At 42.0% G+C, this 69416-nt stretch overlaps 4 protein-coding genes and 1 long non-coding RNA gene across 10 annotated transcripts; 2 read left to right on the top strand and 3 right to left on the bottom strand.

Moving 5' to 3' along the window:
• The first annotated feature begins 14303 nt into the window (after positions 1-14303).
• On the top strand, positions 14304-20919 carry mmp20b (matrix metallopeptidase 20b (enamelysin)). Its single transcript, XM_029715552.1, has 10 exons — positions 14304-14495; positions 17670-17914; positions 18284-18432; positions 18673-18798; positions 18932-19093; positions 19259-19430; positions 19529-19662; positions 20163-20319; positions 20438-20541; positions 20644-20919. Exons 1-10 carry the CDS (start codon positions 14355-14357, stop codon positions 20742-20744), a joined length of 1491 nt encoding a protein of 496 aa, XP_029571412.1. The 5' UTR covers positions 14304-14354; the 3' UTR covers positions 20745-20919.
• Positions 20920-27858: 6939 nt separating this feature from the next.
• On the bottom strand, positions 27859-32424 carry LOC115163559 (uncharacterized). Of its 3 annotated transcripts, XR_003869774.1 has the most exons (3): positions 32195-32424; positions 30100-31992; positions 27859-29392 (listed from the first exon to the last, which is right to left on the bottom strand). It is a non-coding gene; the product is annotated as an uncharacterized LOC115163559 (long non-coding RNA). The 3 variants fall into 3 exon arrangements; XR_003869771.1 differs by having other exon boundaries at positions 30100-32424; XR_003869772.1 differs by having other exon boundaries at positions 27859-28427; positions 30100-32424.
• A 34-nt stretch (positions 32425-32458) lies between these two features.
• On the top strand, positions 32459-38097 carry tbrg1 (transforming growth factor beta regulator 1). 3 transcript variants are annotated; one of them, XM_029715551.1, is made up of 15 exons: positions 32459-32751; positions 33017-33189; positions 33399-33456; positions 33580-33662; positions 33857-33893; positions 34380-34442; positions 34790-35026; positions 35218-35288; positions 35412-35635; positions 35749-35888; positions 36154-36300; positions 36430-36527; positions 36622-36732; positions 36931-37075; positions 37271-38097. In XM_029715551.1, exons 1-15 carry the CDS (start codon positions 32674-32676, stop codon positions 37274-37276), a joined length of 1671 nt encoding a protein of 556 aa, XP_029571411.1. In that variant the 5' UTR covers positions 32459-32673; the 3' UTR covers positions 37277-38097. The 3 variants fall into 3 exon arrangements, with proteins under 3 accessions (XP_029571411.1, XP_029571410.1, XP_029571409.1); XM_029715549.1 differs by having other exon boundaries at positions 32460-32751; positions 36931-37079; XM_029715550.1 differs by lacking the exon at positions 34380-34442 and having other exon boundaries at positions 36931-37079.
• Positions 38062-42115, bottom strand: LOC115163558 (sialate O-acetylesterase-like). The gene is made up of 6 exons (XM_029715553.1): positions 41679-42115; positions 41201-41358; positions 40818-40956; positions 40499-40679; positions 40195-40298; positions 38062-38427 (listed from the first exon to the last, which is right to left on the bottom strand). Exons 2-6 carry the CDS (start codon positions 41330-41332, stop codon positions 38369-38371), a joined length of 615 nt encoding a protein of 204 aa, XP_029571413.1. The 5' UTR covers positions 41333-41358; positions 41679-42115; the 3' UTR covers positions 38062-38368.
• An 11972-nt stretch (positions 42116-54087) lies between these two features.
• Positions 54088-69074, bottom strand: siae (sialic acid acetylesterase). 2 transcript variants are annotated; one of them, XM_029715547.1, is made up of 10 exons: positions 68791-69074; positions 61313-61477; positions 60444-60601; positions 60234-60372; positions 59914-60094; positions 59597-59715; positions 59373-59506; positions 55521-55675; positions 55115-55301; positions 54088-54731 (listed from the first exon to the last, which is right to left on the bottom strand). In XM_029715547.1, the coding sequence occupies exons 1-10, from the start codon at positions 68846-68848 to the stop codon at positions 54486-54488; spliced, it is 1542 nt and encodes a 513-aa protein (XP_029571407.1). In that variant the 5' UTR covers positions 68849-69074; the 3' UTR covers positions 54088-54485. The 2 variants fall into 2 exon arrangements, with proteins under 2 accessions (XP_029571407.1, XP_029571408.1); XM_029715548.1 differs by lacking the exon at positions 61313-61477.
• Between the last annotated feature and the right edge of the window lie 342 nt (positions 69075-69416).

Below are 69416 nucleotides of genomic sequence, written 5' to 3'. Positions count from 1 at the left end.
ACAGTCAGCCACAGGCACAGACAGAGTTAGCTTGGCACACACAGAGAGACACAGGCACAGACAGAGTTAACATGGCACACTGTCAGTATGGCACAGATGTAGGCTACACTTGCAATAGGCCCCTCTACCCCCTGCATCTCTCATTACATGTACCTTCATCCAACATTAAAACATCATCACCAGTGTAATGTACCAAATAAACCTTCTCACCCTGACTGGATCTACAGACCAGGGCATCAGCTACTAGGGACTCGACGATGCCCCCATGACATTTGGGGCCGCTTGTAGCACCCACAGGGCCCGGTCCAACATGCTCTGGGCCACACCCAACTGGTATGTGACCTGGAACCCGGAGCCAGAGAAGGAGATGTGCAGGAGAGCAGGCTCAAACTGACCAGCAATAGGCGGACTGGACAGAAAAGGAACAAGCATATACTGTTGCCCAGTGGAGAGAGACTGACCATCCACAGACTGAACAGCCATAGACTGACTAGCAATGAACTGCACATTGCAGAAGGACTGAACAGCAACAGACTGACCACTGGACTTTGCTGGAGACATGTTTAGGCTGCAGGAATGGCAAACACTTGGACTCCACTTTCACTGTCTTTGGTGTACATGGAGAGGAGAGGAAAGGACAGGATGTCTGGCTAGTCTTCTTCTCAAATTCTGAGGTTTCATACTCATTCTCTCCAGGAGACTATCTGAGCTTTTAGCAGGCAGAGCGTTAGAGTGATTCCTTTGCAAACAAGTCCTACATTTCACATCAACATCTATCTTGTTTGAGGTTCTGTAAATCGTAGTGAGTAGAACCAAAGTACTCCAGTTGAGTTGCTCTTTAAGTAGTCCAGTAGATAGTAAGTGTATCAGTCCGCACTAGTTCAGTCTGATGACAGTGATTAGCAGCGCCTGGTTCTCTAAATGGAAGGTGTGCCATCCTCAATGTTGCACAAATCAAATTAGATTAAAAGCAATCAGTTGGAGGCCTCTTCTCTACCAGATCTATTCTATTCCAGGGTTTGTGTGTGTCTGGTCTCTCTCTCTGCTGTGTTGTGAATGAATACTCTGCTCTGCTGTCTCTCTGTGCTGTATGAACAGGAAGCTGGTCTATGTAGCCATGGTGATCAGAGCCCAGGGCTCTATTCACAAAGCATCTCTGAGTATGACTGCTGATCTAGGATCAGCTCCCCACTATTATTCATTAGAATTTAAAAGCCAAACCTGGTCATAGATTAGCACTCCTGCTCTGAGATACTGTGTGAATACGGCTCCATGTGACATTCTAAAGCATCAATCTGCCGTTGTTTCAGCACAGAGCATGATCTGATTTCCCCACTGCATCACAACTTGAACCGTGGTGCCCTGCTGCCGACACCACATGACAGGGGTGTATTCACTAGAAACTAAACAGAAGTAAACAGAAGCAAACAGAACAAAACAGGGCAGAATCTACCTTAACTTGTCCAATAGAAACTTTTAATTTCAAATGGTTTCCGTTTCTAAACGTTTTGCTACGGTGTCCAACTAATACATACACCACTGATCAGGGTGCCCAGCCCCACAGGGTCTCAAAGACTGGAGTCTGTGTATTGTGTGGTTTAGGGATCAAATCTGCATCAGCTCTGCATGTGTTGCTTGTTCAGTTCAATGATATAACAGTGTCATGAACTACAGTCATACACAACGACCGGTTCAGGAACATCACAGAGGTTCAGGAACATCACTAACCATCTAACATAGTAATGTTAGATGGTGAGGAGGCCAGTGTCAGAGGAGTGCAGCAGTGAACGAGTGGGAGTGTAACACAGAAGGCTGCTGAGGGGAGAACGACTCATAATAATGTCTGGAATGGAGTAAATGGCATCAAACACATTGAAACCATGTTTTTGATGAGTTCAATACCATTCCATTTCAGCCATCATTCTCTGTGCTGTTATAATCTCCACCCGGCACAGCCAGAAAAGGACTGGCCACCCCTCATAGCCTGGTTCCTCTCTAGGTTTCTTCCTAGGTTCCTGCCTTTCTAGGGAGTTTTTCCTAGCCACCGTGCTTCTACACCTGCATTGCTTGCTGTTTGGGGTTTTAGGCTGGGTTTCTGTACAGCACTTTTAGATATCAGCTGATGTAAGAAGGGCTATATAAATAAAATTGATTTGAATTGATTTGATCACTATGAGCCCATCCTCCCCAATTAAGTTGCCACTTGTGGAGTGTAGGGGTGTGTAATCTATCTATAATGTGGAGTGTAGGGGTGTGTAATCTATCTATAATGTGGAGTGTAGGGGTGTGTAGGAGGTCAGTGAGGTATGAGGGTGCCAGTCCACACGGTCTGGGGTGTGGGAGGAGCTTTTACTGTATTAAAAGTCTGTCCAGTATTTTGGCATATTTTTAAGTGTTGAGTGTTTCAGAACACTCAGGTATAGTAGAGGTTTATGTAGAACAGTTATCTTATTATGTTGTTACTAGCATACTATGCTTATTATGTAGTCTACTAGTCTAGTCCACATGATAACCATTCATTTTATATTTCTTTCTACTAGCTGGCAGCAGTGCATAATGTAGCTGGGACAGTTGTTACTAGCTGGTATTTCCACAACACAGTGAAAAACATGGAGCCTATTACCACAGATAGAATCATCTTTGCTATTACACTGACATACATAATAAACAACTATTAAATAACCATAAAACTTCCTCAAATTAAGAAATTATGATGCTATTTTTTATGTTATGTTATTTTAGTAAATCACAGTTTTTCCCAATTGTTAACACACGTTTGCTGAAACTACATCTCAGGTACTCAGAACTCTAAACACAAAACAGTTAGCCAATTTTCCCAAACCGCAGACATCTTGCAAAATGAAACACAGAAATCAAAATCATCTACTCCCTGCTCAAAATTAAACTCTGCATACAAATGAGACACGCAAACACACATCAAATGAGTGACAACCAAGATCACACTAATGTGACATATTCAAAACACTACTATCAGAATCTATTTCAGTGTAAAGACTAAGATTTTGTTGTTATACTGTAAATTGTTTGTGTGTACTACTTCAAAATTATTCAATACATGTCAAACAGCATACTGTAAGCATGCATACAGTAAAAATGAAAACATACAGTAAATATACTTTGCATATGCAAAGGAAGAAAAATAGGCATATTTGTACTACTGTATGTTAGATCAATTGTACGGAATAGATAAAGAAACTGTCAAAACACAGTAAAATCGAAATCCTGAGTCAAGAAACAACAACTCTATTGCGAAAAAACAAAATCTGTCAGATCTGTTGTGTTGGTCCGGCCACAGATTTATCAACAACATCCTAAGCGATATTCTCCCAGGCCAGACAGGGGGGGAAATATCTTCTGGCATGACACATCCACCCCTGACAGGACTGTAATGTCACCACAGGCCTCCTCCATTGCCTGGAGAAGGGCCATACGTTCATGGGGTTTGCAATCATACACCTTCCACCACCATGCTGAAAACAACTCCTCAATGGGGTTGAGAAATGGGGAATATGATGGGAGTTAGAGAATTGTAAACCTGGGATGGTCATGGAAGCAGTTGCGGACCTGACAGGCCGTTGGAAACTCACGTTGTCCCAAATTAGAACATACTTTTAATGTTCAGGATCACCTGGCCCTCTCTGCTCTGTCTGATAAAGATTATCATGTAAGGTATTCAGGAAATTAAGGCTATGGGCAGTGTTGTATGGTCCAAGGGTGGCATGGCAGTGGAGGACCCCATTGTGGCTCATAGCTGCGCATATGGTGACATTTCCCCTGTGCTGTCCAGGTACCTCAATGATGGCACGTTGACCAATGATGTTCCTTCTTCTCCTCCTTGTCTTTGCTAAATTGAATCCAGCCTCATCTACAAATATAAGTTCCTGGGAGAAGGGACTTACATCCAACTCCATGATTCTCTGAAATGACAGTAAATACTGTAATTGCTGTATAGTAAAGTTCACTGGCAACATCAACGAGTCTTTAATGTTTCAACAGTGTGATACTTCTGCATTGCTTACTTGAACATATTCCTTCATACCGTTTATCCTTTCAAATGGGACTCTGTAGATTTGCTTCATCCGGAGATTGTGTTTCTTAAAGATGCAGTCTATGGTTAATAAGCTCACTCTGATGTTAAGGAAGATGGCAGGGCTTTCAATAAACAGTTGTTGGATTTCCCGCAGTCTTATGGCATTATTTTCAACTACCATTTGCACAATGGCAGCCTCCTGTTCGTCTGTAAATAGAGGCGTTCTACCTCCACGTGGTGGTCGTCTTTCAGTTCTACAAAAACAAAATAGCATGCAGTACTGTATACTGTATTACTGCAGTAATACAGTATACAAGATAAACATGTTGCAAAGTAGTTTACCTCCCAAATTCATGCATACAGTAATACATGAAAAATGTACTTTGTTTCTCCTTACAGTATGTATTGGAATCTACAGTGCTTTATGTTGGGGTGGCTTTATGTTAGGGTAGCAGGTAGCCTAGTGGTTAGAGTGTTGGGCCAGTAACTGAAAGGTTGCTGGATTGAATCCCCGAGCTGACTAGGTAAAAATCTGTTGTTCTGCCCCTGAACAAGGCACTGTTCCCTGGTAGGCTATCATTGTAAATAAGAATTTGTTCTTAACCCACCTGCCTAGTTAAATAAAGTTTACATTTTTTTCATATATAATTAAATACTACTGTCAAGTAGTAAAAGCAGCAGATAGGTCCAATGTCTGCAGTACGTACCTATTCTCATTTTGGAACGTCCGGCTGATGGATGCTACTGTGAAGAGGCTCAGATTGGGCAACACTCTCTGCCCAGCCTCTCTAAAGGTCAAGCCATATTTGACCACATGGTCCAGTATAGTCGCCTGAATTTCATCAAAGATTACTCTCCTTGTTCTTGGTCTACCTCCACCAAGTTTTATTCCATTGTTCTCCAAACACAGTGGCCTTTTTATCAATACCAAAGACTCTTGATTGCAAAGTGAACATTTACACAATTATTGTTTGTGTCATGAATCCCGCTTCCTGAGTCTGTTTTCTGCCTGAGCTGCCTGTTTTCTGTTTTGGAGTTGTTTCCTGAGGTTCCTGAACGCACCCTGTCTGGTTGCCTGGAGACGAAGCTAGGCGGGAGATCTCTCGATTACCCGCAGCTGCATCTCATCAGCCATCTGCACACCTGGTCCTGATCATCACCTCTTCTCTTCATAAGCCCTGACCTGACATCCATTCCCTGCTGGATCGTTAGCAATGAACAGTATGTTGTGTCAGCGTATCAGCCTCATGTTACCAGAGTTAGTTTTGTTGTTCTGTACTTTTTGCCGGTTACTCACCCCTGTTTACTCTGTCTACAGTCATCCTCCCGGAACATTCACCCCCTTTGCCTGGTCGTCGGTGGTTTCAGTGACATCATTGGATCTGCCTATTCACTCTCATCAACTCACCTCCGCTGCCGCTCCGTCTCCTGGATTATTCTATTTTCACCTCGAGTCTGTAAATAAATACTCACCTTCATTTTACTCACCTTGTCCTGGTCTGATTCTGGGTTCAGCTTTAGAGAATCGTGACAGTTTGCACATACGAAAAGAACAAGTGATCAATTGGTAATTGAGCTTAGCTTGTTGAACAGTGTTGCTTTTCATTTGCACACAAGACATTTTAGTTGTGAAGGTTCTGCCAAAGGTAGAGAATTGTGTGTTGTGTTTTGCCAAATGTTTGTTATAAATTGCAATCTGAGTGTAAAGCAAAACATGTGCCAGTAGTATTGCAGATTTGGTTCTACAATGTTTTATTTTACAAGGCAAGTTATGAACATTCTTATTTTCAATGACGGCCTAGGAACAGTGTCCTAGTTCAGAAGCCGAATGACAGATTTTTACCTTGTCAGCTCGGGGATTCAATCATGCAACCTTTCGGTTACTAGTCCAACGCTCTAACCACTAGGCTACCTGCCTAGTGAAATGAGTTAAAGGTGTTAGGTTCTTATTTTTCTGAGTAAATAACCCATGGACACTAGAGAAGCTTTAACCAAGTTTAACTCTTCCCAAAGGTTCTGTACAGCTGTAATCAGACAGCAAAACATTTCTCACACAGTTATATAGATCCCACTTAAGACACTCCTCTTTCTCTCCAATCCTTACATTTTATGGCTCTACAGGAAGCTAATAAAGAGGGTAACAGGATTCCTGTAACAATCGTCAGAGGGGACCAAGATGCAGCGTGGTAAGTGCTCATATTAACTTTTAATGACACTTTAAAGAAAACGAAAGCCAACAGTTCTGCCAGGTGAACACACAAGACAGAAAACAACTACCCACAAGACCCCAAAGGAAAACAGGCTGCCTAAGTATGGCTCCCAGTCAGCAACAACGATGTACAGCTGTCCCTGATTGAGAGCCATACCAGGCCAAAACAAAGAAATACAAAAACATAGAAAAAAGTACAGAATGCCCACCCTAGTCACAACCTGACCTAACCAAAATAGACCATAAACCTCTCTATGGCCAGGGCATGACAATTCCAAACATTTATTACTCTCTTAAGAGAATCTGTCCTCACCTCCTGACCTCAACCCCTCTTTCATCTAATACACAGATGTTCATCTGTCTTTCCTCAGAGACATAAAACCCAGTCTCTTCTCATTTCCTATCATTCATTTACTATCTCAATGATCAAAGTTTAGCCGATTCCAACAAAGGTTTGGGTCATTGTGCCTCATGCGACAGTTTTAGTGTGTAAACAATTTGGAAAAACTGTAACAATACATGAGAGGGTGTGATATTGTATATGGTGTGATATATACGGTATAGGCCAATCATATTGTATACAGTGTCTTGCAAATTGCATTTTATTTGGATTTCATGTAATGGACATACACAAAATAGGCCAAATTAGTGAAGTGAAATAAAAAAATAACTTGTTTAAAAAAAATTCAAAAACATTTCAAACTGAAAAGTGGAGTGTGCATGTGTATTCATCCCCTTTGCTATGAAGCCCCTAAATAAGATCTGGTGCAACCAATTATGTTCTGTTAGGTTCTTATTTTTGAGTAAATAACTCACGGACACTAGAGAAGCTTTAATCAAGTTGAATTATTCCCAAAGGTTCTGTAGAGCTATAATCAGACAACCCAACATTTGTCCCATCCAGATATTTATATCCCACTTAAGACACTCCCCCTTCTCTCCAATCCTTACATCTTGTGTTCAACAGGAAGAAGGAAACCACATACTAAACCCTGATTACTCCCTTAAGGGGAACTGACCTCACCTCCTGAGGTCAGAAAAGAGAACAAAGATAACCCTGAAGGAGCTGCAAAGCTCCACACCGGAGATTAGAGTATCTGTCCATAGAACCACTTTGAGTCGTACACTCCACAGAGCTGGGCTTTACGGAAGAGTGGCCAGAAAAAAAGCCATTGCTTAAAGAAAAAAATAAGCAAACACGTTTGGTGTTCCAAAAGGCGAAAGACTCCCCAAACATATGGAAGAAGGTACTCTGGTTAGATGAGACTAAAATTGAGCTTTTTGGCTATCAAGGAAATCGCTATGGCTGTTGCAAACCCAACACCTCTCATCACCCCGAGAACACCATCCCCACAGTGAAGCATGGTGGTGGCAGCATCATGCTGTGGGTTTGGTTTTCATCGGCAGGGACTGGAAAACTGGTCAGAATTGAAGGAATGATGGTTGGAAATTCTTGAGGGAAACCTTTTTTTCAGTCTTCAAGAGATTTGAGACTGGGACAGAGGTTCACCTTCCAGCAGGATAATGACCCTAAGCATACTGCTAAAGCAATACTTGAGTGGTTTCAGGGGAAACATTTAAATGTCTTGGAATGGCCTGGTCAAAGCCCAGACCTCAATCCAATTGAGAATCTGTGGTATGACTTAAAGATTGCTGTACACCAGCGGAACCAATCTAACTTGAGCTTGAGCAGTTTTGCCTTGAAGAATGGGCAAAAATCCCAGTGGCTAGATGTGCCAAGCTTATAGAGACATACTCCAAGAGACTTGCAGCTGCAATTGCAGCAAAAGGTGTTGCTACAAAGTATTAACTTTGGGGGGGTGAATAGTTATGCACGCTCAAGTTTTCAGTTTTTTGTCTTATTTGTTGTTTGTTTCACAAAAAAATATATTTTTCATCTTCAAAGTGGTAGGCATGTTGTGTAAATCAAACAATACAAACCCCCCCAAAATCAATTTTATTTCAAGGTTGTAAGGCAACAAAATAAGAAAAATGCCAAGGGGGGTGAGTACTTTCCCAAGCCACTGTATGGTGTTATTACTGTGTAGGCTTATCATATATTGGTCCCAGATTAAGCATAGTCTTGGACTAAAATGCACCTTTAGTGGAGATAGCTTCTTAGTCCAGGACTAGGCTTAATCACTGTCTGGAAACCAACACATAGTGTATAGGCTTGCTTATCACATTTACTGTAAACTCCAAACATCCTGTATCACTGATACACCTGCAGCTTAGATCATTGATGTAAACATTATGAAGAGGTTCACTGGTGATCTACTAACTACTGTAGGACTATATCATGGTAAAGTAGCCAATTAACACAAACAACACACAAAAAACACTATATATACAAAAGTATGTGGATTCGGCTATTTCAGCCACACCCATTGCTAACAGGTGTATCAAATCAAGCACACAGCCATGCAATCTCTACTGGCGAACACTGACAGTAGAATAGCCTTACTGAAGAGCTCAGTGACTTTCAACGTGGCACCGTCATAGGATGACACCTTTCCAACAAGTCAGTTCATCAAATTTCTGCCCTGCTAGAGCTGCCCAGATCAACTGTAAGTACTGTTATTTTGAAGTGGAAACGTCTAGGAGCAACAAAGGCTCAGCCGCGAAGTGGTAGGCCACACAAGCTCACAGGACCGGACTGTCTTCGGTTGCAACGAGTTCCAAACTGCCTCTGGAAGCAACTTCAGCACAATAACTGTTAGTCAGGTGCTTCATGAAATGGGTTTCCATGGCCGAGCAGCCGCACACAAGCCTAAGATCACCATGCGCCATGCCAATCGTCGGCTGGAGTGGTGTAAAGCTTGCTGCCATTGGACTCTGGAGCAGTCGAAACGCATTCTCTGGAGTGATGAATCAAGCTTCACCATCTGGAAGTCCGATGGACAAATCTGGGTTTGACGGATGCCAGGAGAAAACTACCTTCCCAAATGCATAGTGCCAACTGTAAAGTTTGATGGAGGAGGAATAATAGTTTGGGCTGTTTTTCATGGTTCGGGCTAGGCCCCTTAGTTCCAGTGAAGGGAAATCTTAATGCTACAGCATAAAATGACATTCTAGACAATTCTGTGCTTCGAACTTTGTGGCAACAGTTTGGGGAAGGCCCTTTCCTGTTTCAGCATGACAATGCCCCTGTGTACAAAGCGAGGTCCATATAGAAATTGTTTGTCAAGATCGGTGTGGAAGAACGTGACTGGCCTGTCTAGAACCCTGACCTCAACCCCATCAAATACCTTTGGGATGAATTGGAACACCGACTGCGAGCCAGGTCTAATTGCCCAACATCAGTGGCCGACCTCACAAATGCTCTTGTGGCTGAATGGAAGCAAGTCCACGCAGCAATGTTCCAACAACTAGTGGAAAGCCTTCCCAGAATAGTGGAGGCTGTTATAGCAGCAAAGGGGGGACCAACTCCATATTAATGGCCATGATTTTGGAATGAGATGTTCAACGAGCAATTGTCCACATACTTTTGGTCATGTAGTGTACAATAACACATAACTTTAGGGAAACGGAAAGGAGTATACCTGGTCAGTTGTCCAACTGAATGTATTCACCTGAAATGTGTCCTCCGCATTTAACCCAACCCCTCTGATTTGGTGGCATTTACCTGTATTTGGAGCAGTTCATAGATCATTATACGTAAGGGAATGATCGTTTCTTTTGAAAATAACTGACTCATCAGTAATCCATTCCATTCAAACGGTTATTTAAAACAATCTTACAATTACAATGGAGCAGCTGAGCACACAACATAATGGTATTCTGATTTAGCATTAGGCCTTCCCTTTGGAGGCAGGCACAGGGCGCAGACAGAGGCACCAGGGGAGGGCAGCAAAGCACTGCTGAACAATGACAACACTGTCTGAGACATGTTCTTGTTCCAGGGTGGCCCAAAACGAATGTGTGAGGTGACAGGTGAGTCACGTGTTTTTTTGTGTCACAGAATATCATATGAAACATCATTCGTAATCAGATTTGATTTGAATTAGACATTAATCTTAGTGTACCAAGACCAAGTTACACAAGACATGTAACGTGGTTTTCAGATGTCAGATGAAAATCGGCAAATATAACAAAGTAAATATCGTACATCTGCAATGGATATGGTTATGAAGCTACTGAGAATGGTTTGTTAGTTAATTGTTCTTTTTATATTCTTTTTAAATTCTTTTTATAAATTGTTGACATTTTGTGCCTTTGGTGTAGATTATTGTGTTGACATTTTAGTTTTGGTGATTAAGTGGTTTTCAGTGGTTAAAAGCAAGCTCCTGTGAGTCTGGGTTGTGCAATGCAAGTGGCGTGCTTAGGGCACCTGCATACCTTCTATGGCTCATCTCCCTTAGGCTATGGATTGTGAAAGCCCTTAGTTGCAGAAAACAATCTGATTGTGAAGACATCAGAAGCACGACTGTTGGCTTTGTTCTTAGTTCTTACACATAAACACTACACACGTACTACAGTTTAAGGTCAATGATATGCCTATAACACTGACTGGAGAAACATAGTCATCTAATATCTGCCATCTCTCTGACAGACCATGAGAGAACTTGTACCCCTAGGGATAGATTTCCAACCTGAGAAGACTCAACATCGCTAAGAACCAGAATTCAATACAGGAAAAAAGCCCCAAGAAGCCTGATGCTGATCGGAGGGGCACGACATAATGATTAATACTATTATGATCGTGCCTTACGTTCCCTCATTAAATACAAAAATAGCTAAGATTTGGAATAACTGTAACAATACATGAGAGGGTGTGATATAGTATATGGTGTGATATATATTGTATAGGCCAATCATATTGTATACAGTGCCTTGCAAATGTATTCACATTACAACCTGTAATTTAAATTGATTTTTATTTGGATTTCATGTAATGGACATACACAAAATAGTCCAAATTAGTGAAGTGAAATGAAAAAAATTACTTGTTTCAAAATTTTTTAAAACATTTCAAACTGAAAAGTGGAGTGTGCATATGTATTCACCCCCTTTGCTATGAAGCCCCTAAATAAGATCTGGTGCAACCAATTACCTTCTGTTAGGTTCTTATTTTTCAGAGTAAATAACTCACGGACACTAGAGAAGCTTTAAAATAACTGACTCATCAGTAATCCATTCCATTCAAAAGGTTATTTAAAACAATCTTACAATTACAATGGAGCAGCTGAGCACACAACATAACGGTATTCTGATTTAGCATTAGGCCTTCCCTTTGGAGGCAGGCACAGGGCGAAGACAGAGGCACCAGGGGAGGGCAGCAAAGCAGAATACTTCTCATAAGGGATTTCAAATAATTTCCGATGTTTTACTCAGAGCAAATCTGGCAATGGTTTTGTTCTGGCAAACATGACTATGGGAAAGGAAAGACACTGCTTCTGCTTGTTTAATTACCCTCCTCACTCTCTCAGCGCATTTCCTCTCCACCCCAATCTGGGGGCCCACAAATGTTCCCACACAAAATGACACTTAACAGCCTAATAAACTATAAACATCAGCTTTTATTAACGTAACTCTCAAAAATAAAGATATACAGTACCGGTAAAAAGTTTGGACACACCTACTCATTGAAGGGTTTTTCTTTATTTTTACTATTTTCTACATTGTAGAATAATAGTAAAGACATCAAAACTATGAAATAACACATTTGGAATCATGTAGTAACTAAAAAAGTGTTAAACAAATCAGAATCTATTTTATATTTGAGATTCTTGAAAGCAGCAAACCTTTGCCTTGATGACAGCTTTGTCCACTCTTGGCATTCTCTCAACCAGCTTCACCTGGAATGCATTTCTTACAGTCTTGAAGGAGTTCCCACATATGCTGAGCACTTGTTGGCTGCTTTTCCTTCACTCTGCGGTCCAACTCATCCCAAACCCTCTCAATTGGGTTGAGGTCTGGTGATTGTGGAGGCCAGGTCATCTGGTGCAGCACTCCAACACTCTCCTTCTTCGTCAAATAGCCCTTACACAGCCTGGAGGTGTGTTGGGCCATTGTCCTGTTGAAAAACAAATGAAAGTCCCACTAAGTTCAAACTACATGTGACGGCCTATTGCTGCAGAATGCTGTGGTAGCCATGCTGGTTAAGTGGGCCTTGAATTCTAAATAAATCACCGACAGTGTCACCAGCAAAGCACCACCACACCATCACACCTCCTCCTCAATGCATCACAGTGGGAACCACACATGCGGAGATCATCCATTCACCTACTCAGCGTTTCACAGATACGACAGTTGGAACCAAAAATCTAAAATTTGGACTCATCACAGATTTCCACCAGTCTAATGTCCATTGCTCTTGTTTCTTGGTCTAAGCAAGTCTCTTCTTCTTATTGGTGTCCTTTAGTAGTGGTTTCTTTTCAGCAATTTGACCATGAAGGTCTGATTCACGCAGTCTCTGAACAGTTGATGTTGAGCTGTGTCTGTTACTTGAACTCTGTGAGGTACTTTCTGAGGTGCAGTTAATTACCAATTTCTGAGTCTGGTAACTCTAATGAACGTATTCTTTGCAGCAGAGGTAACTCTGGGTCTTCCTTTCCATTGGCGGTCCTCTGAGAGCCAGTTTCATCATAGTGCTTGATGGTTTTTGCAACTGCACTTGAAGAAACTTTCAAAGTTCTTGAAATTTTCCGTATTGACTGACCTTCATGTCTTAAAGTAATGATGGACTGTCGTTTCTCTTTGCTTATTTGAGCTGTTCTTTCCATAATATGGACTTGGTCTTTTACCAAGTAGGGCTATATTCTGTATACCACCCCTACCTTGTCACAACACAACTGATTGGCTCAAACGCATTAAGAAGGAAAAAAATTCCACAAAAAAGACTGTGCAAAGCTGTCATAAAGGCAAAGGGTGGCTGCTTTCAAGAATCTCAAATATAAAATATATTTTGATATGTTTAACACTTTTTTTGCTTACTACATGTGTTATTTCATAGTTTTGATGTCTTTACTATTATTCTACATTGTAGAAAATGGTAAAAATAAAGAAAAACCCTTGAATGAGTAGGTGTGTCCAAACTTTTGGCTAGCACTGTATATATTTTAAAGTGTATGTTTCAGAACTATGAAATTCAATCATAACACAAATCATGCACTAATGCATTCTGCAGTCCTGCTACGGTGGGCAGAGAAAAATCCATGTAGAAAGGATGCTGCCAAGCAGTGGAATGTTGCTGATGCTATAAATCTCAGCTCAGAAGCACCCAATCGAGCCTAATTGTAGCCTGAATTTGCCATGGAACCACCAGGCCTACTGCAGGCATCCTGGCTGGCAGCCATTGTCTTTATCAAAGGCCCAAAGCCAACCACAGTTGCAACAGTTACAATTACAGCCAGTTTGAGTTCCTTTTTAGATGCTCTTCATAGAAACGAGTTACATGGATTTGCTAAATTAGGACAACAGTTAACTTTTAAATGTATTTCAGGAGACACTGGAATGCGTTGGTGGACAGCATAGCTATATTGGTTGTGTCAGTTCACATGCAATACAAAATGAAGGTAGCTACCAGAAATGATGAAATGACAAATGTTTATCATTTGATTTTGGAAGAAAATAATTATTTCTGTCTTCTGACAAATATATTTTGCAGATCTTAGGCTAATTGTGAAAACAAATCTGTTTTCTTCACTACTGCATCAGTTTCATCATTTCTCTGGGGTTATCTCTGGGTTAGCATCTTAGTCACTAACTGTTGACAGAAACTTGGGTCTTAGGGACTTATCCACGTCACAACATCAGCACAGAGTCATGGACATAGCTTGACAGAGAATATCATTAAGATATATCCTTTTAATATCAATTTCAATAGTCAAAGGAAAACACATCATACAGTATTATCATATTATATAAAAACGTCAATGAAATATTACATTTGATATGATCTTTTATGCATTTTGTCTCTCCCTTTGCTCTAACTAAACCCCTCCCTATTTCCATACTGCTGTTTGAGGCTTCCATGGATTTGGCGGAGTGAGTATGACTCATAATAACCAGTTAAAAGGCTTTCCCATTAACCAGGACTTGCTACTCTATGCAAACTAGCCCCACTTCAATCCTGTGTGGTTACTATTAGAAATGCATCTTCTGTTCTGTTGGACCTGTGTTCTGGTCTTGGTTCTGCCTGGTCCATGTTCTACAGCTCCTACATCTATTCCTGAAGAAGAGGTCACGGCACTCCTCACAGGACAGACCCAAGAGGACCTAAAGCTGGCCACAGTAAGTGTATAATTGAATGAGTTAAATTACAAAATTACAGACAAGGACTGCATGTTACATTGTTTACTGTACGTAAAAATGCACATTTTAAATAACATGTTCACGTTTGACTGCGGATGACTGCGGATGTGAAAAAACTATATCATCCACATGTATTGATCACATTTTTACAAATACTTTAGAACTTTGTTCTAAAGATGTATCTGTACCCATTGGATGCAGTGATCACAATATAGTGGCTATATCCCAGAAAGTAAAGGCTCCAAAAGCTAGTGTATAAAATTGTGTATAAGATTTTCCAATTATTGATAAACATGCACCTGTTAAGAAACTGACTGTTAGAACTGTTAAGGCTCCATGGATTGATGAGGAATTGAAAAACTTATGGTTGAAAGAGATGAGGGAATTGGAGTGGCTAAGGAGTCTGGCTGAACATCTGACTGGTTGACTTACTGCAAATTGAGAAATGATGTGACTAAACTCAAAAATAATAATAATCTGTATTATGAAGTCAAGATCAATGATATAAACAATGACAGAAAATAATTTTGTGCAGAAAGATAAATTCACCTCATTCTTTCATCAAATCAGATCATCGAATCAAATCACTTCAACTTAGATGGAAAGCTACTGAGGATGGTGACTGAATCTATAGCCAGTATTAGCCACTCCTATCTGTCATATCTTTAATCTGAGCCTACAGAAAAGTGTCAGGCCTGGAGGGAAGCTAAAGTCATTCCGCTACCCAAGAATGGTAAAGCTGCCTTCACTGGTTCTAATAGCTGACATATCAGTTTGCTGCCAGCTCTTAGCAAATTGTGTTTGACCAAATACAATGCTATTTCTATCTAAACAAATTAACAACAGCCTTTCACCATGCTTATAGAGAAGGGCACTCAACATGTACTACACTGACACAAATTACTTATTATTGGTTGAAATAAATTGATAATAAGAAGATTGTGGTAGCTGTACTGTTAGTTTTCAGTGCAACCTTTGATATTATTGACCATGACCTGTTGTTGAAAAAAACATGTGTTATGGCTTTTCAACCTCTTCCATATTGTAGATCTATCTATCTATCTATCTATCTATCTATCTATCTATCTATCTATCTATCTATCTATCTATCTATCTATCTATCTATCTATCTATCTATCTATCTATCTATCTATCTATCTATCTATCTATCATCTATCTATCTATCTATCTATCTATCTATCTATCATCTATCTAATAGAAGAGAGAGGGTGTTCTTTAATGGAAGCTTCTCTAATTTTGAACATGTAAAGTCTGGTGTTCTGCAGGGCAGCTCTCTTGGGCCTCTACTCTTTTCTATTTTTTACCAATGACCTGCCACTGGCATTAAACAAAGCCTGTGTGTCCATGTATACCAATAATTCAACCCTATACTTGTCAGCAACGACAGCTAGTGAAATCACTGCAACCCTAAACAAAGAGTTGCAGTCAGTTTTAGAATGGGTGGCCATTAATAAACTGGTCCTGAACAGCTCTAAAACTAAGAACAATGTATTTGGTACAAATCATTCCCTAAGTTCTAGACCTCAGCTGAATCTGGTAATGAATGGTGTGGCTGTTGAACAAGTTGAGGAGACTAAATTACTTGGTGTTACCTTAGATTGTAAACTGTCATGGTCAAAACATATTGATTCAATGGTTGTAAAGATTTCTGTCTAATGTGCTGGGGGTGTGTACATATTATGTAACACATAGTATCCTGTCTCACAGTTTTGATTCATGAACCTGCAAATATTTCCTAAATGTTATCCTTACAGGCAACCTAATATATTGGACTACATTCAACATGTTATAATTAGTAAGTAAAAGTCCTGCAGGCTCTTATCTTATCTTGATTATTGTCCAGTCATATGGTCAAGTGCTGCAAAGAGAGTTAATCTAGTTAATCTACAGCTGGCCCAGAAGAGAGCGGTACGTTTTGCTCTTCATTGTAGTGAGAGGGCTAATATCAATACCATGCATGCCAGTCTCTCTTGGCTAAGAATTGAGGAAAGATTGACTGCATTGCTTCTTGTTTTTATAAGAAACAATGTGTTGGAAATTCAAAATTGCTTGAATATTTTACTTACACAGCACTGACACACACACACTTATCCCATCAGACATGCCACCAGGGATCTGTTCACAGTATCCAGATCCAAAACAAATTCAAGGAAACATACAGTATTATACAGAACCATGATTGCATGGAACTCCCTTCCATCTCATATAGCAAGAGTGAACAGCAAACCTGGTTTCAAAAAAAGCAATACCTCAGGCACAACACCTCTCCCCCATGTGTCCTACTTTTTGTATGTACTGACATGTAACTGATATATGCACACACACACACACACACACACACACACACACACACACACACACACACACACACACACACACACACACACACACACACACACACATGTCAATGTTTTTAAATGTATGTAAATTGTAAAGTCTTTTGTCTGTAATGCATTTTTTGTTATGTGCCGGACTCCAGTAAGACTAGCTGTCACCATTGCCGTTGGCTAATGGTGATCCTAATAAAATCCCCCCCAAAATACTGTAACGGCACAGTGTGAGATATTGAGATCATCTTTTTTTATCCTTTTTTGTTGTCGTGGGTGGGAGGCGGAGCTAAACACAATTACCTCAGAATGTACATGCCCTCACAATCAAGCACAGTATATGTTCCAAGATTGGCAAGGCAAGGCTCCAAAATAAATCTGTTTTTAATTTAGAATGTAAATGTGATATGCACTGTGGGACCATTAAACTGCAGGATAATTGTGATTATTTCAAGGTTGCGTCTGAACAAACCCTATATTTATTTTATGGATTTGAGTAAACTATGCATTATTGCTTAACCACTGATGTAAAATGATGTTTGAGCATTAATGGTTCTGCTATGCCAAGTTTCACACAACAGTTGTGCTAGAGTATCAGAACTAGAAAGAATGGGGAAAATAATATGAACCCTTTGTCTCCAATTCCCTATAAAGTTTGTCCTTGGTACAGTGTTTCCACATGTCTAGTGTTTCCAACAAGAAGTTGTAACAAAGTGATTGAATCCTTACTCAGTCAGCATAATATTGATTTAAGATGTTACGTTATATGATAGTGAGACACTACAGAACTTTCATCTGTTCTCAGGAGTACCTCCGGCATTATTACAACCTGAAGAAAGAGCAACCTTTGGCTCGGATCAAGAGGTACCTGCCCTCGTTCACCTCCAAGGTGAAGGACATGCAAAGCTTCTTTGGCCTCAACACCACAGGCAGTCTGGACTCTGAGACCCTGGAGGTGATGAGTACCCCTCGCTGTGGGGTCTCTGATGTAGAGGACTACAGTCACAACAACCGAGTCAACCGCTGGAACAAGAACGTCATCACCTACAGGTAACAGTTAGGGGTTGGGTTAAATGCGGAAGACACATTTCAGTTGAATCCATTCAGTTGTACTACTGACTAGGTATCCCCCTTTCCCTATTCTTCTGAAATTAGATCCATGGCAACTGGAAGGCATGATATTATCACAGGATTTGTGTATTAGCTCACTGGAGGCTGTAGCAGGTAGACTAGTGGTTAAGAGCATTGGGCCAGTAACCAAAAGGTTGCTGGTTCAAGTCCCGAGCCAACTAGGTAAAACATCTGCAGAAGCTTGCCAATGTGCCTTTGAGCAAGGCACTTAACTCTAATTGCTCCTGTAAGTCGCTCTGGATAAGAGTGTCTGCTAAATTATTAAAATGTAATTGTTTGATCTTGCAGCATTGGCAGGTACACCAGTGATTTGCCTCACAGCACGGTGGACTCTCTGATCGAGTCGGCGCTCAGCGTCTGGGCCAGGGCCAGCACTCTGACCTTTGTCAGGTCACGCACACAGAGGGCCGACATCATGGTGGAGTTTGCTACCTTTGGTGGGTAACACCTATAGTGGTCTTTCTAGATAACACTTTACATTAAGGTATACTTTATAAAGGGTTTATATACTTTATTGACTATCTATAGATTTACAGATACTTTATGAATCAATAATAAACATTTAACTTGCTGTTTGATGCTCCTAATACTCAGCTCCAAAACAAGGGAGTAGCAAAAACAATTGCTTTGACTCTGACATTTTGTTGTGTGTTTTCTCTAACCTCTGGGACATAAAGAGCACGGTGATGCCTACCCGTTTGATGGGGCTAAGGGCACTTTGGCACATGCCTTTGGCCCTGGAGAGGGAATTGGAGGCGATGCCCACTTTGACGACGATGAAACTTGGACGGCAGGGTCAAAGGGTATCCATTTTTATTATATAGAATCATTCGAATTTTTTTTTAGATGTACTGATCAGTAGTTTATTTATTTTTTTAAACAAGAGAGAATGACCAAATAAACTGATTGTGCATGTTCCTGTTTGTGTGATTTCAGGGTTCAACCTGTATCTAGTGGCAGCCCATGAGTTTGGTCATTCTTTAGGCTTAAGGCACTCCCAAAACCCAGAGTCACTGATGTATCCTACATACAAATCCAGTCGCAGTTCACACAACCTGCTCTCCAAAGAGGACATTGCAATAATCAACTCACTTTACGGTAAGGAGGAGACCATTCAACAAATTCAAATTCTGAATGTAAGATAAGATCATACAGTAACGGCCCTTTGGCCCTTGTTAAAAGTAGTGCACTATAGTGCATAGTGTATACATAGGGGATAGCAATTTTGGACACAGACTAAATGTTTATTTTGGTGTGCCTTAGGTCCAAAAAACAGTCAGCCATATTACTACCACAGACATGGCTGGAATCCACTTTACAACCCCTGGTTCCTGGGTTCCCACTTCCCTCTGATGATGCAGAACAAATGTTCAGCTGACCTGTCCTTTGATGCTGTCTCCACCCTGGGGGATGCCACCTTCTTTTTCAAAGACAAGTATGTCCATCCACCCTGTTGAAATGCCAATAGTATTGATGAATGAAAAGCAAACAAATCTGGGGTTCCAAATGTCATGTTTTTCCCCCCTTCTGGAGGTATCTATGGATCAAGCACAACCAGCAATATGATATAAAAGAAGGTCCTATCAACAACTTCATGCCAAAGATTGAATCCAAAATTGATGCTGCCTTCTGGGTCCCTCGGCGATCCACTGCTTACCTGATTCATGGTACAGACATCTCCTACCATACTACCCCATCATGGTTAACAGTGTGTAACGAATGTATAGGACTAATTTTCTGAAAATAAAGTGAAGCCAGTTTGGAATGGGAACCCTAGTGCCCGTATCAGCTGAGATTGCACTAATTAGATGCTGGTATCAATCACGCCTACCTTATGTGGCGGTCTATTTCAGCTGACCGGTTCTGCTCAGACACCCTGCTGCCGCTTGCTGCTACTGCTAGTATGTGTTTCCTTCTTTTGCTCCCACCACCACCCCAGGCTCCACCTGTTAGGTTCTGTTTCCTGCTGGGGGATTGGTATAGTCTACCACGCTTCACTGCTTGTAAGTCCTTTTATATACTGACGCTTTGCTTGGGCAGTGAGCTACCCTGAAGGAGCAGAGCCTATATCGCCAAGACTTGCATTATTAATTATTGAATAAAAGGTTAAACATATTTCTACATGGTGTTTCCTTTCTAACTATGAGCCATCCTCTGTTTGTTCCAGAATCCATATACTGGACGGTGAAGGGTTCCATTGTGAAAGGCAAACCTAAGCCCATCAGCAACTTTGGCTTCCCACCATGGGTTCAGGAAATAGATGCAGCGGTACACATTGTCAAAACAGGACGCACGCTGTTCTTCATTCACGACATTTACTACAGGTGAGCCTGGCATTCTGAAACATCACTAGTGTACAGTCATTAGCCTACAGTACAAAATATCATTATAGCATATTGAATATATTGCAGAGAAACTGTATTGTGGACGTTGTTTTTTCAGTTATAATGAAAACCGAAGAGTTATGGATGCTGGATACCCACAGTACATCAGTGATGATTTCCAAGGGCTCAATACTATTATCGATGCAGCTGTCTACAAAGATGGTTAGCTACTGTTACATCACGACAACAAAGACCATGCCAGCTCAATTTGAACATTTCATTTTGTAAAACTCCTCCTAATTGTTCAATTTTTGTTCATCCTAGGCTTCATCTACTTCTTCGTTGGACCACAAGTGTACAAGTACGATTATACCCAGAAACAAGTTGTTGGAAATGAGAAAGCAAATACCTGGCTCGGATGCTAGTGAATTCATGGGAATTTAAACGTTTTTGTCCAAAATGCAATAAAGGTTATGCAAAGCTGTACAAAACTGTATGCATAATGATAGCATGTTGAATTTAGTCCAATGTATTAGGTTGCCTGTAAGGATAACATTTAGTAAATATGTGCAGGTTCATCAATAAACTGTGAGACAAGAATGTGTTACATAATACCAACATACTCCCAGCACATTAGACAGAAATGAATGGGTAAGTTTATATGGCTCATTTCATAAACATTGCCTCGATCATATATTTCAGTTCACACATCAGCAAGTGCGGTTGAGATTGAAATGAAGATATGAAACCAGTCAAAATGCAATTTGGACATTTGGAAAGATTAAATAGACGATTGATGTGCAAACGTGTAGCTAACGTGCAGGAAACAATATACAGTTGAAGTCGGAAGTTTACATATACCTTAGCCAAATACATTTAAACTCCATTTTTCACAATTCCTGAAATGTAATCCTGGGTAAAAATTCCTTGTCTTTGGTCAGTTAGGATCACCACTTAATTTTAAGAATGTGAAATGTCAAAATAATAGTAGAGAGAAGGATTTATTTCAGCTTTTATTTCTTTCATCACATTCCCAGGGGGTAAGAAGTTTACATACACTCAATAAGTTGGGTGAATTTTGTCCCATTCCTCCTGACAGAGCTGGTGTAACGGAGTAAGGTTTGTAGGCTTCCTTGCTTGCACACGCTTTTTCAGTTCTGCCCACAAATATTCTATAGGATTGAGGTTAGGGCTTTGTGACGGCCACTCCAATACCTTGACTTTGTTGTCCTTAAGCCATTTTGCCACAACTTTGGAAGTATGCTTGGGGTCATTGTCCATTTGGAAGACCCATTTGCGACCAAGCTTTAACTTCCTGACTAATGTCTTGAGATGTTGCTTCAATATATCCACATCATTTTCCCTCCTCATGATGCCATCTATTTTGTGAAGTGCACCAGTCCCTCCTGCAGCAAAGCACCCCCACAACATGATGCTTCACGGTTGGGATGGTGTTCTTCGGCTTGCAAGCCTCCCCCTTTTTCCTCCAAACATAATGATGATAATTATGGCCAAACAGTTCTATTTTTGTTTCATCCTACTAGAGGACATTTCTCCAAAAAGTACGATCTTTGTCCCCATGTGCAGTTGCAAACCGTAGCCCGGTTTTTTTATGGCGGTTTTGAAGCAGTGGCTTCTTCCTTGCTTAGCGGCCTTTCAGGTTATGTTGATATAGGACTCGTTTTACTGTGGATATAGATACTTTTGTGACTGTTTTCTCCAGCATCTTCACAAGGTCCTTTGCTGTTATTCTGAGATTGATTTGCACTAATCGCACCAAAGTCTCATTCCTGAGCAGTATGACAGCTGCGTGGTCCCATGGTGCTAATATTTGCATACTATTGTTTGTACAGATGAACGTGGTACCTTCATTTGTACGTGGTACCATGCGTTTGTAAATTGCTCCCAAGAATGAACCAGACTTGTGGTCTATAATTTTTTTCTGAGGTCTTGGCTGATTTCTTTTGATTTTCCCATGATGTCAAGCAAAGAGGCACTGAGTTTGAAGGTAGGCCTTGAAATATACCCACAGGGCCACCTCCAATTGACTCAAATTATGTCAATTAGCCTATCAGAAGCTTCTAAAGCCATGACATAATTTTCTGGAATTTTCCAAGCTGTTTAAAAACACAGTCAACTTAATGTATGTAAACTTCTGACCCGTTGGAATTGTGATACAGTGAAATAATCTGTCTGTAAACAATTGTTGAAAAAATTAAGTGTATGTAAACTTCCGACTTCAACTGTACTTGATAACCAAAGTAACAATCCCAGCATTGACAGAAAGGGCCATAAGACACCCTTTTAGTCCTGTTTCATACTCTTAAGACCTATATGTAGTTCAGGGCTTTCTATAGAGCCCTTACCACACACCTCATGGTAATAGTGGCAGCAACTGCAGAATTGAAGGCTTTGAAACCATGTGATTCACCACAGACCTTAAGTATGCTCCTATCTATAAAGCCATGAACTAAAATGTAAAGAGCTTGTTCGTTTAAAGATGGAGCGGCTGTGGCCCTGGATCCATGTGTTGTGTATTCTAGTCCTCACAGACCTGTGGACTTTACCCATCTCTAAGGAACAATGGCCAAGGCCTAAGAACATGGAACTGGCTGAGTTTTGTGTCTTCATCCACTCTTTTGAGAATCATCTGGAAAATAGTAAAAAAAACTGTATTGGAGTACATTGATTGTTTTGACTAATTCCTCAGGTATTGCAATTCTAGTTATTTTCTGTTTTTCAATGGTAAAAGTTGAGTATACTTACAGTAGGAGGTGCACTTTAGGACAACTAAAAGTTATGACTACTTTAGATCAAGCAAAAGCTGTTTTCTGGATAACTTAAAATGTTGCCTACTTTAGGACAAATAAGACGTATTTGTCCATATAAGAGAAGCAACCTGCTATCAGTGGGAATTTGGTTAGTAACCAGCTGGTTGATAAGGTACCTGAGGATGTTCTACCACATGAGCCACAGCAGTGGTCCCCTGCCCTGCAGTAAGAGGGCCACCTCCACCTCAGCCCTGGAGGAGAAGATCAGGGAGATGCAGGGTTTCTTTAGTCTGAAGAAGACTGGTAGACTGGATCTCCAGACCCTCTCTCTGTTGTGGAAAACTACAGCTTTTACCCTGACCAGTGGAAGAATCACACCTTCACCTACAGGTAGGCGCATGTTATTACCTGTTATCTGTTAGCGGTCACAATGTCTTCTTCTTTCTGCTGACAAGTGTCTTCTGTCTGTGTTGTCCATCTTGTTGTCCCATTTCTTTTTATTTCTTCCCCCTGCCCCACAGGAGGCCTTTTGCCTCAAGCCAGGCCGTCATTGTAAATATGGATTTGTTCTTAATTAACCTGACTAGTAAAATAAAGAAATAGATTTGATCTTTTGGCTTTTTCTCCACTGATATTCTAAATATCTGTCAGAATATAGATATACAGTGCCTTCAAAAAGTGTTCAGACCCCTTGACTTTTTCCACATTTTGTTAGGTTACAGCCTTGTTCTAAAATCGATTAAATTGTGTTTTTTTGCCCTCATCAATCTGTACACAATACCCCATAATGACAAAGCAAAAACCTATTTTTTTTTTTTTTAAATAAATTTTTGCTAATTTATAAATATATCACATTTGCATAAGTATTCAGACCCTTTACTCAGTGCTTTGTTGAAGCACCTTTGGCAGCAATTAGAGCCTTGAGTCTTCTTGGGTATGACGCTTTAAGCTTGGCACACCTGTATTTGGGGAGTTTCTCCCATTCTTCTCTGCAGATCCACTCAAGCTCTGTTAGGTTGGATGGCGAGCGTTGCTGCACAGCTATTTTCAGGTCTCTCCAGAGATGTTCGATCGGGTTCAAGTCCGGACTCTGGCTGGGCCACTCAAGGACATTCAGAGACTTGTCCTGAAGCCACTCCTGTTTTGTCTTGGCTGTGTGCTTAGGGTTGTTGTCTTGTTGGAAAGGGGAACCTTCGCCCCAGCCTGAGGTCCTGAGCGCTCTGGAGCAGGTTTTCATCATGGATCTCTGTACTTTCCTCAGTTCATCTTTGCCTTGATTCTGACTAGTCTCCCAGTCCTTGCAGATGAAAAATGCTGCCACCACCATGCTTCACCATAGGGATGGTGCCAGGTTTCCTCCAGACGTGACACTTGTCATTCAGGCCAAAGAGTTCAATCTTGGTTTCATCAGACCAGAGAATTTTGTTTCTCATGGTCTGAGAGTCTTTAGGTGCCTTTGGGCAAACTCAGAGCGGGCTGTCATGTGCCTTTTACAGAGGAGTGGCTTCCGTTTGGCCACTCTACCATAAAGGCCTGATTGGTGGAGTGCTTCAGAGATGGTTGTCCTTCTGGAAGTTTCTCCCATCTCCACAGAGGAACTCTAGAGCTCTGTCAGAGTGATCATCGGGTTCTTGGTCAACTCCCTCACCAAGGCCCTTCTTCCCTGATTGCTAAGTTTGGCCGGGCGGCCAGCTCTAGGAAGAGTCTTGGTGGTTCCAAACTTCTTCCATTGAAGAATGATGGAGGCCACTGTGTTCTTGGGGACTTTAAATGCTGTAGAACTGTTTTGGTACCCTTCCCCAGATCTGTGCCTCGATGCAATCCTGCTGACAATTCCTTCGACTTCATGGCTTGGTTTTTGCTCTGACATGCACTTTCAACTGTGGGAACTTATATAGACAGGTGTGTGCTTTTCCAAATCATGTCCAATCAATTTAATTTACCACATCTCAAGGATGGTAAATGGAAACAGGATGCACCTGAGCTCAATGTCGAGTCTCATAGCAAAGGGTCTGAATACTTATATAAAAAAGCAATTTCAGTTTTTAATTGTAATAAATGTGGAAAACGTTCTAAAAACCTGTTTTCGCTTTGTCATTATGGGGTATTGTGTGTAGATTGCTGAGGATTTTTTATTTATTTAATACATTTTAGAATAAGGCTGTAACGTAACAAAATGTGGAAAAAGTCAAGGGGTCTGAATACTTTCCGAAGGCACTGCCACTTCCCAAAACAGACTTTCATATGTTTTAACTGTAGGGAATTACACTGAGTGTACAAAACATTAGGAACATGACATAGACTGACCAGGTGAATCCAGGTGAAAGCTATGATCCCTTATTGATGTCACTTGTTAAATCCACTTCAATCAGTGTAGATGGATGGGAGGAAACAGGTTAAAGAAGGATTTTTAAACCTTGAGACAATTGAGACATGGATTGTGTATGTGTGCCATTCAGAGGGTGAATGGGCAAGACTAAAGATTTAAGTGCCTTTGAACGGGGTATGGTAGTATGTGCCAGGCACACCAGTTTGAGTGTGTCAAGAACTGCAACGCTTCTGGATATTTCACGCTCAACAGTTTCCTGTGTGTATCAGGAATGGTCCACCACCCAAAGGACATCCAGTCAACTTGACACAACTGTGGGAAGCGTTGGAGTCAACATGGGCCAGCATCCCTGTGGAATTCTTTCAACACCATGTAGAGTCCACGCCCCAATGAATTGAGGCTGTTCTGAGGGCAAAGGGGGTGCAACTCAATATTAGGAATCTGTTCCTAATGTTTTGTACATTCAGTGTATAAGAGGAACTACATAATCCACAAAATTAACTATGTTATCGTAACTTCACAGTTTTGTTTCGTCACTGAATCGCAACATTCAATACCTGCCAATAGATTTCAAGCTCACTGGATATAACTAGTCATGTTTCGTTCAGGTTGCTTCATGCTTTTCTGTGTTGTCTGTGTGCCAATGACCAGCAGGATTGCTCAGTACACCCCTGACCTTACAAGGGAAGTGGTGGATACCTCATTCCGTTTGGCCCTGAAAATCTGGAGTGACGAGGCCCCACTGAAATTCATCAATGTAAACCACGACAAGGCAGACATTATCCTCTCCTTCGCAAGAAAGAGTATTCTGACCTTAAATCAGTCTCTGCTCAGTTCAGTGTAGTTTCTAATAGAGGTGGTAGAGAATGTGTGTGGCTGCATGTGAGATTTTAATTGCGCTATAATTATATACTTACTGGAGCCAGTTTCCAGGTACATGACTGTTAGTACATCTCTCTCCATTTGTCCATCGTAGCTCATGGAAACTTCTTTCCCTTTGATGGCCCCACAGGTATTCTGGCTCACGCCTTCAAGCCAAGGGAGTGCATGGGGGGAGACGTGCACTTTGACAAGGATGAAATCTGGACAGTGTGGCGTCGCAAGCTAGGTAGGGCCACTGCTCCAAGCATAACATGAGGATCTGAATAGTTTTTTAAAAACACAATAAAATAGGATTTCAAATATGATTATAGACAAATAAACATTTTCTCATTGGATGTTGTTTTAGGTTACAACCTGTTCACTGTTGTGGCCCATGAGTCAGGCCACTCCCTTGGTATCTCCCATTCCAAAGACCCCTCATCTCTCATGTACCCCAACTACAAGTATTACAATGGAGCACAGTACACACTGCCATGAGGTGACGTGCTGGGAATCCAGCAGTTGAGTTGAAATCACCATAGTTATCAAATGGTCCATTTTTGGTGGATTTCTATCTAAACATTGGAGACTTTGCTTTTATTTCCAAGGCAAGCCAGTCAGAAAACAGGATCCACCTAATCTTCCTAAGAAGTGCGATCCCAACTTCTCTGTTGATGCAGTGGCAGTGTTCGGGAAGAAGATAGTTCTCTTTAAAAAGCATGTAAAGGAGTTTTGAATTATGCAATATGATTTTTATGGTATAAATTCTTATTTGCCCCAACACAGCTGTTTGTTTCCCTCCAGGTACATGTGGTTGAGGACAACATGGACAACATACTGGAACCGTCTGAGAGAGGGCCCCAGCAGCACATACCTTCCCAGCATCAACTCTCCTGTGGGTGCGGCCTATGACATCCCTGCCAAAGGCGTGGCATATGTCTTCACTGGTAATGTGCAGTCTGATCGCCTCAAAGGCCTCACTTAGGCCTTGCAGCATGACAGGGCTAGATTTGAAACAGAAAACTGTTTCAAAGAACAACTGGACCTAAATTATAGCACTATGTCATAATTGTCGCACCTCATGCAAGAAACTCACGAAGCTTATTGCCATCTGGCAGTTCTTGTGGTATGGTTTTCATAATGTTCCAAATGCAGTGGCAGTGCTCTGTGTTTCAGGTCCTAAGTACTGGGTGGTTTGACAGCTTAAGATGAAAAGCCACTTTGGCTCCATATATGACTATGGCCAGAGTAAGGAACATTGACGCTGCTGTTCATATCAGTGAATATGGAAAAACCTTATTCTTCATAGGACACAATTACTACAGGTAAACACAGTCTCTAACAAAATGTTTTTGGGTAAATGACAAACATAAAGTGAATGGTAATTACAGTATAATACAGTATTCTGTTGCAGAGAATATAATGTTTCCAAACGTCCACTGTTTTGGTAAGAGCGGTATGTCTTGACTGTTGCAGTGTTTTGATGAATAGGCATTCTAGCTCCTGAGAGGCAAAGCCTGCCATCTAGTGTTTAACAATGAGACATTTGTTAGAAAGCAACTGCGCATAAGCAATCCATCATTTATAAGTTCAATGTTTATTTTTTTATACAATGTATAGATACGATGAACACAGACGTTCATCAGACTGGCCAGGTATTGGGAGGAGGGTTGATGCCGCATTTGAGTTACATTTGCCACCTTGCCTTCAATTGCATACATTTTGATATCATGACACATTTGTGTTATCTTGATTACAAGGCCCACTTTAACAAAACATTATCATGTTTTCTCACCAACAGGTACAATCTACCTCTTCAGTGGAACAAAGGCATACAACTATGACTACAGACAGAACCGGGAGCTGAGTCGAATCCTAGCAAATGCATGGCTGGGCTGCTAACATATCTGTCAAAGACACAAGACGTGACCCTACACTCCTTCATGAAAAGGAATACTACTTACAGACATTTTACATTTAAGTCATTTAGCAGACGCTCTTATCCAGAGCGACTTACAGAAGCACCTCACCTTGCATGAACCAAGATAACTCATCAGTTGAATGTTGATGAGTGTTGCAAGGAGTTAAATTACATCATCAAGCAACCGTCTTCAAGGCCAGTTCACTTAAATCCCAGTGGTATCTTTCTGTATGTGTACAGAACATAAAATACAAATGTATTAATTGTATTATAATGTAGTAACATGTTACACTTCTGAATTGTATTTCAATAAAAAAGGTATTTCGAATTTTGAATGTTAATAGATGTGCTTCCATTGACTGATCAAAGATATTCAAACTAACCACTGTATTATCCTGACAATGTATACCTACAGTATGCCTAAACCTCACCCTAACAATCACCCCAAACTCTACGCACCACCTCCTGAAATGTTATCAGGAGGATGATCCCTCTTCCGTGAGAATAGGGGCTTGTCCTAATGTTTACAGCAATGTTCAACAGCACAAAGCCGACTTTGGCATCTCACTCATGTTCTGATTGGAACCATGCACACCACAGGTTGTTAGGGATCATATAAAAGAGAGTGTGGACAGGGCAGGGTGATAGAGAAAGAGAGGGTCTCCCTCTCTGCATTATGACAGGTTTGTAAATTATGGGTCTTTCTACGGGTTCCGCGCTCCTGTTTCTGGCCTGTTTGGGTCTGTGTCAGGCTGCCCCCACCAGCACTCCAGAGGTCCAAACATCACCAGAGGACGATGAGACAGTTGCTAGGGTAATTTAGCATTACATGGCTCAGTGTGTTGCTACCCGTACTGTCAGTATTATCTCAGAATGAGGCGAGAAAATACTTGTTAGTCTACTTGTTATGCTTGTTATGTACTGTTTTGCATGAGAGTCCTAATAGGCATGATAGTTTAAAATGTTGTCTCTAATCCTCCTCCTACACCAGGACTACCTGTCTCAATACAACACAGATGTGGGGTTGACGAAATCAACTTCCCAGAGTATTATCAAGCCTGACATTCACAAGAGCCTGGAGGCCATGCAGGCGTTCTTTGGCCTGGAGGTCACTGGGGTTCTGGACAAAAACACTCTGGAGGTGATGAAGGATTCCAGGTGTGGAGTGTCTGACATCAGCAGATATGGACACTTCCACAGGAAACCAAAATGAGAGAAGAGCACTGTCACCTACAGGTATAGTAAAAGCTCTTTAAGTGCATTAAGTTTGACAGCTAAAATCATTGAAAATAATATGGTATTCATGGATAATTGTTGATCATCTGCTGAAATGTCAAATCCGTTGTTACCCAGCCTGGGTCATTGTGCAATGCCTAGGTTGCACTGCACTGCAGGAGTAAAATGGGTCCCTTTTACTTGTCAGGTAATGTCAATGAGTGAGTGCTGAATGACTTGTGTTTGACAGAATCACTCAGTACACACCAGACCTGAGGCAGAGTGATGTAGATGCAACTATAGCTCAGGCCTTCCAAATCTACAGTGATGTAATCGCTCAAGACTTCAAACAGATCTACACTGACACTGCCGACATCATGATCCTCTTCAAGGGTTGATGTGAGTATGGACTATCACAATGGTAAGGATTCAATACCATCTCTATACACTACTGACAAAATATCTTAAATCTCGCTTGTCCAAACACAGATCATGGGGACTTCTATCCTTTTGATGGCCAAATGGTGTCTTAGCCCTTGCCAACTCCCCTGGACGGGACCAAGGCGGGGAAACACACTTTGACGATGACAAAACCTGGACAATGAGCTAGAGGGGTGACCATCTGAACACACAACAATATTTAAAACATAGTGTTGACCGATTCACTTATTCAACAGACTCACGTGTTATGTTGTCCTCAGGAGTGAATCTGCAGTTGGTGGCGGCCCATGAGTTTGGTCACGCTCTGGGACTTGACCACTCCAGGGACAGGAGAGCTCTGATGTTCCCCACCTATCAGTATGTAAATACCAATGGATACACACTGCCTGATGATGACAGACGTGGGGTCCAAGCCCTCTATGGTAATCAAACACATTGACAGCATTTCTATAGAATAATTCTGTTCACTACATGTGTTTTTTATTACTATCTTTATGGAATCCTATTTACAGTACATGTTTGTGCGGTGTGTGTTATCTTAAATGTACACGTACACCTCATCCCAAGCCTACACCCAAGCCAGAACCCAAACTAGGACCAGAGCCAGAACCCGAGGATGCCAACAGAGAACCCCAAGCCAGACTCCAGACCCAACCCCAAAGACGAGCAGTGCAACCGGGACCTGGTGTTTCACGCAGCCTCCTCTATCAGGGGAGAACTGTACTTCTTCAAAAATGGGTGAGTTGGATCCTTGCAAACATTTCCAATGCAAGACCTGTGTTTCAAGCTGATTCTCTGTCATTATAGGTACTACTGGCTGAAGAGCACGGCTGTCCAAGGAATTAGGCTGACTAAAGTGAGCTCGAGATGGGCTCAGATTAACTATGTCGATGCTGCCTATGAAATCCCAGCTAAATATGGGGTATATCTGTTTGAAGGTACAGTAATGACAGGAATGTCAAAAGCACAAAAAAATGACAGCTAAATTTGATTTGTGTACTCCCACTCCCAAACTCTCTCGTACAAACAGTATGTACTTTGTCTCATATTTCCACAGGTGACAAATACTGGGGAATACAGTACCTTGCAAAAGTATTCATCCCCTTGGTGTTTTTTCCTATTTTGTTGCATTACAACCTGTAATTGAATGGTTATGCACGATCAAGTTTGCAGTTTTTTTGTCTTATTTCTTTGTTTAACAATAAAAAATATGTTGTATCTTCAAAGTGGTAGGCATGTTGTGTAAATCAAATAATACAAAATCAATTTTAATTCCAGGTTGTAAGGTAAAATAACAGGAGAAATGACAAGGGGGTGAATACTTTCGCAAGACACTGTAAGGGCTAATGCAAAGACAATCCTCCCTGGTTATCAAAAGTCAATCTCCAACTTGGGTACCCCCTTATCAGTGACTAAGTTAGATGCATCCGTGTATGTGCCAACCAGAGGGAAAACTCTCTTCTTAGTTGGCAAGGTGAGTTTAGAACATGATTTAATTAAGATGCCAATAATATATATATATATATGTCATGCATTTTTCTGTATGATAACATGAATCTTTAGATTTAATAATAATAATACAACATAATGATTTGATTGATAATTATGTTTCAGCTTTGAGGCAAGACGACAAATGGACTATGGATATCCTCAATCCATAACTCAGGATTTCCCAGGCATTGGCTCCAAAGTGGACGCTGTCTTTGAGAATTTGTTTTGCAATGAATATTGTAAAACAATCTTCATATTATTACATACATGAGTTTATAAAGCGTTCAGCACAACATTTGCTCTGGACAAAACTTTTGCTGATAAAGCCAATGTTTCTTCCTATAGGTTACCTTTACTTCTCAGATTGTCCAAGGCAGAGTGAGTACAAACGGGTGATTGGTGTTCTTCTGAACTACGGCTGGCTGGTTGCTACTAAGATACTACTACTGCAGTTTCGCTCATTTTCTATCTCTGTAAATAATTGCAAAACTGTTGTAGGCTTACTACTGTGTTTCTTGCTTGTCTATCACTACAAAACAAGGGAAAGCTGTTATAGAGTGTATGTCTACTTTGATATTCATCCATAAATATGAATATGTGTATGGGCTCACCTCTAAAAGAGACCTTGGTCTCAGCATGACTCCCTGTCAAAATAAAGTTGAAATGCAATAAATAAGTGATTGCTGTATTTGATTTATATCAAATCACGTGCATATAACTGTTGGGTATGTGTATAATAGATCAAGGGTTATTGTCTATTTCTTCATTAATGTCAAACTCCTATCAGCATAGCCTAGGGATTCAAATAAAAGTCAGATGTTGTGTAAGTCGACGTGTTTACTGTACCTTTTGTCATTGGCAGGACTGCTGGCACTTGTTTGTTTCTCATTTGATCATATCTATTGTCAGAGAGCAAGATTCGAGATGTTCATTGATAAAACATTTATCATTAAATAAATGCAATTGATACAAATATTGATTAGTATTATTGTGAACGTAGCTCATACTCAGTTCCAACTACAGATACACATCAGCTGTTGACAACAGGCTGCATAAAGAACTACATTTCCCAAATCTAAAAAAAGCGATTTAATGACAGGAAAGGCATGGTGCTCGTTTTAATACCTCCGAAGCGTAGTTTCCGTCAGTTTTCTGAAATAGTTCAGGCGATAAAAACAAGTCGACTGCACAACGCGTTGTTGGATTTTTGCAAACCTTTCATCATAGTAATTTTTGAGATTAGAAACAAACATACTCTCCGGGAAACGTGTTTGTTTGCTAGCGTCAAGCTTTTGCTGCAACGTGTAAGTTATGTAAACAATGCAATGGAGACAAGCGAAGAAGTGCTTCAGGGTTCTCCGATGATTCACGGAAAAGAGCAAGCACGAATTGACAGGAGTGGGGTAAGTTTTTGTCAAATATAACGAATACTCCTACAAACGTTCATTCGCGTAAACTGCCGAGTTATCTACTTCCTACAAACCTCTCGCCTGCGATCATTGATAGTTAACTAGCTGGTAGTAGCTGCTCATGCGCCGTCGCCGATGACCATTTCAAACAATTTCCAAAACATCCTCATGCCTCTTCTTATTTTCCCAGGCAGTAGCTATGTTCTACAAAGTAATCTAGATGACCAGTTCTTGGATGTGTGTCTTCGTTTTGTTCCAGCCCTCAACGAGCAGAAACCAGACCACAGGAACTCCTCTCTCACCTATGGACCCACTGAACACACTGTCCAACTTCGAGTCAGAGATGGAGCCAGACGGACAGGGAAACTACTCTCTCTTCCCTGCCTTGGACAACATGGCCAGCCTGGCAGGAGCTGCCGAGGCTCTAGAGAGGTAAGCAATGCCAAATGTACAGCATGCACACACACGTCCTTATTCTGTTGTGTGTAGGAGGACAAATAGGCTGCCACTACACAGGAAATATAATGTTGGGTCTTTCTGCTAGTATGATATGAGGATAAGTCTCTTACTTGAATATTTATTTGCTTTGTCTTGAACTTTCTACCTAAATATGAACATGTCTATTCATTATTTTTCCACAGTGAACCAGCTAACGATGTTGCAGACAAGCCCAATCTCACATGGCTTGATGCTGCGCAGGTATAGTATTTTTTTAACACAGCACTGTCTGTAGGCTACTGTATGTACCATGTTGACATTTAAAATCAGATTGCTGTCTGTCAGTGAAATACAGCAGCAATACAACAGTCTGCTCTTTCCCAGATTGTATTGGAGGCAGCTGGACGCCCAATGCATATCAAGGAGATCAAACAGCAAATCATTGACAGGGGATTGGTTCAGTCCAAGTACAGTACATCATTATCAATTCTATAGATATACAATGCATTTTAAAGAAAGACAAAATGCGTCAACTGCATCCATTTAAAAAACAAACATATTTTAAGCTTTCAAAAACATTCCTGATAGATCAACAGCATGATATTCCCAGTAATCATTCCTCAACTGTCCATAACCACATTTATATTCTATTTCTGGACAGTGCGAAGTCAAGCCTTGAGGCTGTCATGTACCGTGAGGTAAGACTAATGAGACACTTCAATGGCCGTGATAGGTCCAATGCTCATAGCATCTCCATTTTCTTTGCTGTACTCCAATGGACTCCACACCAAGGCCACTATAAATTAAGCAGTTCACTTTATTTATTATTTGTGCTGTACATTATCGAAGTGGATATTTCAGTATTACAAAAAAAAAAAAATTGTTTGCTTTCTGCATATCATTTCTCTGTTGCTTTTCCCTTCCTTTTGTTATTGAAAGAAAGGCCGTTAGTTGAACGTAGGACAGGTTTGCACATCAAAGGCTGTGCCTTGAACCAGAGAGAATGCAATTGTGCTCTCTGCTATAGTGTGCCAGGATTAGAACATTCATCATGATGCTATTAAGTAGCAGTTAACACAGGCTAGATCTTATTCATTCAAGGTTACAACAGTGAGACCTACCCTTAAGACATTTGTCAGTTCCCCAACACCTAGCCTTGGCCTTAGTATCCCACTATGTTGCAGACACAGAAAGGCAGCAGGAGATTCAAGAGGATTGAGAACAGAAATGGAGTCTTTGCACTGTTGGTAAGTTATCATTATGCAAAGGATGTCAGAAGAAATCCCTTTAGTTCAATTCTATCACTGCTGATCTGACAAATATAGACATTTAGGAGAGTGCAGTGGAAGATCAATGTGTTTGGATAATTAACATATTTTTTTTCCTTATATAGTCATTGTAGCCATGTTACTTTGCTCTGTCACAGTTTTCATTTTGTGTTGCATCAGTTACTGTTCCAGATATACCTCATCCACATAACATTGTCATTGTATGCACAATCATATGATGTGGATCATGGCCTACATTGCCACTAGTATTTGAATGTGGTGTTATGATGCAATGCCCACTGAGTTTGGTCTCTCTCCATCCACAGACAGATGATGAGGGGCAGCAGGCTCTACAGTCCTTCACCACCCAGTCTTTCATGGGGTCTCCCCCCCAGTCAACCTTCTCCAGCTCTGGCTCTGCAGCCTCTCTGCCTCCCTTCCCCTCCCCCACGGGTCTCTCTGAGACCAGGCCCAAGACCAAGAAAGGCCCACGCAAGAACCAGAACGAAAAGTACAGACTAAAGTACCTCAGACTACGCAAAGCAGCACTGGCCATGATTTTCGTGAGTACTCTACATACTAAAGACAATCACTTGAATCAGTATTATTCAAGTTATTTCTGTAACACAATGTGTTCAGATGCTACATGCGTCCACCATAACACTTAGATGTATGGAAGAGAAATGTTGGAGATGTATAGTAGACTATGGTATTATAGGCCGAGGGCTGAAGTCACAAACTGAATATCCCACAGGAGAATGCGGCTCTCTGTGATGAAGTTGCCCACTTAGAGGAGAAGTTTGTGCGAGCAAAAGAGGAGCGTAGGTGAGTTTAACTGCTATATTGATGCATTTTTTTTCCCTTTTTTTCTTTTGGACACTGATTGACAGGTACTTTGAAAACAGTTTTTGTTGTCTAATCGGGCATCTCTTGTGCTTTGTTTTCCAGGTTCTTACTGAAATCGCTGTTGCAGTACCAGTCTGTGTCAGAGGGGGAGCTGCTCACTGCTGCTACTACCAGCTCTCACCCCCCTGTGACCTTCAGTGCCGTCCCAACGGGGGCGTCAGTCCTGCCTGTGGGTCATAACCTGGCCTCTGGGACCTCTGGGGCAGAGGAGGGCCTTCCTAAGAAGCCTAAGAAGGAACGAGGCAGGGAGAATGGAAAAGACGACGGTGGGTAGAGCCATGTTTATACCAGCCTACCTGTAGATAAGACAGATTCTTATGTCTTGTAATGATGGGTAGCACAGTATTTTCTTTGACTCCATAAAATACATTTTCCTCAGGTCCAAAAAGAATGTCAAAAAAGCGGAGGCTTGCTGACGCGGGGTCTCGTAAGCTGGTTCAGCCCATCGCTCTGGACTCCTCAGGACGTCCTGTCTTCCCCATAGTACTGGGGGGTCTGACTGTGTACAGTCTAGGGGAGGTCTGTGTCTCAACTCATACTTATGCCTCACATTATGCTCTTTATAAACACTGTCCAACTTATCTTACATTGGTTATGCAAGTGAGTAGAACATTCTGTTGAAAGTACTGAACAGATTTCCACCATAGGCAGAACATTCATGTTGGTCAGGATCAGTGTCTATGAAAGGAGACCAGGAGAGGCTATTTAAGACTGTTGGGACACAGCCCATGACTTCTCAGATCAGTGGCTAGAGAATAATGAATGATGTCCTTCCTTGTTCCAGATTATCACAGACAGGATGCTGTTCCATGACCAGTGTGCCATTTACCCAGTGGGTTTCTGTAGCACACGCTTCTTCGCCAGCATGAAGAGCCCTGATCAGCAGTGCCTCTACACCTGCCAGATTAAGGATGGGGGTGGTGGCCCACAGGTACACTCACACTAATGGAGCTATAAAACATTATGAAGTCAAGTGCTAAGTAAGTCAATAAGGTGCTGTGAGACAGCTTATGTTTTTGTGGGGAGTGTTTTCCTTATCAAACCATCTCCCTCCTCCCAGTTTGAGATAGTGCCTGAGGAAGACCCTCAGAATGCCATAGCTGCCTCCTCTGCCCTCACCTGCCATTCCAACCTGCTGAAGGCCATTGGTGCTCTAAGGTACCTGCTTGCTGTACAGACTGGCTTACAGAATCAGTGGATGCATTTCATTGTATGACTTTTCTCTCATTATCTTACATCTATACCCCTACAGATCTAAACCGGTGGCACCCATCGTGCCTTCTGGAGCAGACTTCTTTGGATTCTCCCACCCCACCATCCAGAACCTGATCCAGAGCTGCCCAGGAGCACGCAAGTGCAGCAAGTGCGTCTCTAGTACTCAAGTATAATGTCATGGACCTCACAGGAAATTAATTGAACATTGCACATTATCTTTGTGGAGATTGCAATTGGTGCATTTCCTGAGTTCAGATGAACTTTAATATACTTTCTCATATCTGCTAAAGTACATGTAGCTGAACGACTTATGTGTTGCTTATTGGTGTGATATATGTCCCTGTAGTTATCAGTGGATCCGTTTCGAGGTGTGTCGTCCAGGCGACGGCCAGGTTCCACACAGCCTGTCTGATGACGATGCCTCGGTCAACTTTGAGGCCTACCAGAGACACCAGGGCTTTGATGACAGCATCAGGGGGGAGCACAATCTAGTAGGTGAGGCCGAGCAGTTTGCCAAACTTTCTCTACCTACCTGTACACCCCCTAGGCTCAGCATTTAGCATATAATGGCCTTTGTTTATTATTCTTGTTGTCTGCTAGCGGAAATAGAAAGCAATGATATTATGGGTCAACGATCCACAGTCAAGATCTGATTTCAACCACTCAATCCCATCTTCTTTCCCCAGGCATGACTCCACAATCCCCTGGTTCCTCTCACCAGCATCTTCTGAGCTCACCCACCCTTCAACCTTCTACATCTTACTTCAGCCACTGATCCGTTCCTCCTCAACCTCCAGACCAGTGAAGTAGTGGAAAAGAAAAAACTGGTAAACGATGATCGCCTTTTGCGGTTAATAAAGTAACACTCCATATATTTTCAATGCATTTATTTGTGATGGGTGGGTAAATGCTTGTGCAAAATAAATGAAATGGCATTTACCCTCCACTACACCACTGCTCTAGAAAGCCTGGTGACGCCTGTGTGGAGGTTCTCAATAGGACCAGTTGCGTCTGTACTGACATTGACAGTTCTAGAAGGAACCAAGAAGAGGAGACTACAGAATCATGTTCTCTTCCATTTAAGCGATCAATGTACGTTGTTGTTATCATGTGAAAGAAAGTTGATCTGACCGCCCTCTGCAGGTCTGTTTGTGTAGATGATCAAGTTGGCCCCTGTATGTAATACTGTAGTTGGTACTATAAAATGGGTGGTTCGAGCCCTGAATGCTGATTGGTATACCACGGGTATGACAAAACATTTATTTTTACTGTTCTAATTACATTGGTAACCAGTTTAATAACAATAAGGCACCTCGGGGGTTTGTGATATATGGCCAATATACCAAGGCTAAGGGCTGTATCCAGGCACTTAACAGTCCTTAACCGTGGTATATTGGCCATATACCACACCCCCTCCTGCCTTACTGCTTAACTATAGTTGATTTGGTGGACAATGTAAAATGGACTACGCCTGACATTTCAATAAAAACATTTTATTTCATTGATCATCAAATAATAGAACAAGGTAAAAATCATTTCTCATATCGTATCATTCAAAAACAAATTTCCCACCCAGATGGGTTGACTAATCCATTCCTAGCGGGGGTGGGTTCTCGTCTCACTGCTTGTCTGGCCAGCGGTTGAGAGTAAAGGGAGGTGCAGGTAGAACCCCATCAGCACTGTAAACAGGACATGCCTTAAAGTCACAAGGCCAGTCCCTCCATGCGTAGCGCAGGCCGGCTACATTGTCCATGGAACAGTAATTCGTGGACACTTGGACGGCGTTAACTCCCCACTGCAGTATGGGAGCTGGGACCCACACCTTTTATCAAGGTGGAAAAGCCTGCATGAGCCAACACCACAGAAAGAATTCAGACCCAGTTGACCCAGCCCATCCTGTTCATGGTCGGTAGAAACACTACACCATAACTTAATACACATTACAAGTACAGCAATCAGACTTGAAAGATGTCTTTGGATTGAGCAACCAAGATTCTCTGGTTATAAATAATGTTGAGATACTGGTCATTGACCAGGACCCGGCCAGGGAAAGGCCCCTGGAACGAGACGACCTCCAAATAAGCCCCAGCTCACTGGTAAACATCTTGTTCCACACTCTAATACCCACACTAGCTTAGGGCTGGAATGATGCCAGTATCGCAATACTACCTAGCTAGTGTCGTGGCAGGGAAACCAAACAAAGCAGATTTAACTTTTAAGGAAAAAAACCCAAATGTTGGAAACATTATGTAGTCATCCAGTCACATTTATTTTCCAAGCTATAGCACACAATATTTCACCCAACTTCTGTTGAGCTTCAATTGGTGGACATTTTCCTGAAAATGTCTTGATAAACTTGGGAATTCATTTTTCCGTCAATGATAGCAAGCTGTCCAGGCCCTGAGGCAGCCCCAAACCATGATGCTCCCTCCACCATACTTTACAGTTGAGATGAGGTTTTGATGTTGGTGTACTGTGCCTTTTTTTTCTCCACACATAGTGTTGTGTGGTCCTTCCAAACAACTCAACTGTAGTTTCATCTGTCCACAGAATATTTTGCCAGTAGCACTGTGGAACATCCAGGTGCACTTTTGCAAACTTCAGACGTGCAGCAATGTTTTTTTTGGACAGGAGTGGCTTCTTCCATGGTGTCCTCCCATGAACACCATTCTTATTTGGTGTTTTACGTATTGTAGACTCGTCAGCAGAGATGTTAGCATGTTCCAGAGATTTCTGTAAGTCTTTAGCTGAAACTCTAGGATTCTTCTCAACCTCATTGAGCGTTCTGCACTGTGCTCTTGCAGTCATCTTTGCAGGATGGCCACTCCTAGGGAGAATAGCAACTGTGCTGAACTTTCTCCATTCATAGACAATTTGTCTTACTGTGGACTGGTGAACATCAAGGCTTTTAAAGATACTTTTGTAACCCTTTCCAACTTTATGAAAGTCTACCATTCTTAATCTTAGGTCTTCTGAGATCTCTTTTGTTCGAGGCATGGGTCACATCAGGCAATGCTTCTTGTGAATAGCAAACTCAAATTCTGTGAGTTTTGTTATCGGCAAGTCAGCTCTAACCAACATCTCCAATCTCGTCTCATTGATTGGACTCCAGGTCAGCGGGTTCCTGACTCGAATTAGCTTGGAGAAGTCATTAGCCTAGGGGTTCACATACTTTCTCAACCTACAGTGTGAATGTTTAAATGATGTATTCAATATAAACAAGAAAAATACAATAATTTGTGTTACTAGGTTAAGCACACTATGTCTATTGTTGTGACTTAGATGTAGATCAGATCAAATTTCATGACCAATTTATGCATAAATCCAGGTAATTCCAAAGGGTTCATATACTTTTTCTTGCCACTGTACATTCACAGGGGATTAGGTTTTGTCACAATTTCATTTAGTGAACAAAAAGGAGAGCAGTTGTTGATAAATCCAATAAAAATCAATCCGGTTTATTACAATCATTTAGGGAGAACACCTTCAGAGCTGAAGCAAAGAAAATGTCTTAAGGGCATGTCAGAGGTCAGACGTCAACGTCGCTGTTTCTATGCTGTTACTGTATGCTAAAAGATGGGAGAAAACAGATGACTCCAAGCTGTTTTACCTTGGTACCAGAGGTCATGTTGAGAAGTGGATGGATCATGGCATTCCACAACAGAGTTAGTCCGCTTAGACAAATGCATTGAAGGTGTATATGGTATGGGGATCCTGGATGAAAAGAACATAACATAGTCCAACTGATATCAAGTACCATAGATGAGAGGATATTTTAACTTAGTCCAAAAGAAACAAGACTAAAATATTCACTAGTCTACCCATCTACAATCCCCAAGAAAAGTTCAATAATTTGCATACCTAACAAACATCTCTATTGCAAGAGTAAAGCTCCAGGGTCCCTGTACACTTACCCGTTAATCCTGTCCAAGTCACAGTGTTGGAGTGCTCGGGGGGAGGACCATGCCTCTACAGGTGTGCCTCCCCAGCAGGACGTCACTAGGCCGATGGGGTACTTCAGCGCCTTGTACAAGTGGCGCCCAAACATCCAGCACACTGCAGAGTAGTGCTTGAAATCCCTACCACCCAGCAACTCTGTTCAGGAGGTTTAAGATGAATTCCCATTATCAATTAAATGTATTAATACCATTAGTCAGTTGGCTGACAGCTATCATTTGCATGAAATTTCACATCTAATCGAGCTAATAGACTGACTCCAGAGCCTATCCATACTTGCTGTGGGGACAGACCAGGGCATCTCCACTCCAGCCAGGTCAGTCAGCTCAGTGTAGCTCTGCTCCAAGGCAGCCATAAAGATCCGCACCTGAAGGAACTTGGAGGCCAGAGCTAGCTCCTCTGATGCATTGAACACCTTGAGGACAAGACATAATAATGGTATAACTCAGTTGGTAGAGCGTGGCGCTTGCAACACCATGGTTGTGGGTTTGATTCCCAAGGGGGACCAGTATGAAAATGCACTCAATACTCTAAGTCGCTCTGGTAAAGAGCGTTTGCTAAATGACTCAAATAAATGTTTAAAAATTATGCAGATTCAGACTTATATTAACATTGCAGAGTGGTCTCAGAGGGAATCTTTGGAATCATGCCGTTTTCACCAGAGACGTTGTGAAAGCCATGTTGCTCTGTCCCCCACACAGCCAGACATCCCCAAACAGCACATCTGTGAGAGTGATACTGTGGTTGTTCTGGAGGACTGCAGTCACGTTGTAGGGACCGCCAGCTTCCATTGGGTCAAGGGTTATCCTCCATATCCCTGGGAAGAGATCCAAAACCATGGATCAGTGAAGGTTACCCTTATGTGTTCATGTACAAGGCAAAAAAAGTGGGACACAGCACAATTAACTTCAAACAATTTTGGTGCTTTCTTTGTTCCTCATACCCTTTTCCTCATTCTAACAGATGTGTCACCATCACCTTTACAGTACGATGTTATTTGTTAGAAAAATAACTTGACATGAGTTTAGGGATTTATCAACTTTCCTATGTGAAATTATGCTTACTTCATCCTCAGCTTCATGACATGACTGGATAGGCACGCTAAACTAAAGGCATTGTTGCGATCAGATAACTCACCGGCAGCCACACTGACAGCAGGTGCATTGTTAGTGACTGGTCCTCCTGATAGAAAGACCGTGACCTCAGTATCATCGGGTCCATAGCCCCACAACACAGCCCTCTCTGGGGCCTTCTACAGAACCATGTGATAGCCATAATAGGAGGCAAATTGGAACCCACTGTCTGGAAACAAAAATGACTACTATTCATCTACTGTATTATAAAATATATATTTATCCAGTCAATATTCAAGGCAATTAAACTAAATCATATTACACATATTCAAAGTTAGACTGTCAAATAACATCTAAATATTATCCAAACAGAAAAATATATTGAAATATACAGAGCATACAAAACATTAGGAACACCTTAATTTTGAGTTGCAAAAGCCTCAATTTGTCTGGGCAGACTCTACAAGGTGTTGAAAGTGTTCCACAGGGATGCTGGCCCGTGTTGACTCCAATGATTCCCACAATTGTCAAGTTGGCTAGATGTCCTTTGGGTGGTGGACCATTGTTGATACCAGTGGTGTAAAGTATTTAAGTAAAAATACTTGAAAGAACTACTTAAGTAGTTTTTTGGGGTATCTGTACTTTACTATTTATATTTTTGACAACTAACTTCACAACATTCCTGAATAAAATGATGTACATTTTACTCCATATATTTTCCTTGACACCCAAAAGTACTTGTTACTTTTTGAGCACTTAGCAGGACAGGAAAATAGTCTAAATTCACACACTTACAGTGAGGGAAAAAAGTATTTGATCCCCTGTTGATTTTGTACGTTTGCCCACTGACAAAGAAATGATCAGTCTATAATTTTAATGGTAGGTTTATTTGAACAGTGAGAGACAGAAAAACAACAAAAAATCCAGAAAAAAACACATGTCAAAAATGTTATAAATTGATTTGCATTTTAATGAGGGAAATAAGTATTTGACCCCCTCTCAATCAGAAAGATTTCTGGCTCCCAGTTGTCTTTTATACAGGTAACGAGCTGAGATTAGGAGCACACTCTTAAAGGGAGTGCTCCTAATCTCAGCTTGTTACCTGTATAAAAGACACCTGTCCACAGAAGCAATCAATCAATCAGATTCCAAACTCTCCACCATGGCCAAGACCAAAGAGCTCTCCAAGGATGTCAGGGACAAGATTGTAGACCTGCACAAGGCTGGAATGGGCTACAAGACCGGCGCCAAGCAGTTTGGTGAGAAGGTGACAACAGTTGGTGCGATTATTCGCAAATGGAAGAAACACAAAAGAACTGTCAATCTCCCTTGGCCTGGGGCTCCATACAAGATCTCACCTCGTGGAGTTGCAATGATCATGAGAACGGTGAGGAATCAGCCCAGAACTACATGGGAGAATCTTGTCAATGATCTCAAGGCAGCTGGGACCATAGTTACCAAGAAAACAATTGGTAACATACTATGCCGTGAAGGACTGAAATCCTGCAGCGCCCGCAAGGTCTCCCTGCTCAAGAAAGCACATATACATGCCTGTCTGAAGTTTGCCAATGAACATCTGAATGATTCAGAGGGCAACTGGGTGAAAGTGTTGTGGTCAGATGAGACCAAAATGGAGCTCTTTGGCATCAACTCAACACGCCGTGTTAGGAGGAGGAGGAACGCTGCCTATGACCCCAAGAACACCATCTCCACTGTCAAACATGGAGGTGGAAACATTATGCTTTGGGGGTGTTTTTCTGCTAAGGGGACAGGACAACTTCACCGCATCAAAGGGATGATGGACGGGGCCATGTACCGTCAAATCTTGGGAGAGAACCTCCTTCCCTCAGCCAGGGCATTGAAAATGGGTCGTGGATGGGTATTCCAGCATGACAATGACCCAAAACACATGGCCAAGGCAACAAAGGAGTGGCTCAAGAAGAAGCACATTAAGGTCCTGGAGTGGCCTAGCCAGTCTCCAGACCTTAATCCCATAGAAAATCTGTGGAGGGAGCTGAAGGTTCGAGTTGCCAAACGTCAGCCTCGAAACCTTAATGACTTAATGAAGATCTCCAAAGAGGAGTGGGACAAAATCCCTCCTGAGATGTGTGCAAACCTGGTGGCCAACTACAAGAGACGTCTGACCTCTGTGATTGCCAACAAGGGTTTTGCCACCAAGTGCTAAGTCATGTTTTGCAGAGGGGTCAAATACTTATTTCCCTCATTAAAATGCAAATCAATTTATAATGTTTTTGACGTGTTTTTCTGGATTTTTTTGTTGTTATTCTGTCTCTCACTGTTCAAATAAACCTACCATTAAAATCATAGACTGATCATTTCTTTGTAAGTGGGCAAATGTACAAAATCAGCAGGGGATCAAATACTTTTTCCCCCCACTGTAGGTCCTGGATTGCAGGAAGGTTGGCCCCAGTGATGTATTGGGCCGTTCGCACTACCCTCTGTAGCGCCTTACGGTCAGATGCCGAGCAGTTCCCATACCAAGGGGCGATGCAACCAGTCAGGATGCTCTCGATGGTGCAGCTGTAGAACCTTTTGAGGATCTGGAGACGCATGCCAAATATTTTCAGTCTCGAGAGGGAGAAAAGGTTTTGTCGTGCCCTCTTCACAACTGTCTGTGTATGTTTGGACCATGATAGTTTGTTGGTGATGTGGACACCAAGGAACTTGAAACTCTCGACCCGTTCTACTACAGCCCCGTCGATGTTAATGGGGGCCTGTTCGGCCCACCTTTTCCTGTAGTGCACAATCAGCTCCTTTGTCTTTCTCACATTGAGGGAGAGTTTGTTGTCCTGTCACCACACTGACAGTTCTCTGACCTCCTCCCTATAGTTCGTTGCCATACGTTTTGTTATATATCAAATCAAATTTATTTGTAAGGCCCTTCTTACATCAGCTGATATCTCAAAGTGCTGTACAGAAACCCAGCCTAAAACCCCAAACAGCAAGCAATGCAGGTGTAGAAGCACGGTGGCTAGGAAAAACTCCCTAGAAAGGCCAGAACCTAGGAAGAAACCTAGATAGGAACCAGGCTATGAGTGGTGGACAGTCCTCTTCTGGCTGTGCTGGGTGGATATTATAACAGAACATGGCCAAGATGTTCAAATGTTCATAGATGACCAGCAGGGTCAAATAATAATAATCACAGTGGTTGTCGAGGGTGCAACAGGTCAGCACCTAAGGAGTAAATGTCAGTTGGCTTTTCATAGCCAATCATTCAGAGTATCTCTACAGCTCCTGCTGTCTCTAGAGAGTTGAAAACAGCAGGTCTGGGACAGGTAGCACGTCCGGTGAACAGGTCAGGGTTCCATAGCCGCAGGCAGAACAGTTGAAACTGGAGCAGCACCACGGCCAGGTGGACTGGGGACAGCAAGGAGTCATCAGGCCAGGTAGTCCTGAGGCATGGTCCTAGGGCTCAGGTCCTCCGAGAGAAAGAAAGAAAGAGAGAAAGAATTAGAGAGAGCATACTTAAATTCACACAGGACACTGGATAAGACAGGAGAAATACTACAGATATAACAGACTGTCCCTAGCCCCCCGACACAAACTACTGCAGCATAAATACTGGAGGCTGAGACAGGAGGGGTCGGGAGACTGTGGCCCCATCCGACGATACCCCCGGACAGGGCCAAACAGGCAGGATATAACCCCACCCACTTTGCCAAAGCACAGCCCCCACACCACTAGAGGGATACCTTCAACCACCAACTTACCATCCCGAGACAAGGCCGAGTATAGCCCACCAAGATGTCCGCCACGGCACAACCCAAGGGGGTGCGCCAACCCAGACAGGAAGATCACGTCAGTGACTCAACCCATCACGTCAGTGACTCAAGTGACGCACCCCTCCTAGGGACAGCATGGAAGATCACCAGTAAGCCAGTGACTCAGCCCCTGTAATAGGGTTAGAGGCAGAGAATCCCAGTGGAGAGAGGAGAACCGGCCAGGCAGAGACAGCAAGGGCGGCTCGCTGTTCCAGTGCCTTTCCGTTCACCTTCACACTCCTGTGCCAGACTACACTCAATCATAGGACCTACTGAAGAGATGAGTCTTCAATAAAGACTTAAAGGTCGAGACAGAGTCTGCGTCTCTCACATGCGTAGGCAGACCATTCCATAAAAATTTAGCTCTCTAGGAGAAGCCATCCTCTCTTGGGGAATGCTGCTTTTTAGTTAGCTTTGCGACAGTATCAAAAATACATTTTGGATTGTTCTTATTTTCCTCAATTAAGTTGGAAAAATAGGATGATCGAGCAGCAGTGAGGGCTCTTCGATACTGTACGGTACTGTCTTTCCAAGCTAGTCGGAAGACTAGCATTAGGGTCTTTCTATAAATAAATGGGGCCAATGTGTGACAAATAATGTTTATGCAGTTTCACATGTCATGTGTACTTAGAGGAATATGTAAATTGGCCCTTAATTCCATCCTTACAACATAGGCCTAAGGCTATACATCCTTTAACCTGTTGAGGACAGACGTTCCGCTAGCGGAACCCCGTTCCGCCTGCGGAACCCCTAGCCAACAGCCAATGGCATCGCACGGCGCGAAATACAAAACCAACTAAAATACCACAATTCAATTTTCTCAAACAATCAACTATTTTACACCATTTTAAAGATAAGACTCTCGTTAATCTAACCACATTGTCAGATTTCAAAAAGGCTTTACAGCGAAAGCAAAACATTAGATTATGTTAGGAGAGTACATAGACACAAATAATCACACAGCCATTTTCCAAGCAAGCATATATGTCACATAAACCCAAACCACAGCTAAATGCAGCACTAACCTTTGATGATCTTCATCAGATGACACTCCTAGGACATTATGTTATACAATACATGCATGTTTTGTTCAATCAAGTTCATATTTATATAAAAAAACAGCTTTTTACATTAGCATGTGATGTTCAGAACTAGCATACCCACCGAAAACTTCCGGTGAATTTACTAAATTACTCATGATAAACGTTCACAAAATACATAACAATTATTTTAAGAATTATAGATACAGAATTATAGATACAGAACTCCTTTATGCAATTGCTATGTCCGATTTTAAAATAGCTTTTCGGCGAAAGCACATTTTGCAATATTCTGAGTACATAGCTCGGCCATCACGGCTAGCTATTTTGACATCCGCCAACTTCGGGGTAACCTAAACTCAGAATTACTATGAGAAAATTTTGATTACCTTTGCTGTTCTTCTTCAGAATGCACTCCCAGGACTTCTACTTCAACAACAAATGTTGTTTTGGTTCCAAATAATCCATAGTTATATCCAAATACCTCCGTTTTGTTCGTGTGTTCAGGTCACTATCCGAAGGGTAACGCGCGAGCGCATTTCATGACAAAAAAAATCAAAATATTCCATTACCGTACTTAGAAGCATGTCAAACGCTGTTTAAAATACATTTTTATGCTATTTTTCTCGTAAAATAGCGATAATATTCCAACCGGGCAACGTTGTATTCATTCAAAGACTGAAAGAAAAATATGGCGAGTTCTCGTGACCGCGCATCTCCAGTCTCACTGTCCCCAGGCTGACCACTTACAAACTCTGCTCCTATACTTTGCCCAGAGACAGCAGACACCCCATTCCACTTTCTGGCGGCTTTAGAGAGCCAATGGAAGCCTTAGAAAGTGTCACGTTACAGCACAGATGCTGTAATATCGATAGAGATGCAACAGAAGGACAACAAATTGTCAGACAGGGCACTTCCTGTATGGAATCTTCTCAGGTTTTGGCCTGCCATATGAGTTCTGTTATACTCACAGACACCATTCAAACAGTTTTAGAAACTTTAGAGTGTTTCCTATCCAAATCTACTAATTATATGCATATTCTAGTTTCTGGGCAGGAGTAGTAACCAGATTAAATCGGGTACGTTTTTTATCTGGCCATGAAAATACTGCCCCCTATCCCAAAGAAGTTAAGCAGGGTTCATACAGACATTGACAATTCAAATTCAAGGACTTAATTGTAATTTTAGGGCCTCAATGTTATATATTGTATAACATATATAATTGTACATATAGGGCTTAATATAGAAGCCAGGACACCCGTGAAACAAGTCAGTATTCAACGTCCATCCATGTCTGAGGAATTCGGGAGATGACGTGGAAATCGGCCCCTAGGGGCAACAGTGAGCGGTGTTACCTTCAAGTAGGTTTTGGCATTGTGGACGGCAATTGCAGATGGGCGTAAGCACCTGCCTCTGGTGCCAAAGGTTGCATGTTTGAATCCAACAATTGAAAGTTGTTTGAGATTTTTGTTTTAAGCCTATCCCAAACCTTACAATTTCAGAGTTAAGGCCTAAACTTAACCTTAAACACTTTGAAATTTGACGTTTGGAACAACTTTGAAATTTGACGTTTGAGAAACATGGATGAACGTCTAATTCTGACGTGAGACAGAGCTTGTTGCAGCTATTGATTATAGCTATGTTCTCCCTTATATGGTAATGTGGGGCGGCAGGTAGCCTCATGGTTAGAGCGTTGGACATGTAACCGAATGGTTGGTAGATCGAGTCCCTGAGCTGACAAGGTAAAAATCTGTCGTTCTGCTCCTGAACAAGGCGCAGGCGAACACTGTTCCTAGGCCTTGATTGAAAATAAGAACGTGTTCTTAACTGACTTGCCTAGTTAAATAAAGGTTAAATGAAATAAAAATGTAATGACATGAAAACAATTGGCAGATTATCAATGATTTAAACATCTGTAACAAAGTTGTCCAGCATAGGAAATCCTCACTCGTACCCTAGTTTATGGAAAGACCCATCATCTAAATTGTGCCGCTATATATCAATGCATTACTCAAATTGCGGTGATTGGTTTTGTAGATTATTATTATTGCCAGCAGTTTCACACTGATGACTCAAGAGGAAACTAGGGTTGCGGTCTAGATGTACGGTTTCAACTGCTCATACAGTTTTGCTTCGGTACTGCAGTTGAACTTACGCGGACCCAGAAATAAGAATTCCAAGTCAGATTTGAAAATTCCTAATTAAGACACTTTAGTCATCACCTTTGTGCACAAAACATCCATTGAATTATTCAAATAATTGTTGCTAATTTCTTTTTTCCATCACTCACAGCAGAAGATATTACAATGTTATATTCATCCAATGTCTGCAATGTTTTTGGATAATGTGATGATGTCATCGCTGCTTGTGCTGCTCCTTGTGCTAGAGCCCTGTACGGACTTTTTAAGCCCAAGCCCTACCCACGACGTTCAGGCCCTACCCTACCCAGGCCCAATTGCTTCTGCCGAATTTAAGGCCCAGCCATGCCCAAAATAACTTCCTCCATTTGTAAATCCATTACCTGCTCCTCTCTTTCTGTCACTCACTCCCTGCGCGCAGGCAGCTCACTATGCATGTACAGTCGTGGCCAAAAGTTTTGAGAATTTCCATAAATATTAATTTTCACAAAGTCTGCTGCCTCAGTTTGTATGATGCCAATTTGCATATTCTCCAGAATGTTATGAAGAGCGATCAGATGAATTGCAATTAATTGCAAAGTCCCTCTTTGCTATGCAAATGAACTGAATCCCCCCAAAAAAATTCCACTGCATTTCAGCCCTGCCACAAAAGGACCAGCTGACATCATGTCAGCGATTCTCTCGTTAACACAGGTGTGAGTGTTGATGAGGACAAGGCTGGAGATCACTCTGTCATGCTGATTGAGTTTGAATAACAGACTGGAAGCTTCAAAAGGAGGGTGGTGGTTGGAATCATTGTTCTTCCTCTGTCAACCATGGTTACTTGCAAGGAAACACGTGTCGTCAACATTGCTTTGCACAAAAAGGGCTTTACAGGCAAGGATATTGCTGCCAGTAAGATTGCACGTAAATCAACCATTTATCGGATCATCAAGAACTTCAAGGAGAGCGGTTCAATTGTTGTGAAGAAGGCTTCAGGGCGCCCAAGAAAGTCCAGCAAGTGCCAGGACCGTCTCCTAAAGTTGATTCAGCTGCAGGATCAGGGCACCACCAGTACAGAGCTTGCTCAGGAATGGCAGCAGGCAGGTGTGAGTGCATCTGCACTCACAATGAGGCAAAGACTTTTGGAGGATGGCCTGGTGTCAAGAAGGGCAGCAAAGAAGCTACTTCTCTCCAGGAAAAACATCAGGGACAGACTGATATACTGCAAAAGGTACAGGGATTGGACTGCTGAGGACTGGGAAAAAAGTCATTTTCTCTGATGAATCCCCTTTTCTGATTGTTTGAGGCATCCGTAAAAAAGCTTGTCCGGAGAAGACAAGGTGAGCGCTACCATCAGTCCTGTGTTATGCCAACAGTAAAGCATCCTGTGTGGGGTTGCTTCTCAGCCAAGGGAGTGGGCTCACTCACAATTTTGCCTAAGAACACAGCCATGAATAAAGAATGGTACCAACACATCCTCCGAGAGCAACTTCTCCCAACCATCCAGGAACAGTTTGGTGACGAACAGTGCCTTTTCCAGCATGATGGAGCACCTTGCCATAAGGCAAAAGTGATAACTAAGTGGCTCGGGGAACAAAACATTGATATTTTGGGCCCATGGCCAGGAAACTCCCCAGACCTTAATCCTCAAGAGGTGGGTGGACAAACAAAAACCCACAAATTCTGACAAACTCCAAGCATTGATTATGCAAAAATGGGCTGCCATCAGTCAGGATGTGGCCCAGAAGTTAATTGACAGCATGCCAGGGCGGATTGCAGAGGTCTTGAAAAAGAAGGGTCAACACTGCAAATATTGACTCTTTGCATCAACTTCATGTAATTGTCAATAAAAGCCTTTGACACTTATGAAATGCTTGTAATTATACTTCAGTATTCCATAGTAACATCTGACAAAAATATCTAAAGACACTGAAGCAGCAAACTTTGTGGAAATTAATATTTGTGTCATTCTCAAAACTTTTGGCCACGACTGTACTCTGCTCATGGGGGCTATATAAATGTGAGTATCCATAGCAACAGGTCCACTTGGGCTGCACTGCTCAATGAAGAGACAGGAGAGAGAAGTTAGCTGTTAGCTACTTTGTCACTCTAAACTCCAACAAAACTGAAGGAACAATATTATTTTCTGTGAAATCCCTCCTGTTTTTCAGTGTTTTCAGAAAGCATTCATACCCTCTGACTTATTCCGCATTTTGTGTTACATCCTGAATTCAGAATGGATTTAATGATTTTTATGTCACTCATCATGTTTTTAGATGTTTTTGTTCATTTATTGAAAATGAAATACAGAAATCTCATTGACATAAGTATTCACAACCCTGAGTCAATACATGTTAGAATCACCTTTGGCTGCAATTACAGCTGTGAGTCTTTCTGGGTAAGTAAGAGCTTTGCACACCTGGAGTGTACAATATTTGCACATTATTTTAAGTATACTTCAAGCTGTCAAATTGGTTGTTTATCATTGCTAGACAGCCTGTTTTGGAATGTAGAATAGTAATAAATAAAACATGACCAAATTACAAACTTTTAAAATGAATTGTTATAGTATTAATGCTTTTCTAAATGTTGGGTTTCAGGTTCTCCAAATCAGCTCTAACTTCAGACAAGTTATGAATAATGTGAGAACATAAGGCTACATTCCAATATTGATATTAGCATACCACTTAGGATGCATGCATTGCTTCATTCTAAGTGGTATTCTTGTGTGGCTATTGGAATGTGGAAAAAGAGGTTTACCAGTGACTTTATGTTTCAGAATCCATCCTTGGGACAAGCAGGACGTGGCCTACAGACTTTCTCTAGGGGCGAGAGCTGTGGCATATGGGTAGAAGGGTGTCTCACTCAATTCACATATCTTTGAGGTAAGTCTGACCTCTGTCCAGTGTCTGTGGTGTTTTAACCATTTTAATAATTTATTTTTATTGGCCAGTCTTTTTATTGGCTTTTTCTTTGCAACTCTGCCTAGAAGGCCAGCATCCCGGAGTCGCCTCTTCACTGTTGACGTTGAGACTGGTGTTTTGCAGGTACTATTTAATGAAGCTGCCAGTTGAAAACTTGTGAGGCGTCGGTTTAACAAACTAGACACACTAATACAAACTCAGCAATAAAAGAAATGGCCCTTTTTCAAGACCCTGTCTTGAAAGATAATTAGTAAAAATCCAAATAACTTCACAGATCTTCATTGTAAAGGGTTTAAACACTGTTTCCAATGCTTGTTCAATGAACGATAAATAATTAATGAACATGCACCTGTGGAACGGTCATTAAGACACTAACAGCTTAGAGATGGTAGGCAATTAAGGTCACAGTTACGAAAACTTAGGACACTAAAAGAGACCTTTCTACAGACTCTGAAAAACACCAAAAGAAAGATGCCCAGGGTCCCTGCTCCTCTGCGTGAACGTGCCTTAGGCATGCTGCAAGGAGGCATGAGGACTGCAGATGTGGCCAGGGAAATAAATTGCAATGTCCGTATTGTGAGACGCCTAAGACAGCGCTACAGGCCAGACAGCTGATCGTCCTCGCAGTGGCAGACCACATGTAACAACACCTGCACAGGATCAGTACATCCGAACATCACTCCTGCAGGACAGGTACAGTATAGCAACAACCCAAGTTACACCAGGAACGCACAATCCCTCCATCAGTGCTCAGAGACTCTCCGCAATACGCTGAGAGAGGCTGGACTGAGGGCTTGTAGGCCTGTTGTAAGGCAGGTCTTCACCAGACATCACCGGCAACAACGTCGCCTATGGGCACAAACCCACTGTCGATGGACCAGACAGGACTGGCAAAAAGTGCTCTTCACTGACGAGTCGAGGGTTTGTCTCACCAGGGGTGATGCTGGGATTCGCAAAGGAATGAGCGTTACACCGATGCCTGTACTCTGGAGCGGGATCGATTTGGAGGTGGAGGGTCCGTCATGGTCTGGGGCGGTATGTCACAGCATCATCTGACTGAGCTTGTTGTCATTGCAGGCAATCTCAATGCTGTGTGTTACAGGGAAGACATCGTCATCCCTCATGTGGTACCCTTCCTGCAGGCTCATCCTGACATGACCCTCCAGCATGACAATGCCACCAGCCATACTGCTCGTTCTGTGCATGATTTCCTGCAAGACAGGAATGTCAGTGTTCTGCCATAGCCAGCAAAGAGCCCAGATCTCAATCCCATTGAGCACATCTGGGACCTGTTGGATCAGAGGGTGAGGGCCATTCCCCCCAGAAATGTCCGGGAACTTGCAGGTGCCTTAGTGGAAGAGTGGGGTACCATCTCACAACAGGAACTGGCAAATCTGGTGCAGTCCATGAGGAGATGCACTGCAGTACTTAATGCAGCTGGTGGCCACACCAGATACTGACTATTACTTTTGACCCCCCATTTGTTCAGGGACACAATCCATTTCTGTTAGTCACATGTCTGTGGAACTTGTTCAGTTTATGTCTCAGTTGTTGAATATTTTGTTCATACAAATATTTACACGTTAAGTTTGCTGAAAATAAACGCAGTTGACAGTGAGAAAGTGTTTCTTTTTTTGCTGAGTTTACTTGTCCTTACTAATTTATTTGCTCAGTTGTGCACCGGGGCCTCCCACTCTTTCTATTCTGGTTAGAGCCAGTTTGCGCTGTTCTATGAAGGGAGTAGTACACAGCATTGCACGAGATATTCAGTTTCTTGGCAATTTCTCACATGGAATAGCCTTCATTTCTCAGAACAAGAATAGACTTGAGTTTCAGAAGAAAGTCTTTGTTTCTGGCCCTTTTTAGCCTGTAATCAAACCCACAAATGCTGATGCTCCAGATCCTCAACTCATGTAAAGGCCAGTTTTATTGCTTCTTTGAAATCAGAACAGTTTTCCGCAGTGCTAACATAATTGCAAAAGGGTTTACCAATGATCAATTAGCCTTTTAAAATGACAAACTTGTATTAGCTAACACAACATGCCGGTTGCTGATAATGGGCCTCTGTACACCTATGTAGATATTCCATAAAAAAATAAAATAAATCAGCCATTTCCAGCTACAACAGTCATTTACAACATATACACATTATTTCCGATCAATTTGATGTTATTTTAATGGACAAAAAAAAAAAGTGCTTTTCTAAGTGACCCCAAACCTTTGAACGGTAGTATATACATATGTGGCTTGAGTGACAGACTCTGCTCATGGGTAAAGGCTAGGGAAAGGCCCCTGGAATGAGACGCCTTCCTCCCCATAAGCCACAGTTCTCACCCCTAGAGACAGTCTGTAGGCCACGTTCTGCTTGTCTCAGGGATGGATACTGGAACAAAGTCACTGGTAAACCTCGTTGCACATTCTAATACCCTCGTTAGCATACCACATTGTTGCTATCATGTGAAAGAAACAGTTCATCTGATCTCCCTCTTCAGGTCTCTTTGTGTAGAGCACCTTCAAGTTGACCCCTGTAGCACTGTGTAGATAGAACTATAGTTGATTTGGTGGAAAGTGTAGATGGACCACGCCTGGCATTTCAATAAAAACCCATTAACTTGTTTATTTATTTATTTGATGATCAATGATAGTAAAATGAAATAAGGCAATAGTGATTGGCAACCATTGCTCATATTGTATCATTCAAAAACATTTCCCACTGCGTAAATAAATGTAGAATACAATATGAAAAATTATAGAATGATTCAGCTTCAGTGCAATTGTAAACAAGCCAAAGAGGTGATTAGTTATCTACAAAAACCACATAATTATGTTCAAGACAATTCAAAGATACACACACTGAAAGACTGCAATCAGTTTCACACTGATGACTCAAGAGAAAATGTAAGCATTTCATTTCCAGTCTTGACACAAGTGCATCTCGTTAACCACTATTACCATATTTGGGTGGAATAATCCATTCCTAGCAGAGGGGGGGTTCTCGTCTCATCTCACTGCTTGTCTGGCCAGCGATTGAGAGTGAAGGGAGGTGCAGGTAGAACCCCATCAGCACTGTAAACAGGACATGCCTTAAAGTCACAAGGCCAATCCCTCCATGCGTAGCGCAGGCCGGCTACATTGTCCATGGAACAGTAATTCGTGGACACTTGGACAGCGCTAACGCCCCACTGCAGTATGGGAGCTGGGACCCACAGTGACAGAGAGTCACAGGGTGCCCTCACCACTGAGCAGCAAATCTGAGGAAGAAACAGTCTGGTTAAGAAATGGTTTCCCATGGCATGACAACATGCCAAGCTGCTGACAATAACAGAAAGAATTCAGATCCAGCCCAACCTGATCATGGTCGGTAGAAACACTAATAATAAATGTTGTACTGTCACATACACCAGATAGGTGCAGTGAAATGTGTTGTTTTACAGGGTCATCCATAGTAGTGTGGTGCCTCTGGGGCAAATGAGGGTTTATTGCCTTGCTCAAGGGCAGATCAACAGATTTTCCACATTGTCCGATCGGATATTCAAACATGCAACATTTTGGTTACCAGCCAAGCACTCTAACCACTAGGCTAAATGCTACCCCATACCTTTGAACACATTACAACTACAGCCATCACACTTACCTGAAAAATGTCTTTGGATTGAGTGACAGACACTCTCTGGTCATAGGTTACGTTGATATACTGGTCATTGACCAGGACCCGGCTAGGGAAAGGCCCCTGGAATGAGACGCCCTCCTCCCCATAAGCCACAGCTCTCGCCCCTAGAGACAGTCTATAGGCCACGTCTTGCTTGTCCCGGGGATGGATACTGGAACAAAGTCACTGGTAAACATCTTGTTCCACATTCTAATACCCTCATTAGTGTACCACTTTGAATGATGCAATGCATGCATCCTAAGTGGTATGTTAGTTTCGATATTGGAACGTAGCCTTATATTCTCACAGTATTCAAATGTGAACTGCTTAAAGCTTTTAGAAGAGTACAGGCTTATCAAATACTGTGGTATCCATTCTGATTGTTACTTACCTGCCAAAAGGAGACATTTCATCTCCTAAGTCCATAGCAACGGCCATGAATGTGTTCTTCATACGCAGGTTGGGAGCAAAGCCATAGTCTGCAGTCTGGTGCCAGCGTATGTTTGGAAATCCCTCACTTAAGGAGGCCTTTCTATACGTAGAGACCTCAGGACAAATATACAGACAGAATCAATGTAACAGCGTAAGCAGCAGTGGATAACATCCTGGAGTGATACATTGTCAAAGCAATGTAGTGATTCCTACTATTCAAGATAATGGCAAGAAAAAGTGTGAACCCTTTGGAAATACCTGTATTTCTGCATAAATTGGTCATAAAATTTGATCTGATCTTCATCTAGGTCACAACAATAGACAACACAGTCTGCTTAAACTAATAACATAAACAATGATACATTTTCATGTCTTTATTAAACACACTATGTAAACATTCACACTGCAGGGTGGAACAAGTATGTGAACCCTTCGATTTAATAACTGGTTGACCCTCCTTTGGCAGCAATAACCTCAACCAAACGTTTTCTGTAGTTGCGGATCAGACCTGCACAACGGTCAGGAGGAATTTTGGACCATTCCTCTTTACAAAACTGTTTCAGTTCAGACATATTTTTGGGATGTCTGGTGTGAACTGCTCTCTTGAGGTCATGCCAAAGCATCTCAATCGGGTTGAGGTCAGGACTCTGACTGGGCCACTCCAGAAGGTGTATTTTCTTATTTTAAAACCATTCTGTTGATTTATTTCTGTTTTGGGTTATTGTCCTGCTGCATCACCCAACTTCTGTTGAGCTTCAATTGGTGGACATTTTCCTGAAAATGTCTTGATAAACTTGGGAATTCATTTTTCCGTCAATGATAGCAAGCTGTCCAGGCCCTGAGGCAGCCCCAAACCATGATGCTCCCTCCACCATACTTTACAGTTGAGATGAGGTTTTGATGTTGGTGTGTTGTGCCTTTTTTTTCTCCACACATAGTGTTGTGTGGTCCTTCCAAACAACTCAACTGTAGTTTCATCTGTCCACAGAATATTTTGCCAGTAGCGCTGTGGAACATCCAGGTGCACTTTTGCAAACTTCAGATGTGCAGCAATGTTTTTTTTTGGACAGGAGTGGCTTCTTCCATGGTGTCCTCCCATGAACACCATACTTATTTGGTGTTTTACGTATTGTAGACTCGTCAGCAGAGATGTTAGCATGTTCCAGAGATTTCTGTAAGTCTTTAGCTGAAACTCTAGGATTCTTCTCAACCTCATTGAGCGTTCTGCACTGTGCTCTTGCAGTCATCTTTGCAGGATGGCCACTCCTAGGGAGAATAGCAACTGTGCTGAACTTTCTCCATTTATAGACAATTTGTCTTACTGTGGACTGGTGAACATCAAGGCTTTTTAAGATACTTTTGTAACCCTTTCCAACTTTATGAAAGTCAACAATTCTTAATCTTAGGTCTGAGATCTTTTGTTCGAGGCATGGGTCACAAACATCTAAAACTGGAAACACTTATCTCCCTCACTAGCTTTAAGCACCAGCTGTCAGAGCAGCTCACAGATTACTGCACCTGTACATAGCCCATTATAATTGAGCCCTAACAACTACCTCTTCCCCTACTGTATTTATTTAGCTCCTTTGTACCCCATTATTTCTACTTTGCACTTTCTTCCACTGCAAATCTACCATTCCAGTGTTTTACTTGCTATATTGTATTTACTTCGCCACCATGGCCTTTTTTGCCTTTACCTCCCTTATCTCACCTCATTTGCTCACTTTGTATATAGACTTATTTTTCTACTATATTATTGACTGTATGTTTGTTTTACTCCATGTGTAACTGTGTTGTTGTATGTATCAAACTGCTTGCTTTATCTTGGCCAGGTCGCAATTGTAAATGAGAACTCATTCAACTTGCCTACCTGGTTAAATAAAGGTGAAATAAATAAAATAAAACATCAGGCAATGCTTCTTGTGAATAGCAAACTCAAATTTTGTGAGTTTTGTTATCGGCAAGTCAGCTCTAATCAACATCTCCAATCTCATCTCATTGATTGGACTCCAGGTCAGCGGGTTCCTGACTCCAATTAGCTTGGAGAAGTCATTAGCCTAGGGGTTCACATACTTTTTCCAACTTTTCTAGACGTAGAGACCTGGGGACAAATATATAGACAGAATCAATGTAACAACATAAGCAGCAGTTGATAACATCCTGGTATGATACATTGACAAAACAATGTAGTGATTGCTACTATGCTAGATAAAGGGACATTTCTTTTTTTGCTGAGTTTCAGGACCCTGTCTTTAAAAGATAATTCGTAAAAATCCAAATAACTTCACAGATCTTCATTTTAAAGGGTTTAAACACTTTCTCATGCTTGCTCAATGATCCATAAACAATTAATGAACATGCACCTGTGGAACGGTCATTAAGACACTAACAGCTTAGAGATGGTAGGCAATTAAGGTCACAGTTATGAAAACTTAGGACACTAAAGAGGCCTTTCTACAGACTGAAAAACACCAAAAGAAAGATGCCCAGGGTCCCTGCTCCTCTGCGTGAACATGCCTTAGGCATGCTGCAAGGAGGCATGAGGACTGCAGATGTGGCCAGGGCAATAAATTGCGATGTCCGTACTGATTGTCCTCACAGTGGCAGACCACGTGTAACAACACCTGCACAAGATTGGTACATCAGAACATCACACCTGCGGGACAGGTACAGGATGGCAACAACAACTGCCCGAGTTACACCAGGAAAGCACAATCACTCCATCAGTGCTCAGAAACTATCTGCAATAGGCTGAGAGCGGCTGGACTGAGGGCTTGTAGGCCTGTTGTAAGCAGGTCCTCACCAGACATCACCGGCAACAACGTCGCCTATGGGTACAAACCCACAGTCGCTGGACCAGACAGGACTGGCAAGAAGTGCTATTCACTGACGAGTCGCGGTTTTGTCTCACCAGGGGTGATGGTCGGATTTGTGTTTATCATCAAAGGAATGGGCGTTACACCGATGCCTGTACTCTGGAACGGGATCGATTTGGAGATGGAGGGTCCGTCATGGTCTGGGGCCCGAGTCTCACAGCATCATCGGACTGAGCTTGTTGTCATTGCAGGCAATCTCAACGCTGTGCGTTACAGGGAAGACATCCTCCTCCCTCATGTGGTACCCTTCCTGCAGGCTCATCCTGACATGACAATGCCACCAGCCATACTGCTCATTCTGTGCGTGATTTCCTGCAAGACAGGAATGTCAGTGTTCTGCCATGGCCAGCGAAGAGCCCGGATCTCAATCCCATTGAGCACGTCTGGGACCTGTTTGATCGGAGGGTGAGGGCCATTGCCATTCCCGCCAGAAATGTCTGGTAACTTGCAGGTGCCTTGGTGGAAGAGTTGGGTAACATCTCACAGCAAGAACTGGCAAATCTGGTGCTGTCCATGAGGAGGAGATGCACTGCAGTACTTAATGCAGCTGGTGGCCACAACAGATACTGACTATTACTTTTGACCCCCCATTTGTTCAGGGACACAATCCATTTCTGTTTGTCACATGTCTGTGGAACTTGTTCAGTTTGTCTCAGTTGTTGAATATTTTGTTCATACAAATATTTACACATGTTAAGTTTGCTGAAAATAAAACGCAGTTGACAGTGAGGACGTTTCTTTTTTTGCTGAGTTTGCATTCACAGGGGATTAGGTGTTGTCACGATAAGAAGGGCCTTAACACACAGCACTGAATGTTCTATAAACACCAGCCGAGAGGCTTGTAGGACGTCTCAACACCAGCTGCTGCAGAATCACAGTGTCACAGATATGTTATCAGCTCAGTCTGGTGTCAAACTTTACCATTTAGTCAGTACCTGTACAAATCCAAAGGGGAAATCTGGTGAAGTCTGTCTCCCTGAGCTCTGGTGGAAAGCCATCCTCCAGTCATCAATCATGGAGGGAAAGGAACAGGAGTATTTCTTCTGATTGTAGTCTGTGTTGGCCTCACCTATCACAGGGGTCAGGTCAGAGGTCAGACATGTCTTCAGTTTCTATGCTGTTACTGTATGCTAACAGATGTGACGCCAAGCTGTTTTACCTTGGTACCAGATAGCTCCTTTGATGGTCATGTTCAGAAGTGGATGGATCATGGCATTCCACAACACAGAGTGAGTCCACACAGACAAATACATTGAAGGTGTATATGGCATGGGGATCCTGGATGAAAAGAACATAGTCCAACTGATATCAAGTACCATAGATGAGAGGATATTTTAACTTAGTCCAAAAGAAACAAGACAAAAATATTCACTAGTCTACAATCCTTAAGAAAATGTCTAATTTCAGATGTAAAGTAGCATACGTACCGAACATCTCTATTGCAAGAGTAAAGCTCCAGGGTCCCTGTACACTTACCCGTTAATCCTGTCCAAGTCACAGTGTTGGAGTGCTCGGGGGGAGGACCATGCCTCTACAGGTGTGCCTCCCCAGCAGGACGTCACTAGGCCGATGGGGTACTTCAGCGCCTTGTACAAGTGGCGCCCAAAGATCCAGCACACTGCAGAGTAGTGCTTGAAATCCCCACCACCCAGCAACTCTGTTCAGGAGGGTTAAGATTAATTCCCATTATCAACTGAATGTATTAGTACCATTTCAATTAGTCCGTTGGCTGACAGCTATCGTTTACATTAAATTTCACATGTAATTGAGCTAGACTGTATGGAGCCTGTCCATACTTGCTGTGGGGACAGACCAGGGCACCTCCACTCCAGCCAGGTCAGTCAGCTCAGTGTAGCTCTGCTCCAAGGCAGCCATAAATATCCGCACCTGAGGGAACTTGGAAGCCAGAGCTAGCTCCTCTGATGCATTGAACACCTTGAGGACAAGACATAAATGGTTATTACAACTATGCAAACTCAGACTTATTTTAACATTGCAGAGTATACCTGAGAAGTTGTGAAAGCCATGTTGCTCTGTCCCCCACACAGCCAGACATCCCCAAACAGCACATCTGTGAGAGTGATACTGTGGTTGTTCTGGAAGACTACAGTCACGTTGTAGGGCCCGCCAGCTTCCATTGGGTCAAGGGTCACCCTCCATATCCCTGGGAAGAGATCAAAAACCATGGATCAGTGAAGGTTACGCTAATCTCTTCATATACAGTGTATTCAGAACCCTTCCCCAGTTCCACATTGTTACAGCCTTATTCTAAAATGGATGAAATAAAACCAATTCCTCAGCAATCTACACACAATACCCCTTAATGACAAAAAAAAAAAACAGGTTTTTAGAACATTTTGCACAAAACAAAAAACAGCAATACCTTTGAGTATTTGGAATCCCTTCACTTTTTCCTGCATTTTGTTACGTTACAGCCTTTATTCTAAAATTGATTAAATAAAAATGTCCTCAATCTACACACAATACCCCATAATGACAAAGCAAATTACATTAGGAAACAGAATAAAGGCTACAGCGTAACAAAATGTGGAAAAAGTCAAGGTGTCTGAATACTTTCCAAATACACTGTACAGTACATTGCAAGGCAGAAAAGTGGCACACTGATCACAATTAACTTTAAACAATGTGCTTTTTTTTGTTCCTCACTTCCTCAGCTTTTTCCTCATTCTGACAGACATGTCACAGTCACCTTTACAGTACGATGTTAACATTTGTTAGAAAAACAACTTGACAAGAGCTTAGGGTTTTATCAACTCTCGTTGAATTTACAGTTCAGCTTACTTCATCCTCAACTTCATGACATGACTGGATAGGCACGCTAAACTAAAGGCATTGTTGGGATCAGATAACTCACCGGCAGCCACACTGACAGCAGGTGCATTGTTAGTGACTGGTCCTCCTGATAGAAAGACCGTGACCTCAGTATCATCGGGTCCATAGCCCCACAACACAGCCCTCTCTGGGGCCTTCTGCAGAACCATGTGATCGCCATAATAGGAGGCAAAGCGGAACCTACCACCTGGAAACATAAACAATATTATTAAATCTACTGTATTAGAAAATATTTATCCAAGGCAATTAAACAATCATATTACGCATTACTCTTTCAATGTTATTTGACAGTATGCATAAAGGCCAATAAAATATAATCGACATATTTACCTGTTCAGTTGCCTTGACAGTAAAATGCATCATTCAATGTACAGTGCATTCAAAAAGTATTCAGACCCCTTGACTTTTTCCACATTTTCCTACATTACAGCCTTATTCTAAAATGTATTAAATAAAACAAAATTCCTCAATACTCCATAATGACAAAGCGAAAACAGGTTTAGAAAAACACCTTATTCACATAAGTATTCAGACCCTTTGCTATGAGACTCGAAATTGAGCTCAGGTGCATACTTTCCATTGATCATCCGTAAGATGTTACCACAACTTGATTGGAGTCCACCTGTGGTAAATTCAACTGACTGGACATGATTTGGAAAGGCATACACGATGTAAGGTCCTACAGTTGACAGTGGATGTCAGAGAGAAAAAAAGAAAAAAATAAATTAAAAAAAACAAGCCATGAGGTCAAAGGAATTGTCTGTAGAGCTCCGAGACAGGATCGTGTCAAAGCACAGATCTGGGGAAGGGTATCAAAACATTTCTGCAGCATTGAAAGTCCCCAAGAACACAGTTCATCATTCTTAAATGGAAGAAGTTTGGAACCACCAAGACTCTTCCTAGAGCTGGCTGCCCGGCCAACCTCAGCAGGGAGGTGACCAAGAACCAGATGGTCACTCTGACAGAGCTCCAGAGTTTCTCTGTGGAGATGGGAGAACCTTCCAGAAGGCCAACCATCTGTGCAACACTCCACCAATCAGGCCTTTATAGTAGAGTGGCCAGACGGAACCATTCCTCAGTAAAAAAAGGCACATGACAGCCTGCTTGGAGTTTTGCCCAAAGGCACCTAAAGACTCAGACCATGAGAAACAAGATTCTCTGGTCTGATGAAACCAAGATTGAAGTTTTTGGCCTGAATGCCAAGTGTCACATCTGGAGGAAACCTGGCACCATCCTTACGGTGAAGCATGGTGGTGGCAGCATCATGCTGTGGGGATGTTTTTTCAGCAGCATGGACTGGGAGACTAGTCAGGATCGAGGGAAAGATCAACAGAGAAAAGTACAGAGAGATCCTTGATGAGAACTGGGGTGAAGGTTCATCGTCCAACAGGACAATGTCTTGGCTGTGTGCTTAGGGTCAACGCAGGAGTGGCTTCAGGACAAGTCTCAATGTCCTTGAGTTGCCCAGCCAGAGCCTGGACTTGAACATCCCGAGAGACCTGAAAATAGCTGTGCAGCGACGCTCCCCATCCAACCTGACAGAGCTTGAGGGGATCTGCAGAGAAGAATGGGAGAAACTTCCCAAATACAGGTGCACCAAGCTTGCAGCATCATACCCAACAAGTGTAATCACTGCCAAAGTCCTGAGTAAAGGGTCTGAATACTTACAGTACCAGTCAAAGGTTTGTCCAGACCTAAACATTCCAGGGTTTCTTTATTTGTACCATTTTCTACATTGTAGATCAATAGTGAAGACAAACTATGAAATAACACATATGGAATCATGTAGTAACCAAAATAGTGTTCAACAAATCAAAATATATTTTATATATTTGAGATTCTTCAAAGTAGCCACCTTTTGCCTTGATGACAGCTTTGCATACGCTTGGTATTCTCTCAACCAGCTTCATGGAGGTAGTCACCTGGAATGCCTTTCAATTTACAGGTGTGCCTTGTTAAAAGTTAATTTGTGGAATTCTTTCCTTCTTAATGCATTTGAGCCAATCCGTTGTGTTGTGACAAGGTAGGGGTGGTATACCGAAGAAAGCCCTATTTGGTAAAAGACCAAGTCCATATTATGGCAAGAACAGCTCAAATAAGCAAAGGGAAATAACAGTCCATCATTACTGGCTCTAATAAGGACCGCCACAGGAAAGGAAGACCCAGAGTTACCTCAGCTGCAGAGGATACGTTTATTAGAGTTACCAGCCTCAGAAATTGCAGCCCAAATAAATGCTTCAGAGTTCAAGTAACAGACATGTCAACATCACCTGTTCAGAGGAGACTGTGAATCAGGCCGTCATGGTCGAATTGATGCAAAGAAACCACTACTAAAAGGACACCAATAAGAAGAGACTTTCTTGGGCCAAGAAACAGGAGCAATGGACATTAGACCGGTGGAAATATGTCCTTTGGTCTGATGAGTCAATTTTTGATTTTTGCCGTATCTTTGTGAGACGCAGGGTAGGTGAACAGATGATCGCTGCATGTTTGATTCAAGGCACACTTAACCAGCATGGCTACCACAGCATTACGCCATCCCATCTGGTTTGCGCTTAGTCCCAACTATCATTTGTTTTTCAACAGGACAATGACCCAAAAACACACCCCCAGGCTGTGTAAGGGCTATTTCACCAAGGAGAGAATGAGTGCTGCATCAGATGACCTAGCCTCCACAATCACCCGACCTCAACCCAATTGAGATGGTTTGGAATGAGTTGGACCGCAGAGCGAAGGAAATGCAGCCAACAAGTGCTCAACATATGTGGGAACTCCTTTAAGACTGTTGGAAAAGCATTCTTGAAGCTGGTTGAGAGAATGCCAAGAGTGTACAAAGCTGTTAAAGGCAAATGTAGATTTGTTTAACACTTTTTTGGTTACTACATTATTTCATAGTTTTGATATCTTTCTTCACTATTGATCTACAATGTAGAAAATAGTAAAAAAATATAGAAACCCTTGAATAAGGTGTCCAAACTTTTGACTGGTACTGTATGTAAATGTGATTTCAGTTTATTTTTAATACATTTGCAAAAATGTCTAAAAACCTGTTTTTGCTTTGTCATAATTAGGTATTTTGTGTAGATTGATGAGGGGAAAAAACTATTTAATACATTTTAGAATAAGGCTGTAACGTAACAAAACGTGGAAAAAGTAAAGAGGTCTGAATACTTCCCGAATGCAGTGTAGCTACAAACAATGATACAATCTGTTACTGTAATGGAATTAGTCAACCTGAAATAGTTTATACAGGTTTTTAGCAATTATTTGTAGAAATTTCTCCGATTTTGTTTTCTTGGAAAGCTCAGTGCTATTATATTCTATCGTATAAGTACTGGTGCATTTACATGACAATTAAACATACATAAACTCAGTAAAAAAAGAAATGTCCCTTTTTCAGGACCTCATCTTTCAAAGATATTCGTAAAAATCCAAATAAACTTCACAGATCTTCATTGTAAAGGGTTTAAACACTGTTTCCCCATGCTTTTTCAATAAACCACAAACAATTAATGAACACGCACCTGTGGAACGGTCGTTAAGACACTAATAGCTTACAGACGGTAGGCAATTAAGGTCACAGTTATGAAAACTTAGGACACTAAAGAGGCCTTTCTACGGACCCTGAAAAACCTCGCAGTGGCAGACCACGTGTAACAACACCTGCACAGGATCGATACATCCGAACATCACACCTACGGGATAGGTACAGGATGGCAACAACAACTGCCCGAGTTATACCGGGAACACACAATCCCTCCATCAGTGCTCAGAGACTCTCCGCAATAGGCTAAGAGGCTGGACTGAGGGCTTGTAGGCCTGTTGTAAGGCAGGTCCTCACCAGACGTCACCGGCAACAACGTCGCCTATGGGCACAAACCCACCGTTGATGGACCAGACAGGACTGGCAAAAAGTGCTCTTCACTGACGAGTCTCGGTTTTGTCTCACCAGGGGTGATGGTCGGAATCGCGTTTATCATCGAAGGAATGAGCGTTACACTGAGCCCTGTACTCTGGCGCGGGATCGATTTGAAGGTGGAGGGTCCTTCATGGTCTGGGGCGGAGTCTCACAGCATCATCGGACTGAGCTTGTTGTCATTGCAGGCAATCTCAACACTGTGCGTTACAGGGAAGACATCGTCCTCCCTCATATGGTACCCTTCCTGCAGGCTCATCCTGACATGACCCTCCAGCATGACAGTACCACCAGCCATACTGCTCGTTCTGTGCATGATTTCCTGCAAGATAGGAATGTCAGTGTTCTGCCATAGACAGCGAAGAGCCCGGATCTCAATCCCATTGAGCACGTCTGAGACCTGTTGGATCGGAGGGTGAGGGCCAGTGCCATTCCCGGACAGAAATGTCCAGGAACTTGCAGGTGCCATGGTGGAAGAGGGGAGTAACAGCTCACAGCAAGAACTGGCAAATCTGGTGCAGTAATGAGGAGGAGATGCACTGGAGTACTTAATGCAGCTGGTGGCCACACCAGATACTGACTGTTACTTTTGACCGCCCTTTGTTCAGGGATAAATTAATCAATTTCTGTGGAACTTGTTCAGTTTATGTCTCAGTTTTTGAATCTTATGTTCATACAAATATTTACACGTTAAGTTAGCTGAAAATAAACACAGTTGACAGTGAGAGGACGTTTCTTTTTTTGCTAAGTTTACGTATATACACAGTGCTGTGAAAAAGTATGAGCCCTTTCTGATTTTCTGCATTTGTGCATATCTTTGATACTGAATGTTATAAGATCTTCAACTAAAACCTAATATTAGATAAAGGGAACCAGAGTTTACAAATAATAATTAAATACTTAAAATTAACAAACTCATGCAAACTCATGCAACTCATGAAATAGTAATTGCCCCCTTACACACAATAACTGGTTGTGCCACCTTCAGCTGCAATGACTGCAACCAAATGCTTCCTCCTTGCTGTGGAGGAATTTTGGCCCACTCTTGCATTCATAACTACTTTAGCTCAGTGACTTGTGGGTTTTCAAGCATGAACTGTTCCTTTCAAGTCCTGCCACAACATCAAATTGGGATTAGGTCTGGACTTTGACTAGGCCATTCCAAAACTTCAAATGTGTTGCTTTTTAACCATTTTCAGACTGGATTGTTTGTTTTGGATCATTGTCTTGCTGCATGACCCAGCTGCGCTTCAGTTTCAGCTCACATATGGATGGCCTGACATCCTCCTGTAGAATTATCTTATACAGAGCAGAATTCATGGTTCCTTCTATTAAAGGCAAGTCGTCCAGATCCCAAGGAAGCAAAGCATCCCCAAACCATCACACTACCACCACCATGCTTGACAGTTGGTATAAGGTTCTTACTGTGGAATGCAGAGTTTGGTTTTCGCCAGACATAATGGAACCCACGTCATCCAAAACGTTGACTCAGGTTTGCCAAAAAGCACCTGGATGATCATCAAAACTCTTGAAAGAATGTTCTATGGACAGATGGGCACAATGGACACTTCATTAAGTCAGGACTCGTATTTGACTTGGCCATGCCTCCTTGCCTGTCCAACATTTCCTCATCTCCCACCCCTTCTAATCCGACTAGCCAACACTCCTCCCTCTTTTTCCCCCTGCCCTGCTACAAAGCTCTCCCTGCAGGCGGTCACTGAGTCCGAGGTGCTAAAGGAGCTCTTTAAAAACTTGACCACCCAAAAAACATCTGGGTCAGATGGTTTAGACCCTTTCTTCTTTAAGATTGCTGACCCTATCATCTCCAAGCCTATCTCTGACCCTTTTAACCGGCCTCTCCTCTCTGGGAAGGTTCCCATTGCTTGGAAGGCAGCCACAGTTCATCCTTAAATAAAGGGGAAGATCAAAGAGTACAGTATATAAAATCAGAACATCTGCTGTCTCAGCCATTACCTGTCAGCAAGGAAGTACCCCAAGGCTCGATCCTAGGCCCCACACTCATCTCAATTTACATCAACATAGCTCAAGCAGTAGGAAGATCTCTCATCCATTTATATGCAGATGATACAGTCTTATACTCAGCTGGCCCCGCCCCGAATTTTGTGTAAAACGCTCTACAACAAAGCTTTGTTAGCGTCCAACAAGCTTTCTCTGCCCTTAACCTTGTTCTGAACACCTCCAAAACAAAAGGTAATTTGGTTTGATAAGAAGAATGTCCCTCTCCCCACAGGTGTGATTACTATCTTGGAGGGTTTAGAGCTTGAGGTAGTCACCTCATACAAGTACTTGGGAGTATGGCTTGACAGTACACCATCCTTCTCTCAGCACATATCAAAGCTGCAGGCTAAAGTTAAATCTAGACTTGGTTTCCTCTATTGTAAATCGCTCCTCTTTCACCCCAGCTGCCACACTAACAATGATTCAGTTGGCCATCCTAGATTACGGAGACAATTAATAATAGATCGGCAGGTAAGGGTGCTCTCGAGCAGCTAGATGTTCTTTACCATTCGGCCATCAGATTTGCCACCAATGCTCCTTACAGGACATATCACTGCACTCTATACTCCTCTGTAAACTGGGCATCTCTGTATACCTGTCGCAAGACCCACTGGTTGATGCTTATTTATAAAACTCTCTTAGGCCTCACTCCCCCCCTATCTGAGATATCTACTGCAGCCTTCATCCTCCACATACAATACCCGTTCTGCCAGTCACATTCTGTTAAAGGTCCCCAAAGCACACGCATCCCTGGGTCTCGTCTTTTCAGTTCGCTGCAGCTAGCGACTAGAACGAGCTGCAACAAACACTCAAACTGGACAGTTTTATCTCGATCTCTTCAGTCAAAGACTCAATCATGAACACTCTTACTGACAGTTGTGTCTGCTTCGTGTGATGTATTGTTGCCTCTACCTTCTTGCCCTTTGTGCTGTTGTCTGTGCCCAATAATATCTGTACCATGTTTTGCGCTGCCACCATGTTATGCTGCTACCATGTTGTTGTCATGTGTTGCTACCACGCTGTATTGTCATGCGTTTCTGCCTTGCTATGTTGTCTTAAATCTCTCCATGTAGTGTTGTCTCTGTAATATGTGTAATCCCAGCCCCCGTCCCCTCGGAAGGCATTTTGCATTTCGGTAGGCCGTCATTGTAAATAAGAATGTGCTCTTAACTGACTTAAAAAGGTAAAACAAATAATAAATGACTCAAAATTATAACTTTTTGGATGACATGGGTCCCTATCATCAACTGATTTGAGCCAGTGTATGGCTGTGGATTAACTGCATTGTTTGAATGCAATGTTGGCATATTGGCAGTTAATTTGAAAAAGTGTATGGAATTATTCCTCTAAAATTGTCTGGCTAGGTAGCTAACACACATACAGTGCACATGAATTCTTCACATTCATTGTTTTACACATTATCTTAGCACAGCACTGGCAAATCAAGGTTGACCAACTCCCCGACCAACATGGCTGACCTTTGAACCATCATAAGAAAGTTCTAGTATTCTAACTCCATGGGTAGCAATTAAAATATGTATTAAACAAGAAATTAACAGACTCACCAGAGGCATACAAGGATCCTAAAATAGTGAGAAAACACAAACATATCCTCAGACACATTGTTAAACTTGACTTGCTACTGTAACTAACGTTAGCTAGGATACACTACAATCCAAACAAGGAAGTAATTGCCTTTTAAACGCTAAATGTCACGTGATTCTTCTTCATATTTCATCTGGAACATTATAACGCTGTTTCTAACAATCTACTGAAGGTCAATGTGATACGTATCAGTCTGTCGCTCACACATGTTCACATTGATAATAATCATGCTCGCTACAGTACTATGTATCATAGTTCGGCAACTTTTGTTTTGATTTGTGAACGGAAAAAAAATGCACAGACTACTGCTGCCGCGAAGGACAAACAGTGCGACAGTGAAAACGTTACGTTAGTAGCCTTCAGCTTCATTGTCCACATCCAACTCTGGCTGACCGAGGCAGTTGTTCAACCCTCCGGTAAGCGCCTCGGTAGCGTGTGAGTGCATCAGACAAATGTTGCATGAAAATAAAAATAAAATTGTATAAGCATCATGGCATATTTTTAAGCATATTATTATGTTGGCTATCTTAAAATTAGGAGGATCTTGAATGAAGAGGGGGAGTAGGGTAACTTAGCTATAGCAGGT

The sequence above is a fragment of the Salmo trutta genome, chromosome 26, assembly GCF_901001165.1.
Source record: "Salmo trutta chromosome 26, fSalTru1.1, whole genome shotgun sequence".
In the NCBI taxonomy this organism is placed as follows: domain Eukaryota; kingdom Metazoa; phylum Chordata; class Actinopteri; order Salmoniformes; family Salmonidae; genus Salmo; species Salmo trutta.
The sequence above is the reverse complement of the archived record's forward strand: the minus strand, read 5'-3'. Positions and strand labels throughout refer to the sequence as shown.

What these genes read in the sequence shown, in the direction of transcription:
- mmp20b (XM_029715552.1), top strand. Translation starts at nt 14,355, where the DNA reads ATGCATCTTCTGTTCTGTTGGACCTGTGTTCTGGTCTTGGTTCTGCCT. An exon ending in GGTGGAGTTTGCTACCTTTG is followed by an intron (nt 18,433 to 18,672) that starts GTGGGTAACACC and finishes TGGGACATAAAG; the next exon opens with AGCACGGTGATGCCTACCCG. An exon ending in AATAATCAACTCACTTTACG is followed by an intron (nt 19,094 to 19,258) that starts GTAAGGAGGAGA and finishes GGTGTGCCTTAG; the next exon opens with GTCCAAAAAACAGTCAGCCA.
- tbrg1 (XM_029715549.1), top strand. Translation starts at nt 32,674, where the DNA reads ATGGAGACAAGCGAAGAAGTGCTTCAGGGTTCTCCGATGATTCACGGA. An exon ending in CACGAATTGACAGGAGTGGG is followed by an intron (nt 32,752 to 33,016) that starts GTAAGTTTTTGT and finishes GTTTTGTTCCAG; the next exon opens with CCCTCAACGAGCAGAAACCA. An exon ending in CAGCACTGGCCATGATTTTC is followed by an intron (nt 35,027 to 35,217) that starts GTGAGTACTCTA and finishes AATATCCCACAG; the next exon opens with GAGAATGCGGCTCTCTGTGA.
- LOC115163558 (XM_029715553.1), bottom strand. Translation starts at nt 41,332, where the DNA reads ATGGAAGCTGGCGGTCCCTACAACGTGACTGCAGTCCTCCAGAACAAC. An exon ending in CTGGTCTGTCCCCACAGCAA is followed by an intron (nt 40,680 to 40,817) that starts GTATGGATAGGC and finishes CCTCCTGAACAG; the next exon opens with AGTTGCTGGGTGGTAGGGAT. An exon ending in ACATGACCTCTGGTACCAAG is followed by an intron (nt 38,428 to 40,194) that starts GTAAAACAGCTT and finishes TGGCTCATGCAG; the next exon opens with GCTTTTCCACCTTGATAAAA.
- siae (XM_029715547.1), bottom strand. Translation starts at nt 68,848, where the DNA reads ATGTGTCTGAGGATATGTTTGTGTTTTCTCACTATTTTAGGATCCTTG. An exon ending in GACTTGGACAGGATTAACGG is followed by an intron (nt 59,716 to 59,913) that starts GTAAGTGTACAG and finishes CTTTTCATCCAG; the next exon opens with GATCCCCATGCCATATACAC. An exon ending in TCCCCTTTGGATTTGTACAG is followed by an intron (nt 55,676 to 59,372) that starts GTACTGACTAAA and finishes ATTTGTCCTGAG; the next exon opens with GTCTCTACGTATAGAAAGGC.